The following is a 72089-nucleotide window of genomic DNA, read 5'->3' as shown; positions in this document are numbered from 1 at the left end:
TCACTAATGCTGTCTATTAGCAGTGTTTTGGTAACTCTAGTAGTCGGACAGCGTTACGTAGTTCAGGATGCCGGTGTGAGTGTGTGTGTCATGCAATATGACAGTCCAACAAGAGTGTTTTTTCACTTCCCTACTCTCTTGCACATTTTTATGGAGCAAAAGGTTTTTTCTAAAGGCAACGGTGAAGCAACAAGTGTGCATCAAACTCATCAAACATCACTCTCTTTCATACTTTCGCTCTCTCTCTCTCTCTCTCTCTCTCTCTCTCTCTCTCTCTGTCTCTCTCTCTCTATTTCTAGCAGTGGTGATATTTGACTCTGCAGAGGCAATCCCTCATCTTACATGGGCTCCAGCTATAGCATAAAGGGTATTAGCGTTTAAGTGTGAAGGCAATCTGGCGTCTCACAGAGATTTGGTTGGACTTAGCAGGGCCACTTTCGGGGCAAGCATCCAGGGGAGTCACCGCGACTGCTATTGAAACCAGGGGCGCGTTTAGCAAACGCTGTTGAATGTTTGAGATAGATATGTCATGAACAGCTATGTCACAGAGGCACGTTTGGTCTGTCTACCGTATTTGTGTTGAACCATTCTAGACCATTAGCCTATTGAACATGCCAGGTTGGTTATTGTACTGTGTTTAACTGCAATGTTCAGATAGCACACTTAGGATATAACTAATACCATAGGACATGATTTAGGCTACCAGTGCTGAGTGAACTAGCGTAGGTCAGTCTCTTGTTTCCGCCCCATATATTTAATTGAAAAGAGGCACTTTTGTATCAATTATACTTGTAGGACTGCAGTTAGTAAACTACAATGGCTGCATAAAGATGTCCTCCCTCCTTCTGCCGTCTATCCAGATCTAAAAGCAAGATCAAAGCAACGCATGTTTTTAACCATTTCAAAATGGATTCTTTGATTTATCTGCCAAGTAGGAAAACTGTCCGTTTTTGCAATTTCCCCCCACAAAGATGATCTTATGAGCTGGGAATGATAGATTGGACTCCGAAGGGTATTTGGGAACAAGCCATTGCTTCTGTTTCAAACAATGGACCAGTGTATTCAAATCCAGCTTATTGGCACTGATTGCTTTTACTCCATGTATTATCACTAGTGGTTTTCCTCTGTAGCAGATACACTGTGAATTCCATGGATTAGATATTTGGTTACTTTAGTAGCCAACTGGATTAACAACTCATGAAGTAACGCATTTTCATATTCTTGGAAAAACCTAGATCCCCCATATCAAAAGGAAAATGGCAACCCTCTTTCATCAGTTTATTCATTACGTAATCATACTAGATTTTAGGCTATACCAAGGGATCCATAAGAGGCCGTTTTGCTCCAATCTCTGATATAATAAAACATTTGATACAATATCATGGTTCATTTCCAGACAATACTTATATCATTGTTTACTCTTCATACATTTCCCCTAGCCAGGACTGCAGTGAGTGAGTGGTCCGTCATTAAATAATAGGGGCCAGTAGGCCTGCCTGGTTGGTAGAGCCCAGCTCTAACCCCAGCCAGAGAGAGATGGAAAGGATTCGGTCCAGATTGCAGATTAAACATGAGGGGGTAATTAGGCCCTAAAGAGAGGAGCTAAATTAACCTCCAAACCAAGACTCCTGTTGTTTTTAGTCCTTCTGGAAAATGTGGATTTTCTGATGATAGCCATTTAAAGGTGTCAGTGCAGAGCCGGGGTTAAATTAGAGAGGGGAGGCCACTACACGCACACGCACACACACACACACACACACACACACACACACACACACACACACACACACACACACACACACACACACACACACACACACACACACACACACACACACACAGTCTAAACAAGCAATCTTCTCCATTATCAACAGTCTGACAGCCTAATAGGGCCAGGACAACTAACCGGTCACATGACCAGGAAGCCTGACGCCCTCGCCACGGTGACAAAAGACCGACGGCTATCATTGAGGGCGGGTAGGAGGTTTGCGGTGCGTGGTGTGTTTGCCGCCCTGGCGCCACCTCTTAAATTCCTTAAAAACATTACCATGGAGATACCAATAGATGTAGTATGGGTCCAATTTGATATCCATTGATTTTATCACGAGGTTTCTGAGGTATGATACCTTGATAAAATACATAGCGAAACTAAATATCCATTCGTAGGAATAAATATATACTACATACCACATGAATGTTACATGTTTTCTTATTGTTGCATTATCAAAAGATGTAGGCAAATTGTTTCGATATTGTCAAGAGATAAATGTTCAGCCTCTGTACAAAAACCTTTAACTTTTGGGGCCATGACAACTAAAGCAAAAACTACCATGAAGGTTCAAGAGGTTATAAAGGTAAATGATTTCATCTGCTGTGACCAGAGACCAGGGTATGGAAGCAGACGTGTAGACCAACCAATGGCGTCGTGATGAGTCCGGTCGGTCCATTTTCTCCCTCAGAGAGGTGGAAACGGCTAGTTAGAGTGCTTCATCTCCAGAGACGCCTCAACACTCCCCTCCCCTGCTTTTAAGTAGAACCTTCTGCCCTTCAGTCAGCCCTCAGAGCTTACATAGCCCTGGAAAGCATGTACACACACAGGCGCGCGCACACACACACACACACACACACACACACACACACACACACACACACACACACACACACATACACACACACACACACACACACACACACACACACACACACACACACACACACACACACACACACACACACACACACACACACACACACACACACACACCGCCCTGGAAAGCGGGCAGCACCAGGGACAGGCATAGGCAGCTGGAGTTTGTCAAGCATGGCCAGGGACATTCTTGTTAGTGTAGTGTAACCTTTTCTCCACTCACACAGATAACACTGGCACCTAGCTGGCCCTCTAATCTCCTACCACTACCAGTGGGTTGGGAGTTGGGAGCTGGGACTGGGAGCTCCATAACTCCAGGGGCAAGAGGGGGTTAACTTATTCCACCAGCCCAGCAGTGGGCCACCGTGGTTGGGGTAGCAGGGGGTGGCAGAGGATGGCCTGGGAAGGGGGGGAGCCTGACGGACCCACGTTTCTGGTGACCTCACTAAGGATGGAAAGTGTCTGGCTGCTGGGATAGGGAGATTATTTATTGCTTATCTTGTGAGATCCTTAGCGTGGCTCTTTGGTGGAAGAACAACATCGGTTACTGTTCCTAGCTAGTTGACTTGACTCTTGTATCTCTGCTGTAGCCCTATGATTCATGGCTGTAGTGTGTTTCATAATGGGGACAGTGTTTGACCTCATTCTTTTTCGGGGTATCTTATCGCAAAAACAACTTGTTATAGAAAAAATGATATATTCTGATGTAATTCTTAAGTTGAATTTCCTTTTATTGTATTTAAGATAGAGTTTGATTGACTTTATTTGTGCATTGGCTACTTATGGCATATGAATGTGTGTCTGTTTAAAGAAATGAATCTACGTTTTCTGTACCTGATTTTGTACATATTAAAGGTAATGAAGTCAAAGCTGAAAAGACTTCATTCCTGTCACAATCCCAGGAATATTCCTCCACCCTACTCTGGGTTCAAGGGCCTTACTGCCGTATGGGGAGAGAGGGTGGAAGGGGGAAGGGGTGTAGGGTGTAAAGGTAGTGGGGAACACAGGGGGGCGGTAGTTTGGTGGGGGGGGGGCTGTAGGAGAACCTGACATGTGTAGTCCAGATGCCCAGTGTAGTGGAGGTGGGCGTGAGGCGGTCTAGCGCTAGCTGACAATGTCTGCGTCCCTATTCCCTGCATAGTGCACTACTTTTGATCAGAGCCCTATTGGCCCTAGTGAATTATATAGGGATTAGGGTACCATTTGGGACCGGGACAATAATACAGGGGACAGCGAGAGAGAGGCCTAGTACACCTCATCACCCTGCGACGCCGGCTAATTGATTTCACAATTATACCCCCCCCCCCCCCCCCCCCCACTCCTCCGCCCCCCTCCCAGATGATATTTCTGAATAGTAATGTTGAAAGGCGGCCGTAAAAATATCCGGGGATACAGGGTGTGCCAGGCTTTCATCCAACAGAATCTCCTCTCTCTCTTTCTCTTTTGTTCATTCTCTCACTCTCTCTCTCTTTCGCTCTCTCTTTCTCGTTTGTTCATTCTCTCTCTCTCGTTTTGTTTTATGCGTTCAAAGCTGGCACACCTGAACTTTTGTCATGCGTAATCCTCCCTCACCCACCACCCCCAAACCCCATTTCCTCCACCCTTCCTCGCCAACCCACACCCTTCTAAAAAAAGCAAAAAGCAAAAAGAAAAAACTCAAAATGGGAACCATATTGTTACTTCCCTTCCCTCGGTCCCTTTTCTCAGTCCACATAAGGATTCCAACCTTAACCGTAACTGAACACGGATCGAAGAATTCCGACATTCTGCATCATCATAATCAAATGAGGTGTGTTCACATGGGTCCCGACCGGCGAGGATAAATCCCGGGTTGTGCCGGGCGCCGTGACACGTCCGATCGCTCTGCGCCCCCTCCGCCTCTCAGGGTCTTCCTTCTCCCAGGGCCCCAGAGTGGAAATCAAAGCCAGGGGGAAAGAGATGGAGATGACCAGAGAGTCTAGCTGTCTCTGACTACTCAATCGCCTCTCCTCTCCTCCACCTTTTGAACCCTAAGGCAGAGTGCAGACTAGAACCACTCTAACTGCCGGGAGTCTGGGGGCCTGGCTGGCTGACTTCTGTGTGAGCAAGGACTTACTGACTGAGAAGGAGGAGAGATAAAAGTAATCTGCCATGAATATGAATGGGTTTGGATGGAATGAAGTTATTCTCAGGATAGAAATAGAATCACAGTGGTCTATGTTTTTTTTCAACTGTTCTAGTGATGATATTTCTATGCTTCTCAGCGTGTTTGTGGTGACTAGTGAGTTGAATGTGGAGGACGGGGTCTGCTCCAGCGTGACTGCCTATCTATCTCTGAGAAGACAGGAAGTATTTATCAGTACTGTGTGGAAACAAGATAAACAAACTCAAAAGGACTGATGATGGGACACAAGTCTTTCCATTGATGTCGCGCATGAGAGCAGAGAGGCTTATGATGCTGATTAGGAGTCTTTCTTTTATCTTCACATTTTGTGTCATCTGACATTTTCGTGTCTGCTTTTTGATATAGAGATTCAGAACAGCACAGTCCGAAACAGATAAGTAAAATCGAAGGAAAAATGTGAATTGGTAATGTAGCTTTGAGCTAAAAGTTCAAATATGGAGCTTGCTTACCACCAGCTGTAGTGTTGAATGTAGCAACAGAGCACTTGCCATTGCAGTGGTAGGAACTATCTATCATGATTAGCTAGTGACACATTTTTCTTGCTCCCCGTGGCTAATGCAGGGAAAATGGGCAGGGGCACCTGGCAGAGATGAGGCACCCCCCCTCCACACACACACAAATACACACAGATGAGCGCCATTTGACCTTGGCACACTAGATTGGCACAATGCCCCTCTCCATATTAGCCTGGTCCATGTGTAAATATTTCCCCTGGTTACACAGCCTGTTGATCGTTCCGATCTTTCCATATTTATATTGTATTCAAAACATTTATTATCGGGTCAGGTGCAAATTGTGAATGGAAAGCAACGCAATGTGGAATAAAAGTGTTGCACCATTCCATCATCCATTAAATATCGGCATGATTTATCGACATTCTGTGAATCTCAAAATAAACAGTGACAATATTAATCTATCCACAGTGTGGCCTGGCGCTGTGCATTTCCTGTTTTGTGTGTGTGTCTGTGTGTGTGTGTGACAGGGACGTACACAGTCCAGGCCAGCCCTATGCAGCCACTATTAATAATACGGAGCTCTCTGACACTCTGGGAGAAACCTCATCAAACAACTCCATCGTAAAAAAAACGAGAGGAAGAAAAGTTAAAAAAAGAAAAGAAGAAAAAAAAACTGAGAATTAGATGAATTAACCGTCAGAGCAGAATGACTGTGCTGTACAAAACAGAGGAAGTATAACCCATGTACAGCCGTATGAGTGGGAGACTCATTCATCTGCCGCGGTTAACTCTCCTTCTGATTTACGGCCTGTTCGCCTTGATTAAAAGTCATTTAAAAGATTGATTGCAATAGAGCTATTTATTAAATCAATGAAATAATAGCGGCTGCGTGATAGCGTCATAGAGCTCATCTGTCACGCCCTGACCGTAGAGAGCCTTTTTATTTCTCTATTTGGTTAGGTCAGGGTGTGAGTTGGGTGGGCATTCTAGATTATGTATTTCTATGTTGGCCTGATATGTTTCCCAATCAGAGGCAGCTGTCTTTTGTTGTTTCTGATTGGGGATCATATTTAGGCAGCCCTTTTCCCACCTGTGATTGTGGGATCTTGTTTTTGTATAGCTACTGTGAAGCCTGCAGAACTTTACGTTCGTTTTGTATTTTTCTTTGTTTTGTTCGGTGTTCATCTATTAAAAGTAAGATGTACGCTTACCACGCTGCACCTTGTTCTCCTTCTTACGACGAACGTGACATCATCACTATAAACCACATTCTTTAACCCTTTAGTTGCATAATGGGCTATGTGCACAACGATTGTGAAGCTATTATAACTCATTGCAGAGAAGTCTATTGGTGGCTGTTGTCGGTGGTGACCCTGTTGCTAAGGCAATCATCACCTTAAAACCACAAAATGACCTATGACCTTTCTGCTCCCTTCCCTACACAGAGCAGAGGCCTACACTCGGATACCCCACACCACCGACTTTAATGGAGGCTTCTCTTTCTATCAGTAAAATAATACATGCCAGAAAAATATTTTCTTAGTAATATATTAGCTAATCAAAATAGTTTGACAGCCGATATGAAAGTTAGATATGACAGGCCAAATGTGTCAGAGTGTGCGCCATATATTTTGACATTGCAATGCCTTGATACAACTGTTTTTAATTTGAGTAGTGGTTCTGTAAAAAGACACGCAATATACCGGGTGATCGAATACATTTATCATGGACCAGTGACTCATTCCCAGTCAAACTCACGTCGTCTAACGTCAGCTAAATAAATCACAGCGTTAACTACGACAGTGGATCTGTTTCATGTTAGAATATAAATCAACGATATACCCGACGTTATAATCCGGATATAACCAGGTTATCAAACCCTTCTCTCCATCTCCATGTCCACTTCCAAGAACAACCACACACACACACACACACACACACACACACACACACACACACACACACACACACACACACACACACACACACACACACACACACACACACACACACACACACACACACACACACACACACACACACGTGCATTAAGCATCAATTACACATCGCCCAAATCCAGTTAACCCTATGGTAATAAACCCAAACCCTTGCCCAGGGGCTAGTCAGGTCCCAGAACCACATAGGGGACAGGGTTAAGTGAATTAAAGCAGGGCCAGCAAGGTATCTGGTGAGTGTCAGAGGGCCAGGGGGCCGTCTGGTCCGGCAGCGCTGATTTCACTACACAGTGATTTGGCCCCCCTCTAGTGTTGTTGATAGTGATGGTGATAGTCCACCTTCACTGATATCCTATCCCGTTCCTGTATTCCCCCGCCGTTGGCTGGTTGGGGTCAGTTCCATATCAATTCAGGGAGTATACTGAACTTCTAATTTCAATTTTGCTCAATGTTTCTCTATTAGAAAAATGTGGAATTTCAATTTGAATTAAAAAGGAACTGACCCCAACCCTGCTGGACACAGACGACAGACGGACATACGGACAATGGTCAAATGAGGGTCTGTGTGTTTGTGTGTTTTTGGCCGGGGTGGAAATGGAAATGGGGTTTGAGAGCCGACTGCACCGAACAGCACTCTGATTCAATTAGCAGTACACAGCAATCAGTCGTTGGCTCTTTTCTGATTTATAGTTTCCTGTTTCCCCCTTCTCTCTCTCTCTCTCTTTCTCTCTGTCTCTCTGTCTCTCTCTCTGTGCCCTCTCTCTCTTTCTGTGCCCTTTCTGTCTCTCTCTCTTTCTCTGCCCTGCCCACTGCCCTCTCTGATACTGTGTAAAGAGGTTTCAGAGTCCAACTGACCAAAACAGTCCTAACCCTCCTTATCAGTCAGTAGCCTAGGGCATCTAGGCTGCTAACTGGCGGGTCATTACTAACTGTATTTATTTAAACATGAGAAACGCTTCCTTCAGGGCAATTAGGGAAATCCTCAATGGCTCGTTGAAGAGGACTAAGGCTTTGGAACTCTTTGCAGGAAAAAGAAAAGGGGATATTTTGCATTTGAAGATGATGAGGGTATATGATACCACACACTCTGGGCGGACAAGAAAATCATTTATAATCGAGCAGGCGGGAGACGGGGCAGCATAATGGGGGCCTTTGAGAGGCGGCAGTGCCACCCACAGTCACAGAGGGTTGCCGTGGCCGCCGACATGAAAGCTGGCACGGGGGTAACCTCTGGGTTGCAGTGAGATGCTTCCTCTAATGGCTAATGACTGGTGTATGACCCAAATAGAAAAACACAAAGGGGATTCAGAAATAAGTACGGCTATACATGGTGTCATTTCAATTTCTCTACCGTAGGGACATTAACACACACACACACACACACACACACACACACACACACACACACACACACACACACACACACACACACACACACACACACACACACACACACACTGTAATGGTTCACCAGTCAAATGAAACCTTAAAAGGAGACACAAAGATAACGAGATGGCAAACAAAATTGTAGTTATCAGTGTGTTTCAGTGGGAGTCTGTATTCGATGGAGTGTGCGTGTGTTGTTTTTGTGGGAGTCTGCGCTCGTTGGAGTGTGTGTGTGTGTGTGTGTGTGTGTGTGTGTGTGTGTGTGTGTGTGTGTGTGTGTGTGTGTGTGTGTGTGTGTGTGTGTGTGTGTGTGTGTGTGTGTGTGTGTGTGTGTGTGTGTGTGTGTGTGTTGTTTTTGTGGTAGTGTGCTCTCGTTGTGGTGAGTCCACCAAACTATTCACGACCTGGATATCCAGCAAGCATCCTCTTGCAGTGTTCTGGCGAATCTCACTTTACTGTAACTGCTTAACATGAGCTCTTTAAAACAGCTGATGGTAAATTACTTTGTTGTGCTTTCATTAACAGTACAAGGAAATATTCAGAATGTAATATCACTGTGGCAACTATATTATTTGCAACATAATATATATATATTATTTTTCATTCTCTCCTTTGGATATATACAGATGATTTAGCAGAAACGTGTTACATTGCCAGAGCCTTTCCAGAAAAAGAAATGGAATGCAGTAGAAATGATTTCATCTTAAGTAATGCATACGCAATAAACAATCAGATATTTTCATATGCATTTAACTGGATATTATCTAGCTGATTATCTTGTGCTTTAGTGAAATCTGAGTCTAACCCTTCTCAAGTTATGTTTGAAAAATTTTTTCATGCATTTGCAGCAACATTTACAGTATAAAAAGAAAGGAGGACCAAGACACTCTTCATATAATTAATTAAAATGCCTTTATTAGTATGGCATGTTCAATAGAAACAAAGTATTAAAAAATCTGACGCGTTTCGGCTGCATGGCCTTCGTCAGGGAGTACAAAAAAAATAATACAATGTCCTCTTTTGAACAGCTTTTCCAATTAGCCCTAATTAGAAGAGGGAGTGGTTACAAAATTGATTGGACACACCTAGTAAGCAATACTACACACATTAAAAAGTTAAATACTGTAGCTATGTTATCATAAAAATACAACTCCAAGCTAGAAGTATCAGGACACTTAGAAAGGTAGTTCTAACCTTAAATATGACTGGGAGAAGTGTCAAGAATAAGAAAGCAATATATTCCATAGTACACTAGAAAACAGCAAAACATGAACAACAACAGTCTAAACATAGCTGAGGGCAATTGAGCAAAATGTCCACTAGATAACAGCAAATGGACCTATCACAACCCTACAGGAAGGATGAGAAATCCATATATTCATTTAAACCAGGGTATTTAGTGGCCTGTAGTTTGTAAATCCCAAAACTTTCCCTTTGGTTTAACTGTTTAAGACGGTCCCCTTTTCTAATAGAGGCCGGAATATGATCAATACCCATAGGTTGTAGGGAGGCAGGGTTGCCATGGTCTCAGGACTTGTAGTGCCTTGCCATGGGGTAGTCTTCATTGTCTACCCTTATGGCGTACTTGTGTTCCGCTAAGCGGTCTTGAAGGCGTCTCTTTGTCCGTCCAATGCAGAACACCTTGCACTGTGGACATTCCAATCTATAGATGACATGAGTGGTTTTGCTGTTAATGAAATGCTTGACGTAATACTCCATTTTGGAAGCTGTGTCAACAAAATATTTCTTCTGTGCAATATTTCTGCAATGGTTGCAATGGTTACATTTAAAAGAGCCCTTGGGTTTGTGGTCAAGCCAAGTTTTTTGAGAGTCACCCGGAAGATAACTGTGGACTAATTTGTCCTTTAGGGTAGGACATCTCTTAAAGCTTATGACTGGTGGCTCAGGAAAGACTTGGCGTAGTAGCGTATCACTTTGGATGATTCCCCAATTATTTTTAATGATTCTTTTAATGTTCTCTGCTTCAGTGCTGTATTTTGTAACAAAATACACTCTCTCTGATGTATCACGAGGCACTCCCTTTCGCAACAAGTTCTCTCTGTCAAGTAATCCAGCCCTTATACCTGCATCTTTCAGGACCTGGACGTTGTAGCCCCGATTCAAGAAGCGATTCTCCAATTCAGCAGATTTGACATTGTAGTCTGTTTCTTGATCACAAATTCTGCGGACTCTTTGGAATTGGCCATATGGAATATTCTCTTTTAGTCTTTTGGGGTGAAAGCTGTCTGCCCTCAGAATGGTATTCCCATCTGAAAGCTTCCTAAAGATTGATGTGTGCAAACAACTTTTGTCATTTTTTACTAATGTCGAAGTCCAAAAAAGTGAATGTTATCATTACTGTACTCCATAGTTAGTTTGATGTTAGGGTTAATGCTGTTAAGGTATTGGTGGAAGGAAATAAGTTCATCTTCTGAGCCGGACCAAAACAGGCAAACATCATCAATATAGCGTCCCCACCATATAATCCGGTCAAAGAAATGGTTATTAGAAGGATCCAAAATGAAGTCATTTTCCCATTTCCCCAAGTACAAACCAGCATAGGAAGGGCTGTAGCAAGCTCCCATGGCACAACCTTTGACCTGTTTAAAAATACGGTCCTGAAAGATAAAGATGTTATGATTAAGAGTCCATTAATTCAGTGAGACAATGAATTCTGTAGGAGGCATCTCAGTTTCAGGTCGGGTACTCAAGAAATGGTGCATAGCTGTCAAACCTTGTTCATGTTCAATGGTGGTGTATAGAGACTCCACATCCATGGTGACTAAAAAGGAAGCTATATTGTTCAATTCCTTAATTTTGTTCAACACATCTGTGGTATCTTGAAGATAGGCTGGGAGTGACGTCAGAAAAGGCTTAATAAAGTAATCAATGTACTTAGAGATGGGTTCTGTCAGACTTTCATTACCACTAATGACTGGCCTGCCTGGGAGATTTTCAAGATTTTTGTGGACTTTTGGTAGAAGGTAAAAAGAAGCCATACGTGGACTGCCATTGAAAAGAAATTTGAACTCATTGTCTGAAATGTAGCCATTCTCCTTAGCTTCTGTGAGGATCCCTTTCAATTCAGTTTTTAGGTCCTCTGTAGGGTTGAAGGTAAGAGATTGGTAGAATTCATCATTGTCTAATTGACGGTAGGCTTCTGTCACATATTTGTCTTTACTCCACACTACTGTAGCGCCACCTTTGTCTGCTTTTTTAACCACAATCCGTTCATTTTTGGACAATGATTCAACTGCATCCCTCTCTGTCTTAGAAAGGTTACGTCGTGATTGGTTGGAGTGAATTTTACCCTTAAACAGATTCTCCACATCAAAATTCACCTTCTTTGCAAATGTATTTAGTGTGGCATTCTGGACAATGGGACAAAAAGTGGACTTGGGCTTAAAAGGTGGTTTTGAGGGAACAGAAGCTGCCTGACCTGAGACACTGGCGTCTGTAGTTGGAGAGATGTTTTGCTTGTACCAAGCCTTCAGATGTAGATTCCTGTAGAAATGAAATAGGTCAATCTTTGTATTAAATTCATTAGTTGAATATGTGGGGGCAAAGGACAGTCCTTTAGACAATACCATTATACAATCATCAGAAAGGGGTTCTCCAGTCATGCAGGTTCCTCAACAAGAGAGGGAGAGGATGCGGAAGAGGCCAACACAAAGGTGGAGGTAGAAATCAAGACTATCCAACCACATGGAGCAGGACCAGAACAAGGCTGTGATCAACATTTCTATAGAACACCTTTCTGATGATTGTATAAGGGTATTGTCTAAAGGACTGTCCTTAGCCCCCACATATTCAACTAATGAATTTAATACAAAGATTGACCTATTTCATTTCTACAGGAATCTACATCTGAAGGCTTGGTACAAGCAAAACATCTCTCCAACTACAGACGCCAGTGTCTCAGGTCAGGCAGCTTCTGTTCCCTCAAAACCACCTTTTAAGCCCAAGTCCACTTTTTGTCCCATTGTATAAGGGCTGGATTACTTAACAGAGAGAACTTGTTGCGAAAGGGAGTGCCTCGTGATACATCAGAGAGAGTGTATTTTGTTACAAAATACAGCACTGAAGCAGAGAACATTAAAAGAATCATTAAAAACAACTGGGGAATCATCCAAAGTGATACGCTACTACGCCAAGTCTTTCCTGAGCCACCAGTCATAAGCTTTAAGAGATGTCCTACCCTAAAGGACAAATTAGTCCACAGTTATCTTCCGGGTGACTCTCAAAAAACTTGGCTTGACCACAAACCCAAGGGCTCTTTTAAATGTAACCATTGCAACCATTGCAGAAATATTGCACAGAAGAAATATTTTGTTGACACAGCTTCCAAAATGGAGTATTACGTCAAGCATTTCATTAACTGCAAAACCACTCATGTCATCTATAGATTGGAATGTCCACAGTGCAAGGTGTTCTGCATTGGACGGACAAAGAGACGCCTTCAAGACCGCTTAGCGGAACACAAGTACGCCATACGGGTAGGCAATGAAGACTACCCCATGGCAAGGCACTACAAGTCCTTAGACCATGGCAACCCTGCCTCCCTACAAGCTATGGGTATTGATCATATTCCGGCCTCTATTAGAAAAGGGGACCGTCTTAAACAGTTAAACCAAAGGGAAAGTTTTGGGATTTACAAACTACAGGCCACTAAATACCCTGGTTTAAATGAAGATATGATTTCTCACCCTTCCTGTAGGGTTGTGATAGGTCCATTTGCTGTCATCTAGTGGACATTTTGCTCAATTGCCCTCAGCTATGTTTAGACTGTTGTTGTTCATGTTTGGCTGTGTTCTAGTGTACTATGGAATATATTGCTTTCTTATTCTTGACACTTCTCCCAGTCATATTTAAGGTTATTTATAAGTGTCCTGATACTTCTAGCTTGGAGTTGTATTTTTATGATAACATAGCTACAGTATTTAACTTTTTAATGTGTATAGTATTGCTTACTAGGTGTGTCCAATCAATTTTGTAACCACTCCCTCTTCTAATTAGGGCTAATTGGAAAAGCTGTTCAAAAGAGGACATTGTATTATTTCTTTGTACTCCCTGACGAAGGCCATGCAGCCGAAACGCGTCAGATTTTTTAATACTTTGTTTCTATTGAACATGCCATACTAATAAAGGCATTTTAATTAATTATATGAAGAGTGCCTTGGTCCTCCTTTCTTTTTGATGACCAATTCACCCCTTTTACCAAAGAGCACCTTCTGTCTACCAAAATGTACTATTGTATACCTTAGTACCGCTTCCCTTCCTCCTCTTTCTAACATTTACAGTATGTTCATTACATGAATCCAATTATGAAATGACATCGGCCTGTTAGGAAACAGTCATTTCAGACCTCCCTATCAGGTATAAGTGCCGGGCGGTCGGTGGTCCAGCTGTGACCCCCTGGGGGCCAGGTCATCCTGACAGTCTTAATGTCCCCCCATCAGGCTGGTCAGGCGTCTAGCAGCTGGTCTATACAGCCACCGGCCCCTACCCGGACTAGTCCACTAAAGCAGCTGATTTAAGGCCGTTTGTGACATCAAGGCTGCTGCAGTGGCCATTCAGGCTCCTAATCATGTTAGCTCCCCTCAACGACCAGACGGCCCTCCATCCTCCTTTCTCTCTGATGACTAATCAAAGGCCAAAGGGATGACTGGGACCGCGGTCTGCGCATGGCTGGCCTGGTTCACGTACTGTCGACTCAGGGATGACCGACCGACCGGCTGGTGTGATCACAGTGATCAGATAAGGGAGCAGAGCTTCTGATAGCAGCAGGCTCAACGAGCCACAACCTCACAGAACCCAGCCAGCCCAACAGTTACTAAATAGGGCCTGGGTTCAATCAATCAGCCACAAGTGGTGGCTCTTAGTTTTCTGCTATCTTGATTTTATCTAGAAATCTCCCCTGTGCGTAATGGTGAAACGATTGGACACTTCACTAATGCTGTAAAATGACTGAGTGAAAGCGAAACCCCTAGTATATCTTGAGAACGAAATTCAGAGGACTTTTTATTGTGTTCTAAAACACCAGTAAATAAATTAGTAGGCTAATCCTGTAAATACAGTATGTAGCCTTGTATATTCATCCTGGTAAACGATGTGCATAATTATAATGAAATGTAACCTTGGGAGATATGCTACATAATTATTACATTTACACATGTATAACAGACTTGTGTCCCAATAATATCGCCCGAATATAATACAGCGATTTATGGTGAACATTTCAAAATGTTATATAAGACACAATAAACTATAGCCTTCACGTCCTGTATGTATAAAACCACTGACAGTAAATGTATTGGGTTATTAAGGAGTTATCCCATCGCATAAAATTATAACACAATCAACAGAATGGATCTGTGTACACCTTAAACATGGAAACGCAGCCATATTATAAACCTTTGAGAGTATAATAAATACATCAATTACAAAAACTCTTAACACACCTCACCCTGAGAGAGACAGGGTCAGAGAAGGTAAAAGGCCTTCCCTCCCATCTCTCCATGGGGAAATCCGCCACTGCAGATTCTAGCGTCTCTCTCACACACACACGCACGCACGCACGCGCACGCACGCACGCACGCACGCACGCACGCACGCACATACTCCTGCACAATTTATTTTTTTATTTTTTTTTATTTCACCTTTATTTAACCAGGTAGGCAAGTTGAGAACAAGTTCTCATTTACAATTGCGACCTGGCCAAGATAAAGCAAAGCAGTTCGACAACATACAACAACACAGAGTTACACATGGAGTAAAGAACATACAGTCAAAAATACAGTAGAAAAAAAATAAGACTATATACAATGTGAGCAAATGATGTGAGATAAGGGAGGTAAAGGCAAAAAAAATGCCATGGTGGCAAACTAAATAAAGTATAGCAAGAAAAACACTGGAATGGTAGATTTGTAGTTTGAAGAAAGTTCAAAGTTCAAATCCAAATAATATGGTGCAAAGGAGCAAAATAAATAAAATAAATAAATACAGTAGGGGAAGAGGTAGTAGTTTGGGCTAAATTATAGATGGGCTATGTACAGGTGCAGTGATCTGTGAGCTGCTCTGACAGCTGGTGCTTAAAGCTAGTGAGGGAGATAAGTGTTTCCAGTTTCAGAGATTTTTGTAGTTCGTTCCAGTAATTGGCAGCAGAGAACTGGAAGGAGAGACGACCAAAGGAGGAGTTGGCTTTAGGGGTGACCAGAGAGATATACCTGCTGGAGCGCGTGCTACAGGTGGGTGCTGCTATGGTGACCAGTGAGCGGAGATAAGGGGGGACTTTACCTAGCAGGGTCTTGTAGATGACCTGGAGCCAATGTGTTTGGCGACGATTATGAAGTGAAGGCCAGCCAACGAGAGCATACAGGTCGCAGTGGTAGGTTGTATATGGGGCTTTGGTGACAAAACGGATGGCACTGTGATAGACTGCATCCAGCTTGTTGAGTAGGGTATTGGAGGCTATTTTGTAAATGACATCGCCGAAGTCGAGGATTGGTAGGATGGTCAGTTTTACGAGGGTATGTTTGGCAGCATGAGTGAAGGATGCTTTGTTGCGAAATAGGAAGCCAATTCTAGATTTCACTTTGGATTGGAGATGATTGATGTGAGTCTGGAAGGAGAGTTTACAGTCTAACCAGACACCTAGGTATTTGTAGTTGTCCACAAATTCTAAGTTTGAACCGTCCAGAGAAGTTATGCTGGATGGGCGGGCAGGTGCAGGCAGCGATCGGTTGAAGAGCATGCATTTAGTTTTACTTGTGTTTAGGAGCAGTTGGAGACCACGGAAGGAGAGTTGAATGGTATTGAAGACAATCAATGGAACACGCTCACCAACGGGCATGCACGCGCACACACACACACACACTGACCTTTGATATTATAATAGTCATCGAATTCCGTCGTAGATCCCTTTAAACATCAACGTTAGGATAATATGGGAGTAATGGGGGAATGGACAACACTTTGATATTTAAATATATGAAGAGAATCTCAGGTGAGATGTCTGTTTCCCTGTAAGCTGCTCTGTTCTAGGTTGAATTAAAAGCCTGTCAGACAGACATGGTATCTCCTTTGGTAGAGAGGATGTCCGACATACAAATAAAATGACTAGAACGGATATTCTCATTCAAATCAAATCAAACTTTATTTGCCACATGCGCCGAATACAACAAGTGTAGACATTACCGTGAAATGCAAGTCAATATTCCTGTGATGAGGGCCTTTTCTCCCGTTCTAGTAGTTCTTTTTCTATAGTGGGCTCAGCATCGACTCCTCTGCCTGCCTAGTCTGCCTGCCTGCCTGTCTGTCTGTCTGTCTGCCTGTCGGTTGGTCTGTCGGCCTGTCTGTCTGCATGTCTGCTTGTCTGCCTGGCTGCCTATAGCAGAAGTCTCCAACAGGTCTATCGCTAGATACCAGTAGCTCGTAGCCCACCTATGAGTAGCTCGTAGCCCACCTATGAGTAGCTCGTAACCCACCTATGAGTAGCTCGTAGCCCACCTATGAGTAGCTCGTAGCCCACCTATGAGTAGCTCATAGCCCACCTATGAGTAGCTCGTAGCCCACCTATGAGTAGCTCGTAGCCCACCTATGAGTAGCTCGTAACCCACCTATGAGTAGCTCGCCAAACTATTTCTGAAAGTATGTGCAATTTCTCACGTGTTCCATCGCAAACAAATTTCACAAGTATCAGACACAAGCTCCCAGCTACAATCTAATGAACGCAACATTGACATTATCCCACCCCTGGTCAGCCACTATTGGCTTAAAAAGCCAAACCTAACACAATATCTGTCAATTAATTTCCAGCAATATTGTCCGTGTCTGTCACAGGGGTCGTGGAAAGGAGACCAAGGCACAGCGTGTAAAGTGCTCATTCTTTTTTTCTTTAATGAATACACCTCAACAAAAACAACAAACGACCGATAACAGTCCCGTCAGGTACACAAGACTAAACGGAAACAACTACCCACAAACCTCAAAGGAAAACAGGCTGCCTAAGTATGGCTTCCAATCAGAGACAACGAAAGACACCTGCCTCTGATTGGAAACCATACCCGGCCAAACATGGAAAAACAACACATAGAAATAGAAAACTAGAACACTCCCACATAGAAACGGAAAACCCAAAAACACACACAAAACAACCCCCTGCCCCGCCCTGACCATTTTACTATGGCAAATGACCTCTTTACCTGGTCAGGACGTGACAGTGTCTGTCTGCGTGGTGCAGGCATTTGTCTATGACTCCATGTGTAGCCAGTTGATGTGATAGCCATCTTGTAGGTTGACAGAAATACTTCTCAATGAAATGTTAACTGCAAAGTAGGATTACCTGGCAGAAGTATATCTTGAGTGAGTATATCATTTGTATCTACTACTTGTTATTAGCAAACTTTGCCAAGAAATGAGGAGCAGCAGTACGGAACCATCGCTAGACCTGCACATTAGACTGCACATTCCTCACTCACTAGACCTGCACATTAGACTGCACATTCCTCACTCACTAGACCTGCACATTAGACTGCACATTCCTCACTCACTAGACCTGCACATTAGACTGCACATTCCTCACTCACTAGACCTGCACATTAGACTGCACATTCCTCACTCACTAGACCTGCACATTAGACTGCACATTCCTCACTCACTAGACCTGCACATTAGACTGCACATTCCTCACTCACTAGACCTGCACATTAGACTGCACATTCCTCACTCACTAGACCTGCACATTAGACTGCACATTCCTCACTCACTAGACCTGCACATTAGACTGCACATTCCTCACTCACTAGACCTGCACATTAGACTGCACATTCCTCACTCACTAGACCTGCACATTAGACTGCACATTCCTCACTCACTAGACCTGCACATTAGACTGCACATTCCTCACTCACTAGACCTGCACATTAGACTGCACATTCCTCACTCACTAGATGCACAATTAAAGAGCCAGATGCACAACGAATTGGGGAATTACACAAAAAAATGAATGTGTTAGTTTTCTTCCAGACCTAAGAAAGAGGGTCTTCTAATGTGATTTAACCATTGACATGGACTCAGAACATACAATTTTGTTGTTTCTCTATAAAAAAAAATGTAATTTTGAGAGTGGAAAAACTAAAAGATATCTAAAACCAGGAAAAATCGAACTAAGAAAACATAATTTGTGAAAATATAAAACATATATTTTTTTATCCGATTTTTTAGGGCCCGCCTTAGAGTTGTTTATTAAACATTATTTTACCAGGTATATTGGCAGAAAACATAGTGTACAAGAGAAGGTAGTCCACTAAGGACCCGGGGAAGAGTTGCAAGGGAGAGGAGAAGAGAAGAAAATGCCTATTTGAAAGCTAGAAAATGTAATTATTTTAAAAAGTAGCTCTCATGCTAGAAAGGGTCTATAGCCTGCTGATAGAAATGTAATACTAGAGGCACCAGACATCAGACACACAAATTGGAGAGGTTGGAATCAGCCCCACAGCGGGGAAGAAATGCTGAATAGAGAAAGAAAATTCGACTTTAAATAGTAAAAAAATATAGTCAAAATTAAACACAGGAGGATGGGAAGCAGATACGGTCACAGGAAATTACAAACTCTTAGTTTACACGCATGCAGAGGTGAGGTAAAAAAAAAAGCTCTATTTTGCCATTTTAACAGGCCTGTAAAAGTTGTCTTTCGACTAACAAGGTAGGTTAACCCGCAAAGTACACTCACTCTGTCATGAAATTCTCTTTATAAGACAGCTCTGTCACATAGCCACTCAGCAAAGAACCACAGTAAAGTCTGAATTACATCGTATACCAACATACAGTAGTGTCCGTTAACCCTCACTGTACCACCAAAACACAAGGCCCTCTCTATATATATAAACAATATATACTGTATATATATATAGAAACAATATAAACATAGGTTTACAGACATATAAACCTCTGGATGATTTCTGATGCATGAGGGAGATTCATTTGGATGAAGAGCCTTAATGGCCTGGTTGCCAAGAGAACAAATTAACAGAAAAAGGAAAACAGTGTTCCATTGTTTCCTCTTGGCCTCCGACCTCCAAAACAAGGTGCCTTAAAGATATACAGGCCACAAACAATTAAACCATTGGATGGATTTTAGTTTAGCTAATGAATGAAGTGTGAACTATGCAACCAGAACATAAAGCAATGCTTATGCTTTTCTTCACGCAACAGAGAATTTTTTTTCTTCATTTCAGTGTTTTGTATTTTTTTTTCTTCTTTTGCTCTGACGTTACTTTAGGTGATGTCTGACAATTCCTCCTTCGGTTGAGCAGCCATTTTGGAATAGCCAGCCACAACAGTCCCTGGGCCTCAACAGTAAGAGACCCTTATGCCTCACAACACTTAGCAGGTGCCATCCTCTAGTCTAAGAGGCACTGCCACTGTTCAGCAGTAGGTGATTTATTGTTCTGACTTGTTTGCCCTGGTTGTGTCTCAGACATGGGGCCCCTGTAGCAGTGTGTGGTGGTCTGTGGTCATTAGTTGTAAGTCATTACCACAGGGGGTTTACACCATAAAGTCTACCCCAGAATTTCTCACAAATCACAACACAACATCTTATGAATGGGTGTCTCTGTCTGTCTTCAGTAATGACACTGATTCTTAACAACAAGTATATACACTATATATTCAAAAGTATGTGGACACCCGTTCAAATTAGTGGATTTGGCTATTTCAGTCACACACGTAGCTGATGAACACACAGCCATGCAATGTCCATAGGCAAACATTGGCAGTAGAATGGCCTTATTGAAGAGCTCAGTGACTTTCAACGTGGCACCGTCATAGGATGCCACATTTCCAACAAGTCAGTTCGTCAAATGTCTGCCCTGCTAGAGCTGCCCCGGTCAACTGTAAGCGCTGTTATTGTGAAGTGGAAATGTCTAGGAGCAACAACGGCTCAGCCGCGAAGTGGTAGGCCACAAGCTCACAGAACGGGATTGCCAAGTGCAGAAGCACGTAACATGTAAAAATTGTCTATCCTCGATTGCAACACTCACTACAGAGTACCAAACTGCCTCTGGAAGCAACGTCAGCACAAGAACTGTTCGTCGGGAACTTCATGAAATGGATTTCCAATGCCAAGCATTGGCTGGAGTGGTGTAAAGCTCGCCGCCATTGGACTCTGGAGCAGTGGAAACACGTTCCCTGGAGTGATGAATCACGCTTCACTATTTGGCAGTCCGACAGACGAATCTGGGTTTGGCGGATGCCAGGAGAACGCTACCTGTCCTAATGCATAGTGCCAACCGTAAAGTTTGGTGGAGGAGGAATAATGATCTGGGGCTGTTTCCCATGATTCGGGCTAGGCCCCTTAGTTCCAGTGAAGGGAAATCTTAACACTACGCCACACAAAGACATTCTAGACGATTCTGTGCTTCCAACTTTGTGGCAACAGTTTTGTGGAAGGCCCTTTCCTGTTTCAACATGACAATGCCCCTGTGCACAAAGCGAGGTTCATACAGAAATGGTTTGTCGAGATTGGTGTGGAAGAACTTGACTGGCCTGCACAGAGCCCTGACCTCAACCCCATCGAACACCTTTGGGATGAATTGGAACGCCGACTGCGAGCCAGGCCTAATCGCCCAACATCAGTGCCCGACCTCACTCCTGCTCTTGTGGCTGAATGGAAGCAAGTCCACACAGCAATGTTCCAACATCTAGTGGAAAGCCTAACCAGAAGAGTGGAGGCTGTTATAGCAAAAAAGTGGGGACCAACTCCATGTTAATGGCCATTATTTTGGAATGAAAAGTTCAACAAGCAGGTGTCCACATACTTTTAGTCATTTAGTTTACTTGAGGCCCATTGAGAAGGGTTTAGGAAGTGGGTTAGAGGGTTGAATTCCGATGTGTGTGACTGATTTCCATGATTTCATAATGTCCAAACAGGGCACCAGGATAATGTTTAAATGCCTGGGAAAACATCCTTTCCGCAGGCCGTTGAGTAAAGTAGTGTTGTTGTTATGAAGTGGCACCACCTACTTGTCCCTGTCACGTAGGCGTCACGCCACGACACACTGACATGAACGCGAACCCCGGCTATCGCAGAACAGTCAATCTCATTCACATATTCTCACTAATGCGACACTATTTCAAGTATTTTACAGGGCGTGTAATCGCTGTGACAGGAATGGCGAGGGCTGCCGTGACATGGGAAAGTTGCCTGCCCACCCAGGTGCTAACACCATGGGACCAGCTCTGTTTAGTATTGGCCGCTCCTCCAGAGCTTTCAACAATGTTGTTAGGCTACTCTGACCACCACGGTTTATGATGAAGCCACTACAGAGGATCATGGGAGGTGTAGTTTCATCACGTTTTGTAATTGTAGTCTGACAAGTAAAAAACAACAACTTCATTTTTCTTATTTTATTTGATTCCGCAAATATTACTGTATGTGTTGTCCTTATGGTCAAACAATGTATGTTTTGTGGCCAACATTTGTTTGTTTTTAAATGCAAGACTCCCAAACACTCAAGACGGTTGTGGCTTATGCTTCTATTGGATTTTGCGATTGGAGCTGTGAAGAAGGATGATGAAATGCTAGGCTCTCCCTTGCTGTGGCTGAGTGGTGAAGGAGGGCAAGCATCTGTTATATCTCATTCTATGCCACCGCTAACCCAGAGGGACATGAGGGAAGCCCGTGATTGGCTGCTGGCATCCTGTTGCTCTGAGGTCATACCGGGTCTGACCCCTGTATCTATGGTAATGAACCGTTTCTATGGTAGCCAGCTTCGAAGGAGGAAGGGGTGTGTGGTAGTGGTACATGGGCGGCCATTTTGGAGAGAGTAACTGATCAGGACGGGTGGAGATAAAGTGTTCTTTAGGCTCTCTGTTTTACTTCAACATCTCTCTCTTTCTCTCTTTCTCTCTCTGGTACAGGCAGGGCAACCCAAGCCGATTGTTTCAGAAAAAAATGAATTAACAGTGGAAAAGTGGATTAAGATCTCCCCTTCTATGTCGCTTTGAAGCCTTTGTCTTTGCGGAGAACGAAAAACAAGACTTCTGCCTTATAAGTGCCCTTTTTCAGTCTCATTTCTACTATTTCTAACTTAAATTGAAACTGGATACTCACTCATCCATTCACATCAGCAGGCAAGGCAAGCAGCTAGTAAAAATGGAGTATGGGACTCGGGACTCCTAGGATTTACAACGCATTGAGCCACCCCTGAGGGAAGAAGGCCATTATCCAACTCTTCACTTCCATTGCTGAAATGGATTCCCAGCTAGCTACTAGCGTACCCCGGCCCCTCAACCCCCTCAGCCTAGCCCCAACCTAGGCCATAAAAGCAGGCCCCAGCCCTGGCTCTCCCTGGCTGTTGGTGGTCCCACTCTAGTCCCTTTAAACTGGGAAGGGGGCCCAATTTGATTGTGTCTTTTCACTGAATGGCCCATCTGAGAGGGAGAAACTTCAAACGGCTACATAATCCAGGTACAGGCCCTCCACTTTTAGCTTCTCCGGCCCCGCACGTCTGTAGCAGCCGTAAAACTGTGGCCACTGAAACCGGAGGATGATTGATTTTATACAGAGCTTGATTAGAATGGGGGTTCTAGTCCTCTAGCTGACTGTATCAATATAATTTAATGATAAAAAAATCAAGATCTTTAATGAGGGAAATGTCTAACTAAAAGATGACTCGATGGAGTGTAATCAAAATGCGCGTCATGTTGTAGTATCCTTCCGTTGGCTTATAATTGAATGAATCTTTTGCAAGATTACCTTCTTCCCCCCCCCATTGTTTTGTGTATCTAATGTTACTTTGACTACACCATCTGTAGTGTTCAATGGACAGTGTTTTCCATGCTGTGTGCGGAGTGCAACCTTCTTACCGTGCGTCTCCCTTGTCAGTCAGGCAACAGATATCCACACATGTCTCCGTCTGGCACGGACCAGGTTGTCCAGGCTGGCTTTGGGGTTGACTAGATGTCAGTCAGTTTGGGGTTGAGGAGGAACAACGTGTGGAGGAATGTGGGGAAAGTGCACAGTGTGTCTGGACGGTCTGAGCCAGAAGGCTGAGTGTACGCCAACAGCTGTGAGTCAGGCCTGGAGCCGGGGGCATTCCTGTGGCGGTCCAAGCCAGCCTTACGACCCGCGGCCACCCACGGGGCCACGCAGGCGGTCAGAGCGGGTGAGAGGGGCACCCTGGGTCACCTCGGGCCCCATGGGAAGAGAGAGAGAGAGAGAGAGAGAGAGAGAGAGAGAGAGAGAGAGAGAGAGAGAGAGAGAGAGAGAGAGGCTGCAGGTATACAGAGACTAAATAAAATAGAGAACTAGAGAGAGAGATTGTTTGATGTGACTGGCTGCACGCACCATTCTAGAGAAAGGAGGTGTAGAGAGATGGGGAGAGTGAAAGACAGATGAGAGACTGGTAGAGCAGCCAAGAGAGGCATAGAGAGACTCAAGAGCACAACAATGGGGATTACAACTCTCTCCCTCACTGTTCAGCTAGATGTGGCCATGTCTTGATGGGATACAGTTTATGTCAAATTGACGTCAAAAGTAGATTTGTTTTGAATATTAGCTAACCCTAACCTAATGATCCTAACCTGCTACGTAAAGTCAACTTTGACATAAACTGTAAGCTTTCTAGTCACTCACCCCAGGTGTTGACGGGATTGATGGATGGTTGATATCCCACTGGGCAGACATCTATTCAACGTCTATTCCACGTTTGTTCAACATATTTTCATTGAAATGACATGGAAACTACGTTGATTCAACCAGTGTGTTCCCAGTGGGATCTGATTGGAGGAGCAGCTGGAATAGGCCTACAAGTTAACTACAGAGCAGGAGCTCATGTTCTAGAGAAAAACATGAATTGATGTTGTTTATTAGGGAGGTTGTGTTCTTTCTGAATGCTGCTTACACTTGGACATGTTTTTGTTTTGGTTGTTTCGACTGAGGCGAAAGGTTGGCAGGTTTCTCTGAAACCACGTTGTGTTTTAGTGGGGGTTTCTATCGCCACCTAGTGATCCTGGACAATGCCTTGGTGCAGAGAGAGAGAGTGGTCTACCTTACGGGTAGCAATGATGGTTTTTCCACATTCGATGAGAAGATGGTCGACTTCAGAAGAAAAAAGTCCCAGTAGTGATTGTATAATTTTCGCATAAACGAAACATATACACTCTTAGAAAAAAATCCGGATAGAACCAAAAAGGGTTATTTTGCTTGCTTCATACATGGCACCACATAGAACCCTTAAAGGTGCCATATATGAAGCAACCCTAGAAGCCTTTTTGGATCGTCCCGAAACTTTTTTTCCTAAGAGTGTATATGGTTCGTTTATGCGAAAATGATACAATCACTACTGAGACTTTTTTTTCTAAGAGTTTAGGCCAATTTTACGTGAATGGATTTCATATTTTACTTATTATTTGGTCTAAAATCGTGGTGACCAGCTATTGCAATATGTCCTTGACGCATCGAAGGATAGAACAGAAAATAACATAGAGCATCAATATTGTGTGCAGATTTGCTCTTCATGAATTGAATTCATATGTCTGGCAAGTGTATATTGAAAACATATGAAAACGAAACACCAAAACTATTGGAGAGAAATTCATACTCTCATTGAAGAAAGGCCTTTTATGCAATACCAAATGTGATCAGGAATGAATTAAGTTATTCTTCCTGCCTGTTTTGTGTCAAAATGCCTTGCTCATGGTGTGTAGGATATCCCCTCGGATGCAAATATGAGATATATACAGTAAAATATACTACAATCCATTACTTTCTAAATGAATCAGCCTACCGTTCGTTTTTATTTGACCCTCGTGAAAAATGTGTGGTTCATTTATTAAAAATAATAACATGATTCATTATTCGGCTTATAACATCATTTAAACAGCGATATGGCCAGTGGCGGTTCTAGACCATTTCAACTGGGGGGGCCAAGCTGGGGCCAGTTGTACTGTTAGAGGGGCCAGTTACATTAGACGTTATTGTTGTCATATCGTTTTCTTCACTGCATTGCAGGCATTAGCAGGCAAATTACCATGTTCATAATCATCATCGTTGCCACTGTCTAATAACGGATGTAAAAAAAAGAATGATAGAAAAAATGAGTTATGCAAAAATTATTTCATACTCCACATTTAGGGGGGCCACAAGGGGGTCCAAAATTGTTGTCACAGGGGCACTGCCCCCCCCCCCCACCCCCCCACCAGAACCACTAGTGGAATGTTATTGTGTATGATGTATTCTAAGCCTATGTAGTGCCTTTGCTTTGTCTGGCCGTATTGCCAAGTTGAATAAGGGAATAGAAATAGCCTAAACTGCATACAATTCGCTCACTAACCCTGAAAGCAACTGTAAAAAATGTTAATCTAATTGTTGAACCCATCATTGTTGTCTATGTGAATTTATTCCGGACCTCATTGTCGTTATTTTGAAAGCGTGATTCTTTCACTTTCAATTCTTAATGGACCTATCCACTGTCGAATGATTATGAATCGTTGAATATTCATTTGAATAGTTTATTCGTTGGTTTCGTGGCGATGTAATCCTTGTTTGAAAATAATGCCATAGGACTCATGGTCACTTTGAATCAAATCATTTGCTTTTTCTGGCTATGTAAAGTGGATGCTTGAACGGCCTATCTAGCCGATTACCCCTCTTCCAACAACGGGGGAAGAGTCTGCATTGCACCGATGATTGCGAAGGGACACCTCAATCTTCAATAGACGATAGGCCTGTAGATGTTCTATTATAGGAAAAGTACAGCATATACATTACACACACACACGGAAACGGATACATTCATTCAATCTCTAATAAGCTGTATATAAAAAAAACGTAAATGTCTTAATACCAACGTTTGTTACCCATATTTTGTTTTACGAAAATCGCCCATCACCCACTATATTTTTTTCTAATAGCCGACCCAAATATATAACGTCCTGGATTTTGACCCACTCAACATGTAAGAAAAATTTAGCAAAATCTACTTAAGTAGGCCTGGCCCAGGTAAATGAATATGTTTGCTTTGAAGTGAAACGCAATAAGGCTATATTAATATATATTAATATAATATATTATATACACACGTATCGCATTAATCATTACAAAGAATAACTGGATAAATGTCACCTTCTTTCAAAAGAATTCTGGCCTAGATTTAGTTCCAGTGTCGTCTACAATATCAATATAGCCTTATTGAATTGCATTTCAATGCAAACATTCATTTACCTGGGCTAGGCCTACTTAAGTAGAGTTTGCTATATTTTTCTTGCATGTTGAGTGGGTCAAAATCAAGGATGTTTTCATTTCTATGTAATGGACATAATGATAAACCAGGCGGTAAAACGTTCCTCTAGGCTTTCTTAAAGTACTAATTCATCCCCTCAATGTGATTATTTACCTCTGATTAAGATAATTATGATTAAACGAATCGATTACAAATCAAAACCCGTTACAAATCATTCTGAAAAACAAACATAATCGGTTGTCATAGTAATTATAATTATGTCTCACCGCTTTGATGGCTCGGGATTACAAATGTGTGTGTTTTATAATTACACAGCGCTCACCTCTGCCTTTTATTAACGCACCTTGACTTTTTACAATGTAGTAATGTGTGAAAACAAGGACAGCCCAGTCAATAAAGCAAATCACTTTGCAGTCCGGCGCCGATAAGAGGGAAAATTACCCTGGTAATTGCACGATTAATCACGCGCCTTTTTATGTTTTTCAGTAGGCAGACACCGAGGCACTATACCACCAGTGCTCATAGGCACAGCAGCAAAACATGGTACATAGACGACGCTGGACTTGTCCAAATAACAAACAAGTAAAACGTCCATGCTTCATTTAGCTATAATGAAGAGGCAGCATGCCCGCACGACACAGAGCAGCTATAGGCCTACAGAAATGAGATCATTTGAATGATCTTAAACCCCCACGTATATAACGGATAGCTTACATCTAAAAACTAGAGCTGAAGAATTATTTGACATATAAAAAAGAAAAATGTCAGATTGATTCATAAGCAACACATCTTGAACACATGTCCATAGTATTTATTTCTTACTAAATGTGTCTAAACATAACGCATGATTATCTGTGTGTGTGTGTCTCTATACGTGTAAACGTGCACCTTTGTGTGTGTAGTATGCCTCGCATGTCCCAGTCTGTGATGAAGGTGGATACCTCCAAACAATAGTGGCTAGGTAGAAGACAAAAAACACATCTCTTCGGCCTCTCTCCTCTCTCCTGATACGTTTCTCTCAGCAATATTACCCTCAGAGATCAAACAGCTTGACATTGGCGAAATGTGCGCTGTTTAGAAGCCTATAGAAGCCCTGCCCTGATTGGTTGGCCGGCAGCGGCTGGGGTAATGTTATGACCAGGTAATTGCAGACCTTGGACAGATGCATTAACCAGGCTCAGTGACTGGAGCCACTGGATATTATTTTAGCCAGAGGGCCAAAGGAACCTGGAAGAACTGGGCCCTTAGAGAGGCTGGGGGCTGGACCTCTGAGGCCCCAGGAGGGCCTGGTACCCTGGCTCTGGTGCCCTCCATACCCACAGAGGGCTGCTCCCAACCGAGGTCTCGTTGGATCTCTGGGTCTCCCTCCTGGTGCTTTGAAGCAGGGGGGCATTGGAGTGGATGAGCTCTTGTGGAGAGTGGGGACATTGGCACTCACCCTATTATAACTAACGCCATTCACAACAACTCTCACAACATGTGGTTGACCACTCTGTTGGTCTGTGTTTGTCTGTGCCACCCCGTCTGTGTACGGTAGCTTTCCCACCCTTGCTTCAATATGCCAGGGCACTCCGTCTTTATACTGCATACTTTGGACGATTCACTGAAAGTCGTATCCCCCTTTTCCCCCCCAACCAATTGCCTCCTCATTCAGTACAGAAACTAGCCCCTCGCAAGGCCAGAAAACAGCTTTAACCGAAGATTGTGTTCCAGTGGTTTCCATCACATTTCCTGTCGGATCTTTTAGGAACCCCGAGCTGGAAACCAGCCCAGCGGATCCTGTTTAGATTTGACGCTTGATACAATGTAACTCTTATGGAATTCACTGGTTTTGCGTCCCAAATGTCACCCTATTCCCTACATAGTGTGCTACTTTTATCCAGAGCCCTATGGGTCCTGGTCAAAAGTAGTGTACTATGTAGGGAATAGGATACATTTTAAGACATAGACACTGAGGTGAGAAACAAGCGGGCTTTCTGTAAATGAAACCTTTATGGGTTATTATATAGATTACGCTCCTACGCCTTGTGGGCTTTTAATGTTCAATAGCATAGCGAGTAAAGCCTGGGCCACACTTCCTGAGATGCACTCGGGATCTAATAACACTGTCATAGTGCTGCTGAATGGCCTGGTGTTGTACAGCAGTATGTCAGAAGAGAGCCTTTGAATAAGTTGACCCTCGCCATCCGGAAAGGAACTGCCTCCTTCCATAAAAGATTATTGCCAAATTTACAGCAGAGTTCATTTCCAAATGTTGGAAATGTACTCCAGTGTGTTATAATGTGTGGGCTACGTTGGACAAATGAGTGAATATTTTGGTGTATTATTTTCTATCCCATTCTATCCAATTCTATTCCAGCCCATTCTATTCTATTTTATTCCAGCCCATTCTATTCTATTCTATTCCAGCCCATTCTATTCTATTCTATTCCAGCCCATTCTATTCTATTCCATTCCAGCCCATTCTATTCTATTCTATTCCAGCCCATTCTATTCTATTCTATTCCAGCCCATTCTATTCTATTCTATTCCAGCCCATTCTATTCTATTCTATTCCAGCCCATTCTATCCAATTCTATTCCAGCCCATTCTATTCTATTCTATTCTATTCCAGACCATTCTATTCTATTCTATTCCAGCCCATTCTATTCTATTCTATTCCAGCCCATTCTATTCTATTCTATTCTATTCCAGACCATTCTATTCTATTCTATTCCAGACCATTCTATTCTATTCTATTCTATTCCAGCCCATTCTATTCTATTCTATTCCAGCCCATTCTATTCTATTCTATTCTATTCTATTCCAGACCATTCTATTCTATTCTATTCCAGACCATTCTATTCTATTCTATTCTATTCCAGACCATTCTATTCTATTCTATTCTATTCCAGACCATTCTATTCTATTCCAGCCCATTCTATTCTATTCCAGCCCATTCTATCCAATTCTATTCCAGCCCATTCTATTCTATTCCAGCCCATTCTATTCTCCATCTCTCAGTGCCAATCTGGTAACAGTAGCAGCGCAGCGATTGCTATATGATGGGGTTGTATAAGCAGATAGATTAAAGCAGTAGTTCCATCCAACAGCTCAACAGCCTATAGAGTGATCACTGATCTCCCCTCCTTGTAATCTGACAAGTGTCTGACACCCCAGCCTGTCACGTCGAGGCAGGGCGGCTCTCCCCAGTATATCTTTATGTAGCTTGGGGGAGGGGAGGCAGTAATGTAATGTAAGTTGTCAGAGAGATATGGTCTCATGAAAAAAAAACATCCCGTAAAACATATCCCCACCACTTACGTCACCTAACGGCTTATTCAGGACTCGCCTTAGAATCAGGAACTCACCTTTGAGTATTCGACTCAGAAACGAGAACCATAAGGAGAGAGAACGGACTGCAACAGTCTACTAGGTTATGCACATGGCTATGACAGCACTGTCCTGGTGCTGAAAAGGATTGTCATGTCATATTCGCAGCCATATTCCTTCCCAATCTGAATTCAGAATAAATCAAATACGAAATGTTATAGCGTACCGTCGAGCGCCAGACCGAGGTTTTGAAAAGTACCCTTTCCAATAGGATATGAAGTCTCCTTCCTTCTTCCCTGTACAGAAGACAACTGTTCCCTAACTCCCCTACATCAGAGCATAGCCATGACAGGACAGGTATAGAGAATCAGCCTATGGGCCGTGTCTTTGATGGGATGTCTATGATGGGTATAGAGACTTGGTCACTGATCACTCCCCACAGCTGGACAACAGCTGGACAGAGCTGTTGGATGTCCAGACGACTCTCTGTCCACTCCAGAAAATAAGGGACACTTTAGGCTGCAGGATAGGAGACAGAGAGAGTGTGTGTGTGTGTGTGTATGGGGATATGGAGAGAATGACCCTGTTTGCAGATGGGGCTATGTTTAGGGTGTATATACTTATGGTATATACTGGAGTTATATTATACAATTAGTTGCTTCACTGGCTTGGCTTCATAGCCAGTATAGTGTACAGAGGCTATACCTGGACATATTGTAATTCATTATGAGAACATAAATTTACATTATCATTAGAAGATTTCAGATTTTTGCTAACTTTTTATACCATTTTGTTTTTGGGATGGATTGTGACATTAGTATCAATTGCAACCAGCTTGCTGCCGCTCTGTCAGGCCAGAAAAAGGGTAGGATATTGTTTTAATCTTCCCCACCCAAAAACAATATGTATCCATGTAACCCTATAGCAAATGTAGGATTCGTTCATTTATATAAATAAACATTCAGTGGGCTACAATACTCCTCCATCTTCCTTGAAAGGACTTCCCCATGAACGACATAACGGCCATAAAAATCAAGTCCTCTTGCGTCTTTCATTTGTTACCTTAAGTACAAAGTAAGGCAGCCCACTTTCAATTAGAAAGCAATCTGGAGATTACAATTCTTTAAACCTCTGACAGAACTAAAGTCCGTTATCTCTTGTACAGTTTCTTGATCAAATCAAATGTGACATTTAAGCGGACTAACAAGCAATTATATCAGGTAATCACATCAGTATAATATTGTATCATGATTATTTATGATATGGCCAATAAGGCTACTTGATAAGTGTTAGGGGAAATATTGTTTGTGAAAATGTTTATGCTTTTAATTTATTTACGTGAACTGACGTATTTCATAAGGATAATAGAATGTATTTCTGAAATATTTTCATCATAGAAAATCATGTCGAAAGAATGATCATAAGGACATCTCGTTATATATCACGCAAATTGCTTTATTCCCTACAACCAATAAACTTTGTTTAAGTATTGAGAACTTATTAGATACATCTTATAACGATGCTATTGCAAATAATGATGTTATTATTAGGCCATGTAACTCCCTAAAATAATCGCAATTCGATGCTATTTCGATAGGAAGTAGATTTCTCAAGAGCACTAAAGAAGACCTGGAGTCAGAGAGGGCAGCTACAAGCATCATTTCGGGACTGCCGATGGGTAATTCATTTCTTTCAAAATACTACCCCTAGTTAACGTGTTTTCTTGAAATGATCTTCACCATCATTTTCAGTTTTATTAATACGCTTTTAAAACCTTATTGACACATCCCCTTGTGCGCAGGGGTGTTATGGGACCTAGTGGATCCAACCCGAAACTTCCCGAAACGTAATCACGTAGTGCACGTTTGCAATCAGATTGAGTTATAGGCATGCTTTTGAAACAAACTGCATACAATATAGGCCTATACTCATGTATCAAATCGGTAAACAAAACAAACACTCAAAACTCCTGCCTTTCTAGAACTGCTGTCTGTTGACATCACAATATTTCAATGTCACGTTGATTGAGATCGATTTTAGGACATAAAAAAGAGCAGAAAATCATTAAAAACCAAATAATCCTAAACCATAAATTGTAAAATTACACCAAAAAAATAATAAAGGCTATGGGAACCGAATTTCCAATTTCCGAGAGCGTTGGGTTTGGGCTTTGAATTGGGAGGTGCGGTTTCAGATTGTTAAGAACATCCCCAACTTTGGCATCTGCTTGACATTTGGACCCGAGGAAGCCTTGCGTGAGAGTAACACCAATAAAGATGCCAAAGCACATTTAAAACCTTGGGCAGAAAACATTATTGGTGGTACCATACCAAAATAATGAAAGGAGATGCATGCCTCTTGCCTCTTTTCAAACTGTGATGCCATGGATAGTATTGCAAAAATGGCGGTTGCTGTGTTTCGGATGAACATAATTAGTCCAGCATGATCACGTTTAGAGATGGATGGTCAGTTCGCCAAAGTGTACGAGACCAGTGAAAGTAGGCCTATCATGCTGGCGTCAACTAGACGAAATAGTAGATAGGCCTATTTCCAGAATCTAAATATTCTTATCCATCTACGTTCTTCTTCTTTTAATATTTTTTGGGGGGCTATTAAACTATAATGATGACAATGATATTTGTATTACTTGTATTATACCTGTGCAGTATAGCCCTGGCTTCTTTCAGATTAGCATCCGTTTTATATTTACATGACCAAAAGTCTGGTTAATGGAACTCAACATTCGCCGTAACCTATCCAGAAAGATATTATACGTTTGCTACAAAATTCGTAAACGTAGGTAGAGTTTATCTTGAACTCTCAAACTGCATTTTGTATATGGCCTATTTTGAAGGTTAATTTTAGCATAGGCCTACTGTTCCTCAATAATATACAATATGAATGTTGGTAAATGTTATACTACAATTATTATTGTTGTTGTTATTATTGCTATTATTAGTAAAAGTACAGCGTAGTTTTATAATATAGGCTAGGCTATGGGTTCGAAGCCTACCCAAATTTCCCCTGCTTTCATCCAGAGACCGCGCGTCTCAGCAGCGACAGCGTGGCGTCCCGCTCCCTCAGCAGCTAGTTGTGTTGACAAACTGCAGAATATGGAGAACCGTAAGGACTTCATCAATCATTCCAAATGAAAGGCAACCTCGGTGTCAGCCACCCCGAGAAAAAAAAATGTTACCTGTATAAACAGCATCAACTGTCGGAAACCCTGATTAGTCTATGGGAACAGAGCAGAATCAAATATAGCCTATTCATTGGAAGGTAGAAAAAAAAATCATCATACATTTCAGTTTCAGATGCACCTAGACTAAATTAAATGAACGGTATGGCCCAATAAATGAACATGTATGAGCTAGGCTAATAAGTTATGTGTAATAAAACAATAAATAGTGCAGAATAATAAACTATCACAATTTCCATTTAATGTTGCAAATTACTACAAAGTGCATAAAGAATCATAAAAAGACACTTACATGTAACTATATTAATGTTGCATGTACCATTTTATGTTCAGCGTGGTTAACTAACTGTAATCCTTATTTTGATATCTTATGTCCCATCCTTCCTCCCTATGCGCATAAGTCGATTGTTTGACACAACTCTTCGACTGATTTACAGGGTCAACTCGTGCGTAATCGCTTTACTCAAGTTAAGAATCTGCCTTATCAGAAAGTCATTTATGTCAGTCAATTAAACACGACGATTCCTATGAACTGATGTAACTTGCATGTAGGATTTGCTTAAACAGTATTGCTTTTATATAATACGAGTATTGGAAGGCGCTTGGAGCTCCTTTTGGCACAGTTATATAGGTCCTCAATGTAGAATAACCCCATGGTTGTTGCAACAATGATATTAATCATATCTTAATTATACGAACATGTGTTTTACTGAAAAAGCTGGTAGTAAATGAATCATTAAGCCAATTGATCTTATCTTCTAAAGTAGGTTACCAACCATTCAATCATGAACCATTTCAGTTCTCCATCCAATTTAGCCTAGTATTTGGCATTGCTATGTTTTTTTTTGTTGGCCCTGAAATGAGTCTTTGAGGAAGACAGATAAAGTTGAGTTATATATTCTCCCTTGTGTCTCCCTGCACTATGGAGACCTAAAAAGGGTCAGGGTACACATTGCATCACCACTCTCTAAACTTTCTCAGATTGACCCCTCTCCCATGCAGCTCTAAGGGCCTTGTATCTCTGCTGACGGCCCCTGTGACTCTCGCTCTTTTCATTTACAGCACATAAAGCACACTCTGCTAGAGGTCGAGGGTCATGTTGTGTCTGGAGTCGATTTACCCCCGTCTATCTATACACCGACAGGCTCAGAGGAAGTCTATGGTTAATATATCCACTATGGATCGGGGCTTTGAAATGGGGTTTGGTAGTTTTGAGAGCCGTGTTTGAGAGGTGTATATAGGGGACTTAATTCGTAAATATAGTGTACATAGTCGAAGGGTGAATCAGTAATGGTCACAATCTTGAATATCAAAACATTATGATCACTGTAGAAATAGTCACAGCTCAACACAAGGGGAATATTTTGTCAAAGTTTTATTTGTATACAATCTAGACATGTTTCATTTCCAGTGTTGTCATTCAGCAACCTATCTCAGATGTAAATGGTTTTGTTAGGCTGTTGAAATGGGAGTTGTCTATAAAATTCTCAATCCATAAATCCACACTGGAAACTAAAATGTACATGGAATTGAAGAAAAGAGAAAAAAAAGTCTGTACTGTCATTTGCTGCTGTTAAACTAAGTGTAATTAACATTTCATAAATATTACAATAATAATCTCAAATCACTTAAATTGATCATGGTAGTAGAGAACATTTACTGCGCAAAGACTCAGTTCTCTGCATGCAGTCCAGTGCTCATACAAAATGTCAGTGCAAAAACAGGTCAACTTATGAGAAGAAAAAAGATCTGTTAAAATACATCAAAATAAAATGTTTTTTTTAAAAATATAAATCTCTATACATGTGCAAATAAAATCTGTGTTTTAATCAATTGTATGCAAACATTTACCACAGTAGTTATTCTGCTCATGCTCACATGTCAGTTTGGTTGTCATTTTTAACATTTTGTTTATTGGCACTATAACTAATAAAGACTGCATGGCTAAGACAACAGATAGAAAACAAACAGTCCTTCAGATATGTGAGAACTAAATAGTGTGATATATATAATATATATAGGATTCAGAAGACAGCAGTGTGGAGAGAAAACACCCCCTGGTTAAAGTGCTCACTAGTTAGTAACAATCTTATAGTCCTGGGTCATGTGCAATCTACTGAACACTACATATAGAAATGTCACAAATAGAGTGTACATGATTCCTTATTCTACATGTCAGAGAGGTATGTCTGATCTAGATGACATATTTCTGGACATTTATAGCAAATAGAATCAAGCCCTTAGAGTCACTGGGGAGAGGTAGGGAGAGAAAGAGTGCGAGGTTGCAGTCATAGAATAGATTAGAGATTGACAGGAAGATTTAAACATGATAGAGGCATCAGTCCAGAGTCACACACAAAAATCACAAGATAAATGTATTCCGCAAAGGATGGTGGGAAAGATTAACGTTCATATCGGTGGTTTCACTTATGCTGTTTACACAGGCAGCCCAATTCTAATCTTTTTTTCCCTCTTCACTAATTGGTCATTTGACCAATCAGATCTGGATGTGAAAAGATCGGATTTGATTGGTCAAAAGACCAATGAGTGGGAAAAAAAAAATCATCAGAATTGGTCTGCCTATGTAAACGCAGGCATTGGTGCTAGTCAGTGCCGGAATGTGTCCCAAATGGCACCCTATTCCCTATATAGTGCACTACTTATGACCCGAGCCCTATGGGCCCTGTTCAACTGTAGTGCAACACATAGGGGAATAGGATGCCATTTGGGATCCAGGCTGTTTTGAAGGGGTAGAATGCTTGTTAACACAAAAGGATAAAGTAACAGATACACTAACACAACTTCATTTACCAACATTACCTATCCCAGCTTGGGCACAGGTAAAAACTCACTGAACAATTGTCCTCAACTTTGACACCTATTTTTCCATCAACAATCAAAGAGCTGTATTACCAGTGTTGTGTTAGTTAGGCTCCAAATATAAGAAAATAGATTGCAACATTGAGAAACTAAATCGGACTTGTCCAATAAGAAACATTTATTTTCATCTTCCGTAAACGAAAAACATTTTCAATTTTTCACACTAATTAATAAGACCCAGCTGAGATGCATGTAGATGAGAGTTCACATTACAAACTCAAAACTGGACTCTCTGAGATTCCCATGGACATTCGAGTCATCCACACACATCATTTCAGAGTATGACCCATGGCGATTACTTTACAACTCATAAAATACTTTGGAATGGACGCAAATAGTCCTTTGAAGTGCTCTGCTAAAAATGAAAGGATTCCATGTTGTAAATGTGGTTGGACTAATTATTATTGTGCCTTTTGGAAATTCATATTAATTCCATCCAATTTAATCCAGCTCACAAAGTAAAGGACAAAAACGCAGCGGAGTTTCTACCAGCCCCATTAGTCATTCTTTTAAGTTCTTCTAATTGTAAAAAACATTCCAACAAAAACAACATTTAAAAAAGAAAACCAGAATATTAAACTCAAAACTCATACTTAGAGTAATTCACAAACCAAAACAGAGCATAATGTGAACCACAACTGCTAATTGTTGCTGTAATAATATTCAGTCCTTGTTCATAGCATATGTTTAACTTCTTCTGGACTTTGTTAACATACTGGAGCTACACTTCTGCGTGGTTAAGCTGGAAGTAGTTGGTTATATTGTTGTATGCTACTTGTGTGCCGGATATACGTCTAGCCTGTCTGAGGCCTCGCACCTTAAGATGTCACTTCATGTGGGCGGGCCAAATCTCTACGCTACTTGGTCTCCATTGGCTCTACAGCCGGAGAACAGATCGCCTCCCACCCAGTATGGAAACAAGCATCATCGCTAGCAGTACAGAACCCTATATTTAGAATGACCAGCAACAACTATTGTCCAAAGTAGTATCCTGCATCAGTGCAATCACTGGTTCGTGTACTTCACTGACACCACTCCTCGTCACTTCCTGGTTAGGCCGCCACGTGGCCGATGAGATAGATGTTGTCGTAAAGATGGCCGACAAAGTCCTCGCTGATGTTTTGGGCAGCACGGCGCGTGTTGCGGATGAACTCGCGTTTGGACATCTTGTTTTTGACGTGCGGGCTGGTCAAGTCTATAGACAGCAGGATGAGCGAGTAGCAGAGCACATACACGGCATCTGGAGAGGAGAGATGGACAGAATGTGAGAGAGAGCGAGAGAACTGGGAGAGTGGTCAAACAAGTCCCAGCACCAAGCATCCAATGAAGACAAAGTTGTATATGTGGGGTGGCAGCTAGCCTAGCGGTTAAGAGAGTTGGGCCAGTAAGGTCGCTGGTTTGAATCCTGGGCCGACCTTGAGCAAGGCACTTCGTCGCTCTGGAGAATAGCGTCTGCTAAATGACTAATATATATATATATATATATATATATATCTATTTTAGATCAATAATGGAGATGGGGCACACACACGCCAACAAAATACATATTTTATCTTGCTTAGTAATATACATGTATTCAATATATTAGCCAGCCCCAATGTTTTAGTTTGTCTTTCTCAGTCCAGCAATACTTTCTCTGTTCATTGTGTGGTCATCACTTGGCTGAGAGGGTGGGTGGGAGTTCAAGAATAAAACAACAGGGAGACAGAGTAAAGGGAAGACCAGAAAAGAGCATCAGAACAAGAGAAGGGCAGATAAAGAAAAAAATAGTTTCATAATGACGCGTCTACAAAAAAAAAAAAAAGAAGCACATTCTGAAGTGTGAATTATAGTTCTTTAAGACAGGACACATAACAGGGAAGGAAAGAGACGCGTCTACTCATATTCTCAGATCTTACAGTGTGGGTATCAGCCCTGGTTCTGGGCCGACTAAGAGGGGTTGAACAGGGGGGTCTCTTTAGAGTTGGAGAGAGAGAAAGTGTGAGAGCATACATCTCCGCTCCTCCGTTACTGTTCTGCCAAGTCTATCGCCAGTAAGTTTATAATAAATCAGCCGACTTCTCCTCCAGGACGACGCAGAACGGCCGAGAACCGCGCCAGATGTTATTACAACGCCGTCCTGTGGTTGGCTGGAGCGCTGCCCTCACTCTCCTAACACTTTAAGCCCGTGGGATTATTGTGGCTTTAGGGACCAATGACAGTGTTAGTACAAAGATTTCTCACATTTGACTCATGCAACAAGGACAGGACAACTTGGGTCAAGTGCAACACCAGAGCCCTTTGTAAATTACAGAGCCATTGTGGGGAGATCAACAGACGAGAGAAGACCTAAAGCCTGTGGGATTTGTTGAGCGTGGACCCCGAGTTAGGAGTTGTTCAACTGTGGCAGAAACTGGCAGGTGGTTGCAGGCGCTGTCAACAGATAGACGCATGATGTCAGGTGTTTACAGTGACATCACCTATTCCGTTTAGCTCCTAGTGGAGTAAAGGGCCTTTTACAGTACTTGGGTCTTCTAGGGCTCGGTCCTCTAAAGCTGATCTACGTCTAGACTGGTTGAATCCATCTGTTGCCAGTACTACAACATCCACTTACCATTGCCACGGGAATTATCAGGTGCTGAAGCACCCCCTGAAAAATCTAAATTAATATATAGTACCAGTAAAAAGTTTGGACACCTTCTCATTCAAGCGTTTTTCTTTATTTTTACTATTTTCTACATTGTAGAAGGATAGTGAAGACATCAAAACTATGAAATAACACATGGAATCATGTAGTGAACAAAAAAATCCAAATATATTTTAGATTCTTCTAAGTAGCCAGCCTTTGCCTTGATGACAGCTTTGCATTCTCAACCAGCTTCATGAGGTAGTCACCTGGAATGCTTTTCCAACAGTCTTAAAGGAGTTCTCACATATGCTGAGCACTTGTTGGCTGCTTTTCCGTCACTCTGCGGTCCAACTCATCCCAAACCATCTCACTTGGGTTGAGGTTGGGTGATTGTGGAGGCCAGGTCATCTGATGCAGCACTCCATTACTCTCCTTCTTGGTCAAAAATCCCTTACACAGCTTGGAGGTGTGTTTTGGGTCATTGTCCTGTTGAAAAACAAATGATAGTCCCACTAAGCCCAAAACAGATGGGATGGCGTATCGCTGCAGAATGCTGTGGTAGCCATGCTGGTTAAGTGTACCTTGAATAAAAAAAATAGTTAAAAAAAAAAAAAGTAGAAAAATAAAAATCAGCGACAGTGTCACCAGCAAAACACGCCCACACCATCACACCACCTCCTCCATGCTTCACGGTGGGAACCACACATGCAGAGATGATCCGTTCACCTACTCTGCGTCTCACGAAGACACAGCGGTTGTAACCAAAAATCTAAAATTTGGACTCATCTGACCAAAGGACAGATTTTCACCGGTCTAATGTCCATTGCTCGTGTTTCTTGGCCCAAGCAAGTCTCGTCTTCTTATAGGTGTCCTTTAGTAGGGGTTTCTTTGCAGCGATTCAACCATGAAGGCCTGATTGACAGTCTCCTCTGAACAGTTGATGCTGAGATGTGTCTGTTACTTGAACTCTGAAGCATTTATTTGGGCTACAATTTCTGAGGCTGGTAACTCTAATGAACTTATCCTCTGCAGCAAAGATCATTCTGGGTCTTCCTTTCCTGTGGCGGTCCTCATGAAAGCCAGTTTTATCGTTGCGCTTGATGGTTTTTGCAACTGCACTTGAAACTTTAAAAGTTCTTGACATTTTCCGAAATTGACGGACCTTCAGGTCTTAAAATTCTTGCCATAATATGGACTTGGTCTTTTACCAAATAGGGCCATCTTCTGTATACCACCCCTACCTTGTCGTCACAACACAACTGATTTGCTCAAACGCATTAAGAAGGAATGAAATTCTACAAATTAACAAGGCACACCTGTTCATTGAAATGCATTCCAGGTGACTACCTCATGAAGTTGGTTGACGGAATGCCAAGCGTGTGCAAAGCTGTCATCAAGGGAAAGGGTGGCTACTTTGAAGAATCTCAAATATATTTTGATTTGTTTAACACTTTTTTGGTTACTACATGATTCCACATGCCATTTCATAGTTTTAATGTCTTCACTATTATTCTAATGTAGAAAATAGTAAAAATAAAGACAAACAATCAAGATGTGCTTTAAGTGTAGATTTATCTTTATTTTAACGGTTTTGTCAAAATTATTGTATGAACCATTTAGGAATTACAACCATTTTTATACATACTTGGACAAACTAAGAATCAAATGAGTTAATACTTGGTTGCAAATCCTTTGCAGTCAATGACTGCCTGAAGTCTGCTTCGAGTCAATGTCCCTCTCCACTGTGAAGCGCCGTCCAATGAGTTTTGAAGCATTTGGCTCAATCTGAGCAGAAAATGTAGCCCTAAACACTTCAGAATTCATCCTGCTGCTTTTGTCAGCAGTCCCATCAATAAATACAAGGGAAGCAGCCATACATGCCCACACCATAACACGACCTCCACCATACTTCACAGATGAGGTGGTACACTTCGGATCATGAACAGTTCCTGCCCTTCTCCACACACTTCTAATCATTCTGGTACAAGTTGATCTTTGTCTCATCTGTCCATAGGATGTGGTTCCAGAAATGTACATGTACATGTTTTTTGGCAAACTCTAATATGGTCTTCGTGTTTGCGACTTACCAATGGTTTACATCTTGTGGTAAACCCTCTGTATTTACTCTGATGAAGTCTTCTCTTGAATGTTGACTGACACATACGTCTACCTCCTGGAGGGTGTTCTTGGTCACGCCAACTGTTGTGAAGGGGATTTTCTTCATCAGGGAAATTATTACTCTGTCATCCACCACTGTTGTTTTCGGAGGTGTTCCTGAGCTCACCAGTGTGTTCTTTCTTTCTAAGAATGTACCAAATAGTTGATTTGGCCACACCTAATGTTTCTCTCTGCTGGGTTTGTTTGGATTTTTCAGCTTAATGAGGTCTTCCTTCACTGGCAGTGACAGCTCCTTTGGACTTCATATTGAGGGTTAACAGCAACCGATTCCAAATGCCACACTTGAAATCAACTCTAGAAATTTTATCTGCTTACCTGTAAATGAACTAATGGGGGAATAACACACCTGGCCATGGAACAGCTGAGCAGCCAATTGTCCAATTACTTGGACAAAAATGGAGGGACCACATATAAAAAGTGCTGTAATTCCTACACTGTTCACCCGATTTGGATGAAAATACCCTCAAATTAAAGCTCATATTCATTCTTTAATTACAACTCCAATATGCTGTGGTAGACAGCTAAAATAATAATATTGTCAATGTCCAAATATTTATCGACCTGACTGTATATATTTTTGTATTTCACCCCCTTTTTCCCCCCAATTACAATCTGGTCTCATCGCTGCAACTCCAACGGGCTCAGGGAGGCGAAGGTCGAGTCATGCGTCCTCCGAAACATGACCCACCTAACCGCACTTCTAAACACACGCCCCCTTAACCTGGGAGCCAGCCACAGACTGGGGGTCAGCCTCCAGGCGCCTGGCCCGCCACAAGGAGTCACTAGAGCGCGATGAGCCAAGTAAAGCCCCCACGGCTAAACCCGGACGACACTGGGACAATTGTGTGCCACCCTATGGGACTCCCGATCACGGCCGATTGTGATACAGCCCGGGATCGAACCCGGGTCTGTAGTGACATCTCTAGCACTGCGATGCAGTGCCTTAGACTGCTGTGCCACTCGGTAGGCCCATCTCTTACAAAGTAGTGCGCTGGGCCTTTACTAGTACTGTATTAGCAGACCGATGTAGCAGTCTGTAGCGCGGGCAGACGGCTAGATCATCGGCAAAAAAAAGAAGAAAAACAAACATTACAGCACCCACACACATCTTGCCTCTAACTAAACACCTGTCAGGACTACAATTCCCTCCACTAAACTAAACATCCTGTAGAACTACAACTCCCTCCCCTCACATGGGCTGAATTAATATAACGTGCACCGGAACTACAATCCCCTCCACTCATCTGACTTCCCTCAACACCCTGCAGATTAGAACTACAACTCCCAGCAGTGCACTGACCTGGGCTGAGACCCACGTCCCGGACCAGGGCGGGGTTGCAGGCGCAGAAGCGGTGGGAGAACTTGGTGATGAGCGTCTCCAGATATTCGCCCCTCTCCTCTGGGGCGTGGATGTGTCTGAAGAAGTCCCTCAGTGCGTTGGGCAGGAACTGGTTGCTGAAGTTGTGCAGCGTGACCAGCTCGTCCAACACATCTCTCCTGCAATTAGAGACAATCCAATAAGAATTCGAGAAAAGCCCAGTGAGAATTCGAGAAAAGCCCAGTGAGAATTCGATGAAGAAAACCCACCTCTCATCTAGGTATACCCTCAGCATCTTCCAGTTGAGCGTGCGAGTGCAGAAGATGAACTTGGCCAGGTCCTTGGGGTGGTCCACCAGTATGCCTTTGGACATGAAGTAACTGATACCCTATTGGAGAGAGAGTGGATCAACATGAAACACACACACACACAGAAAGAGGGATTAGAGGGGGAGAGTAGAGAGAAGAGACCCAGACAGCACCATCTCAGTCCATCACACAGTGGGGCTATCACATGCCCTTTAAGTGGCTGGCCATAGTGAGCCTAATCCACTTAGCGATACACAGACAGACCAAATAACGCCATTAGAATGTTCCACAGATTCTAGGGAACCAGGCTTTGACCTGCAGTGACCTCCAAGGCTGTGATGTCTTTCAGAATGCATGCATCAGCAGTAAACAAGTCATTTAGCTGGTAGTCATTTGTCTTCGGGGTGGGCTGAAGTGTGGTGGGTGTGATGTGTACTTACTATTTCTAAATCATTATTTTTTTGTGGTTTTCATAGTGAGGAAGGCTGATCTATGCAGAATCAATAACATACAGAGAAAAAAAAGCTAATTGGCCCGCATACATCTAGCCAAATCTTATAAGGAACAATTTCCCGGAAACAGATTAAGCCGGCTTTATCTATGTCCGGGAAACCAAGTATTTCAGTGGGGAAGCGATGCTTTATAAAAAGGACAACGAGGCATTGGGGATAAAGGTGAAAAAGAGATGACTTACCTCCTGATGGTTAGCGTTGAATGTCAGACTGCCTTCATCTAGCATCATGTAGAGTCTTCTATATGAGAAGCCATAGGGAAGCCTTCTATTGTAGATGGAACAGTGACCCCATGTGGACTTACACAAACTAGGACACAGCCAGAGAGAGACAGACCAAGAAAGTCAGGGAACAAGCGAGCGACATAGAAAAAGGGAGGACTGCAATTAGAAACATGATCACCCAATCAACTCTTTGAACCATTAAAAAAGCACATTGTCACACAGAACCTGGTAAATGTTATACCTACTTGTGGCAAGCACCATTTGAATGATTTGTGGACAATTAAAAACATAGATGAATCTGTAATGGCATATCAGGTCCTGTCCTGCAGCACACTTCTCATTGGCCGCATTCACACGGGGAGCCCAATTCTGATATTTTCTCCAATAATTGGTCTTTTGACCAACAACATCAGAACTTATCACATTTTTTAAAGCTTATCTTATTTGGTCAAAATACCAGTTAGCGACATTATTTTGATATAATTCATTCTGAATGCCTTCCAACTGTACTCACCCCTGCCTCCCTTCCACATACCCTGTTAGTCTACTACTCACCCCTGCCTCCCTCCCACAGACCCTGTCAGTCTACTACTCACCCCTGCCTCCCTCCCACAGACCCTGTCAGTCTACTACTCACCCCTGCCTCCCTTCCACAGACCCTGTCAGTCTACTACTCACCCCTGCCAGAGGTACTCGTCGTGGCCCAGGTCCTGCCACACGCAGGATGCCAGACAGAGGTCTGTAGCGTTCAGGTAGGACAGGATGGTGATGCTGAGCTCTGGAGGAAGCATCTCCAGGTCTATGAAACCCTGCTGCCCCTTCCCCCGGCGGGCACGCAGCAGCTGGTAGATGTCTGCCCCTTGGCAGTGCTGGGGGTGGCGCCGCGGGTGGGGGTGAGGTGGCAGGTCGCCCACCCCGGGGGAGGGGGGAGCCTGGCCTGGGTTAGCCCCCATCTCCATCCCCAAGTCCCGGGGATCTCCGTCAAGGCCTGGTCCAGCGTCCCAGTGCTCTCCGTACTCCTGCTGCAGCTGCTGGTTCCTGGCCACCCTCCACAGCCCCTGACCCATCTGCAGGATCTGGTGTATAGAGAAGACAACACAGGCAGCACAGTCTGCATGCGTCATAGGGAATAGGTTCCCTCAGGAGGAATATCAAACAGAAGTAGCTCAGTGGTCTAGTTACTAGGCATTAAATTGAGAATTTCCTGGCCATCCAATCTGGCCTTAAATAGCCATGTACTCTTATAATCTCCACCCGGCACAGCCAGAAGAGGACCGGCCACCCGTCAGAGCCTGATTCCTCTCTAGGTTTCTTCCTAGGTTCCTGCCTTTCTAGGGAGTTTTTCCTGTGCACCATCGTGCTACCTTGTTTAAATGTTTTGGAAACTGGATTACTTCCTGGTTACTTTTGTCACTGGCATGGCAACAGCTGATGGTAGGCATATCTATCTTGGAGTTACCGTGCTATGCTGAGTCACTGAAGGGCTCAGCGGTTGTCACAAAATAGAGAAACATCCGTGACGGGTCAATTTAATCTGGACTCAGACCCTAGCTGTTTGTCCGCATAAACATTTCAATGATTGCTTTGATTTTATTAGGCTAACGTGTGCGAGATGACACATGAAAGCAGAGGCAATTGCTTCCTGAAAGTGCTCTCTGGAACAGTCTCTAAGGGTTCGAGGATTCTAATGTGACTTTGCACAACAAGCCATTTCGAAATACACTGAACAAAAATATAAATGCAACAATTAGCGATTTTACTGAGTTACAGTTCATAATGAAATTAGTCAAATTTAAATAAATAAATTAGGCCCTAATCTATGGATTTCGCATGATTGGGTAGCAGCGCAGCCATCGGTGGGCTTGGGAGGGCACAGGCCCACCCACTGGGGAGCCAGGCCAGGCCAATCAGAATATGTTTTCCCCCACAAAAGCGCTTTATTACAGACAGAAATACTCCTAAGTTTCGATCCCGCAGGTGAAGAATCCTGGATGTGGAGGTCCTGGGCTGGCGTGTTCTGCGGTTGTGAGGCCGGATGGACGTACTGCCAAATTCTCTAAAACGACGTTGGAGGCGGCTTATGGTACAGAAATGAACATTCAATTCTCTGACAACAACTCTGGTGAATATTCCTGCAGTCAGCATACCAATTGCACACTCCCTCAAAACTTGAGAAATCTGTGTCATTGTGTTGTGACGAAACTGCACATTTTAGAATGGCCTTTTATTGTCCCAAGCACAAGGTGCACCTGTGTAATGATCATGCTGTTTAATCATATTCTTGACATGCCACACCTGTCAGGTGGATGGATTATCTTGGAAAATGATAAATGCTCACTAACAGGGATGTAAACGAATTTGTGCACAAAATGTAAGAGAAATAAGCTTTTTGTGCATATGGAAAATGTCTGAGATCTTTTATTTCAGCTCATGAAACATGGGACCAACAATTTACATGTTGCATTTATATTTTGGTTCAGTGTAGGTACTATATGCATCAAGCCTCCCATCTCCATCTTTACCCTTATAATCCTTTAGCCAGGAAAGACTATCTTACCCCTTCCATTTATAGCCATCTAAACCGTTACCCCATCAAACAGGAGACAGTGCAACTGAGGCAAGGCCTAAACCATGTAGCCTGCTATCATTTACCCTCTATCATGCCAGCTATGGCCCTGTTTATTCTCCATGAAAAAAACCCATCCATAACACAGATCGACGTGGTATTACATTATAAACCAGAAGTAGCCTCAGTTAACCCGCTAGGTGACATGCATTCAACTCTCTCCGACTCCCCTGTCAGTAAGTCTCAATGAGTGGGTTTGTAGCTTCATTTCTAATTCTTGTGTTTTTGTCACACGTTTGTTTCCCCTTTTTTCTTATTTAACTTGCATTGTTCGGAAAGAGCTTGTGAGTAAGCATTTCACTGTAAGGTTGTAGTTGGCACATGACAAATAAAAAGTCAGACAGTTTACACTACAGGCACTCTCTTCTCTCTTGTAATAGCATCTTAGAACGGTTCAGAGCTGAATCATAGCCTGGTCCCAGATTTGTTTGTTCCAGCTTGCCAACTCCTGTAGTGATAGTTAAGACAGCACAAACACATCTGGGATTAAGCTAGAATCATCCATCCCTGTCACTACAGCTTAATCTCAATTCCAGCCTATTTAGCCTAACGCTCCTCGGAATTCCTCACATGTTCTCAATTCTTTGTTTCCCCATGTGATGTGGGTATGCTCCTAGGCTGCTTGCTGCTACATTGCTGCAATGCCATTGCACTTGTTATTCAGCATTCCCTGCTTGCTGCGGGAGCATTAAGACTTTAGGCTACTCAAAACACACTGGGGAATGTCTTAAAGCTACAATATATGTCACTTTTTAGGCAAGCTGACCAAATTCAAAGAAATGTGTGTTCTAGATATGTCAGTCTCATTGAAAGCAAGTCTAAAAAAAGTGGTAGTTATGTTCTTTGTAAGCTATGCCCATGATTCACGTTATGTTTATTTTTTGCATCTTTTACTTTTGTACACAAGCTTCAAACAGCTGAAAATACACTATTTTTGGATACGGAAAACATATTTCACAGTGGTTTAGATGGTACAATGATTCTCTACACTGACTGATTATTTTGTCACAAACTGAAATTAGGCAAACTATTAGAATTTTAAAGTTGACATGAGTCTACTGGTTATATGGTGAGAGGGTTACTGTAGGTCATAGATGTTTCTAGACATGTAGGCCTAGACTAGGTCTAGATACATAGCCTAAACTGTATGGATTAGGTCAACTGACCTAAGGGTGTATTTGTTCAAATGTGGATTGATGTCTTACTGTCATACTTATGACGGCCTAGCTTGCGAGTCAATTATTTTAAGTATTTTCTGAACAAATAATTCAGTAGAAGAAAAAAAACGCACTCATTTAAAAGGAGAGAATGCACAGTGCATGGTGTGATCACATTGGCTGAATTGATGTATTGCGAATGCACAGGACAGGCATATGGTTGGTCTAAATTGGTAGTTGGTTCATGAGGTGGGGCATTCAAATGAGTTGGGTTTGGGGGTGTTTTAACTGAATCTGGTGGTTGCAAGCATATCATTTGAGTTTCAAATGAGCAACTATCTACAGTGGGTTTTGACTTATTCGTGATGGAAAAAACAGGTGGTAGCCTACCTGTACATGTGTGTACGGAGAATGTTGTACCCAATGGGCTGTGTACAGTCAATAAAGTGACGCAGCATACAGATTCTGAGAAATCATTCCGATCAGCCGCCTACTGAATGTACAATCTTTAACAAACTAATGCAAACGTTATGCTAGTGAGAAGGACATTCATACATACCTGTAGTCATGTAATAATAACTGTCTCTTGGTAAACAGAGGTACCATACTCTGTCAAGCACTAGAGTTATGTGCCCCATCGTCTGTTGACGTTTGCCTAATTCAGTAATTGGATAAACTGTCATACAAAGTCAGACAGTAGTGGTCTGGAAACATGTTCAGTGTCTTGCTGTAAACAACATCAAACGTGAAGTTATGTTCTGCAGCTGATATATAAATCATTTCACTATCAAGCTAGATTGACCTAAAGCTCTCGCCTTTCTTCAATATAATTATACAAGCCAACCAGCCATTGGGGAGGATCGTCTGGTCGATGACAGTCCATCGTAACCAGCGCCACCTACCTGAATTGTATGGAAGACTTTACCGCCGCCGCGACGTATATACAGTCCAGAACGTAAACAACTTTGGTGGGAATAGTTTTGGGTCTTCTACCGGTAACGAGATGCTCCCATTTCCGTTAAATGCTGTCCAAAAAGACCCACTCTCGTCGCTGTTGTAGAGAAAAACTGCTCACAAAGTGACAACAGGCCTAATCTGCCCCATCACTCAATATGGGGCTTCTTCAACTCCTCCTTTCGCCCTCCTCTTTTCACACGCACTGTTGTCTGGTTTGACGTTTCGCGTGTTATTGGTGGAAATGACGTAGCTATAACTGAGTAAATCCATCTAACGATTGTGAATGGTACTTAACTATGATATATACAATATTTCATTTTTTAGGTTTAAAAAAAAAATATTATTCTAGTAAAAAGGTCGGCCTACACAGAGCATTCTAACGAATCTAATAAAATCCTTTGGACTTTTTACAAAAAAATCAGCAGTGCATTGCTTTGTTTCTTCTAAACACATTAAAGGTAGCTAACCAGAATAATTATGTTTTCCTTTCAACTACAGACAGTAAAGACGACGTTTTACATGGATTTAGTTAGTTCAGCTTGTTTCATAAATCCTCGTCAGTTTACCATCGACATTAAAACCAGAAGTCTACAAACAAAACTTTTAGCGCCATCTAGCTACGAATGTGCTCTTATGAATCTTCCTTCTAGTTTTTCTGATTCACTTATCATGGCAACCAATCGCGGCAATTATGTTATTTACCCGGGCAAAACAAACTAAATACATGTCCAGCTAGCTAGCTAATTTGGCTAGCACTTCTACTCAAATATAAGGTAATTTATTATATTTTGTGTTATGGAATGTTTCAGTAGCTGCAACAACGTGTCACCTCAACAAAATCTAACGTTAGCCTATAACATAGCAAGTAAATTAACTTGCTGGCAAGCTGTGTTGGTAGCTAGCCAACACGTACACAGCTATATTGTTTATGTTAGTTAGCGTTTTATTCATTCGTTGTAAAAGAGTTAATGGAAGAATTGTTGCGGTAACGTTACCTGTCTGTCATTTGAATCTTCAAGGTCCACAATGATGTCAACCGGTGATTTGAAAGGATGTCTTCGGAAGCTGGACGCTCAACTACGGGCATTGAAGTACCCAAGAGAGGTCGACTATAATGGGTATGTTAGCTAGGTCATGGATAATAAATTGTGCCACGTTCCCAAATGTTTTGAGGGAAGGAGCCAGTTTTTAGAATCTGTCGGCACCTGTGTTGTGGTTGTTCAGTTGATGGCCACATGATGGCTTCACTATTCAGTCTCTTAGTTGCAGTGCAGGAGATGTATGCACATTTGTGTCACTTTTACATTTTTACATTACATTTTAGTCATTTAGCAGACGCTCTTATCCAGAGCGACTTACAGTAGTTTTACTTGCTTACGTTGGAGAAATACATCCCCCATATGTTCGTCCATTCTGATATATAGTGAGCTCCAAACGTATTGGGGCAGTGACCATTTTGTTGTTGTTTGGCTCTGTACTCCAGCACCTGATTTGATCATCAGGTATTCCAAGACTGGTGAACAGTGGCTTGACACTTTGGATTTGAAATGATACAATGATTGAGTTTAAAGTGCAGACTGTCAGCTTTAATTTGAGGGTATGAACCGTTTAGAAATGACAACACTTTTTGTACATAGTCCCTCCATTTTTGCTGTCATTATTAGATAGATCTGAATGAATCGTGAATAATGATGAGTGAGGAAGTTAGATGCACAAATATCATACACCCCCAAATGCTAATCTCCCCTGTTATTATAATGGGAGAGTTTAGTATGTCTTGGGGTATGATATTTGTGAGTCTAACTTTCTCACTCATCATTATTTACGATTCATTCAGGACTATCTGTAATCATTGTAGCATCCACATGAATGTATAAGTGTTTAGAAGCATATTATATTCTTACTTACAGTAAAAGTGACTCCAAAATGACACAATACATTATTTACCATTCATTTCTATTGAGCACAAAATAATCTGAAACGCAACCAAAACACACAGCAAATGCATCCAACAAGTTTGTAGAGTCACAAGCTTGACGTAATCATTGTGTGCTAGGAATATGGGATCAAATACTGAACTTTTGACTACTTTAATACACACAAGTTAATTTGTCTCAATACTTTTGGTCCTCTAAAATGGGGGTCTATATGAAAATACCCTCAAATTAAAGCTGACAGTCTGCATTTTAAATTCATAGTCAAATCCTAAGTATTGGAGTACAGAGCCAAAACAACAACAAATGTGTCACTGTCCCAATACCTTTGGAGCTCACTGTATACAGTATACATGGAGTATACCAAACATTAAGAACACCTTCCTAATAATGATTTTCCCTCAGAGCCTCAATTCATCGTGGCATGACTCTACAAGGTGGCAAGCGTTTCACAGGAATGCTGGCCCATGTTGACTCCAATGCTTCCCACAGTTTTTTTCAAGTTGGCTGGATGTCCTTTGGGTGGAGGACCTATCTTGATACACACAGGAAACTGTTGAGTGTGAAAAACCCAGCAGTGTTGCAGCCCTTAACAAAAACTGGTGCGCCTGGCACCTACTAACATACCCCTTTAAAAGGAACTGAAATATGTTGTCTTGTCTATTCACCTTCTGAATGGCAAAAATACACAATCCATGACTCAATTGTCTCAAGGCTTAAAAATCCTTCTTTAACCGGTCTCCTCTCCCTCATCTACACTGATTTGAAGTTGATTTAATAAGTGACATCAATAAGGGATTATAGCTTTCACCTGGATTCACCTGGTCAGTCTATGTCATGGAAAGAGCAGGTGTTCTGTTTTGTATACTCAGTGTGTGTGTGTGTATATACATACATACATACATACATACATACAGTGCCTTTGGAAAGTATTCAGACCCCTTGACTTCTTCTACATTTTGTTACGTTACAGCCTTATTCTAAAATTGATTATAAATTGCTTTCCCCCCTCAAATCTACACACAATACCCCATAATGACAAAGCAAAAACATTTTTTGCTAATTTATAATAAAAAAAAAAAATACATTTACATAAGTATTCAGACCCTTTACTCATTACTTTGTTGAAGCACCTTTGGCAGCAATTACAGCCTCAAGTCTTCTTGGCTATGACACTACTAGTTTGGCACACCTGTATTTGGGGAGTTTCTCCCATTCTTCTCTGCAGATCCTCTCAAGCTTTGTCAGGTTGGATGGGGAGCTTCACGCCACAGCTATTTTCAGGTCTCTCCAGGGATGTTCGATTGGGTTCAAGCCTGGGCTCTGGCTGGGCCATTCAAGGACATTCAGAGACTCGTCCCGAAGCCACTCTTGTGTTGTCTTGGCTGTATGCTTAGGGTTGTTTTCCTGTTGGAAGATGAACCCTCACCCCAGTCTGAGGTACTGAGTGCTTTGGAGCAGGTTTTCATCAAGGATCTTTCTGTACTTTGCTTCATTCATCTTTGCTTCGATCCTGACTAGTCACTGCCATGCTTCACCGTAGGGATGGTGCCATGTTTCCTCCAGATGTGACGCTTGGCATTTAGGCCAAAGTGTTCAATCTTGGTTTCATCAGATCAGAGAATCTTGTTTCTCATGGACTGAGAGTCTTTAGGTGCCTTTTGGCAAACCAAGCGGGCTGTCATGTCTTTTACTGATGAGGGGCTTCCGTCTGGCCACTCTACCATAAAGGCCTGATTGGTGGAGTGCTGCAGAGATGGTTGTCCTTCTGGAAGGTTCTCCCATCTCCACAGAGGAACTCTGGAGCTCTGTCAGAGTGACCATCGGGTTCTTGGTCACCTCCCTGACCAAGGCCCTTCTCCACAGATTGCTCAGTTTGGCTTGGCGGCCAGCTCTAGGAAGAGTCTTGGTGATTCCAAACTTCTTTTATTTAAGAATGATGGAGGCCATTGTGTTCTTGTGGACCTTAAATGCTGCAGACATTTTTTTTTGGTACCCTTCCCCAGATCTGTGCCTTGACACAATCCTGTCTTGGAGTTCTAAGGAAAATTCCTTCGGCCTCATAGCTTCGTTTTTGCTCTGACATGCACTGTCAACTGTGGGACCGTATATAGACAGGTGTGTGCCTTTCCAAATCATGTCCAATCAATTGAATTTACCACAGGTGGACTCCAATCAAGTTGTAGAAACATCTCAAGGATGATCAATGGAAACAGGATGCACCAGAGCTCAATTTCAAGTCTCATAGCAAAGGGTCTGAATACTTACAGTATGTAAATAAGGTATTTCTGTTTTTTATTTTGAATACATTTGCAAACATTTCTACATTTTTCTTTGTCATTGAGGTATTGTGTGTAGATTGCTGAGGAAAATGTTTTATTTAATCAATTTTGGAATAAGGCTGTAACGTAACAATGTGGAAAAAGTCAAGGGGTCTGAATCCTTTCCAAAGGCACTATACATACTCACTCACCAGGCAGTTTATTAGCTACACCCATCTAGTACTGGGTCGGACCCCCCTTTGCCTCCAGAATACAGTGAATTCCTCGGGGCATGGATTCTACAAGTCGGAAACGTTACACATTGATGTTGGTACATGCTGACGCGATGGTGTCATGCTGTTGCTGCAGATTGGACGGCGGTACACCACTGTAACCAGCTTGTACTGTTGACACCAGGCAGGGTCCATAGACTCTGTCATCAGTATGACGCAACATCCCATCTGGTTTGGCCTTAGTAGGACTATCATTTGTTTTTCAACAAGACAATAACCCAAAACACCTCCAAGCTGTGTAAGGGCTATTTGACCAAGAAGGAGAGTGATGGAGTGCTGCATCATATGACCTGGCCTCCACAATCACCCGACCTCAACCCAATTGAGATGGTTTGGGATGAGTTGGACCGCAGAGTGACGGAAAAGCAGCCAACAAGTGTTCAGAATATGTGGGAACTCCTTCAAGACTGTTGGAAAAGCATTCCAGGTGAAGCTGGTTGAGAGAATGCCAAGAGTGTGCAAAGCTGTCCTCAAGGTAAAGGGTGGCTAATTTGAAGAATCTCAAATATAAAATATATTTTGATTTGTTTAAACTTTTTTATTTATTTATTATTATTATTTTTTTTTACATGATTCCATATGTGTTATGTCATAATTTTGATGTATTCACTATTATTCTACAAATATTCTAAATATTAACCATCCATGCAGTATCTAAGAATATTTTGGGCAGACGGCACCTTGAAGGAGAGGCAGGTGTGCATATGGTAGCATTTCTCATGATTTAACATTTTGTTCCACCATGAGCCTAATTTCTGATGATCCTGTTGTTATGATGAGCATATCTGACCAGCTCTTTATCCAGGTTGTGGGGTCACTGATTTCTATGTCTATTACACTCAGTATTTGGCTTGAAAGTGCCAACACATTGCAAGTGTGATGACATATGGAACTTGTGATGAATTAAGAATGAGAATTTGGGCTACAATGAATATTATCAACAGTCTGTATGATGTTCTTGCGTGCTATAGGCAAACCTGCTCTGTAGTGTAGGATAAAGTCACGAGACTGTGTCCCATATGGGACCCTCTTCCCCAGATAGTACTCTACTCTTGCGTGCTATAGGCTCTGTTTAAAAGAATTGTGCACTATATAGGGTGCTATTTGCGACGAAGACTAAATGATTTGGCTGGAAGACAGACTAAACATCTGTAGTCCTATAAACATCCAGATTGGGGCTGAAGCCACGGTGACAGTTCATGGTCCGGGTCTGTTTTGAAGTCTCCGGCAGGCGGTAGAGGGGGTTGTACGGAGCCCTGCCCGACTATAACTCTGTAAACATGCTTTACATTAACCAGCCGTGGGTTCCCCTCTGACGAGGACCCCAGTCTGCACATCCGATGAGCAGGGATTCCTTTTGAAGTGAAGAGCATCAAACATAATATGCTTGTGGGGGATTTTAAAAATGATGTGGCTCAAATACAATTTTCTGTGGATGTGAGACAATTTAAATCAGGAGACAAAGGTTGGCCACTTTTTTTTTTAAATGTATATATTTTTCTAGTTTTTATCAAACTCGTTTGGGTTCCATTGACGTCAAAATGTGTGTTGGGCTGCGTTTAGACGGGCTGCTCAATTCTCATATTTTTTTCCACTAACTGGTCTTTTGACCAATCACATCAGATCTTTATCAGAGCTGATCTGATTGGTCCAAAAACATTTTTTTTGAAAAATCGGTCTACCTGTCTGAACAGAGCATTATTGTCATATTTTTAGGTCTAAATGATACTAATACATATGAAAACAGTAGTACACATTGTAAAACACAATCTATGCTTTATTTCTACAGCTTGGCCAAAGGGGATCCTTCTGCCTTTCTCCCCATAGTGAGTTATGCATTCATCTCCTATTCACCACACCTTGCTGAACACCTGGTGGTCTTCGGAGTGGAACTCACTGGGAAGAACGACCTACGTTTTATCGAATGCATCTACAAGGTAAATCCACACATTGATTCTATTGTGTTCTTTCCCAAAAAATTCTATTAAGGCTATTAGTGTACAGTACCTGTCAAAAGTTTGGACACCTACTCATTCAAGGGTGTTTCTTTATTTTGACTATTTTCAACATTGTAGAATAATAGTGAAGACATCAAAACTATGAAATAACACACATGGAATCATGTAGTAACCAAAAAAGTGTTAAACAAATCAAAATATATCTGAGATTCTTCTAGTAGCCACCCTTAGCCTTGATGATAGCTTTGCACACTCTTGACGTTCTCTCAGCCAGCTTCATGAGGAATGCTTTTCCAACAATCTTGAAGGAGTTCCCACATATGCTGAGCACTTGTTGGCTGCTTTTCCTTCACTCTGCTGTCCAACCCTTCCCAAACCATCTCAATTGGGTTGAGGTCGGGTGATATTCTGGAGGCCAGGTCATCTGATGCATCACTCTCCTTCTTGGTCAAATAGCCCTTTTGGGTCATTGTCCTGTTGAAAAGCAAATTATAGTCCCACTAAGCCCAAACCAGATGGAATGGAGTATCGCTGCAGAATGCTGTGGTAGCCATGCTGGTTAAGTGTGCCTTGAATTCTAAATAAATCACAGTGTCATCAGCAAAGCACCATCACTCCTCCATGCTTCACGGTGGGAACCACACATCCGGAGATTATCCGGTCACCTACTCTGCGTCTCACAAACACACGGCGGTTGGAACCAAAAATCTCAAATTTGGACTCATCTGACCAAAGGACAGATTTCCACCGGTCTCAATGTCCATTGCTTTTGTTTCTTGGCCCAAGCAAGTCTCTTCTTATTGGTGTCCTTTAGTAGTGTGTTTTTTTTTACACCCTTTTCTTCTCCCCAATTTCATGGTATCCAATTGTCCCATCGCTGCAACTCCTGTACGGGAGAGGCGATGGTCGAGAGCCGTAACTCTAACTTGGCTGGTAACTAACTTATCCTCTGCAGCAGAGGTAATTCTGGGTCTTCCTTTCCTGTGGCGGTCCTCATGAGAGCCAGTTTCATCATAGTGCTTGATGGTTTTTGCGACTGCACTCGAAGAAACGTTCAAAGTTCTTCAAATTTTCCAGATTGACTGACCTTCATGTCTTAAAGTAATGATGGACTGTCATTTCTCTTTGCTTACTTGAGCTGTTCTTGCCATAATATGGACTTGGCCTTTTATCAAATAGGGCTATCTTCTGTATACCAACCCTACCTTGTCACAACACAACTGATTGGCTCAAACGCATGCCAAGAGTGTGCAAAGCTGTCGTCAAGGCAAAGGGTAGCTACTTTGAAAAATGCAAAATATAAAATCTACATTGGTTACTACATGATTCCATTTTGTGTTATTTCATAGTTTTGATGTCTTGACTATTATTCTACAATGTAGAAAATAGTAAAACTAAGAAAAACCCTTGAATGAGTAGGTGTGTCCGAACTTTTGACTGATACGTTAGGTTAACATGTTTCCGTGACGTAGCCTTAGTATTTAAGTATCATCATGCACAGTGGAGTGATTTTACTCCATAGGTCTCCATTAGTATGGTAGGAAGAAGACACAGAGCGTAATACTAGAACACTGTGTTCTAATGACTAACATCTTTTGTGATGAAATCATGTTTTTGAATGCATCCCCCCCTGCAGCAATCCCACATCTAGACCTACCCGTTTGAGAAACACATTGGCATCACTCCCAGTTGACTGTATTATCTCCCAGCCTTGTTCCTTCATGCCCTCCCTATGATTTAATGCTCTGTTCATTCACTGCGTGCTGGGATCTTTCCTGGGTCCTACTTTTCCAGTAGGCTCCCTACCACCGCTCTCCCCATGCAGTGTCGTCTCCCTAACACGAAACAGTTTCTCCCAATAGGAGGGACTCCCCTCTAGATCCCCTCTCATACATCACAGTTATTATTGTAATGGTTCAAAATGGCAGTGTTTCCAGTTGTTTCCTCACAGATTTCCCCTGTAGAAGTAAAAGGTAGGCTACACGTGGGATTCTTTTTCATTCCTGTGGTGCTCAAATGACATGAATGGAGTCTTAAGGTACTCTAGGAATTCCATTAATTCTTATCTATGGGAAATGGTATAGGCCTCCACTGTCGCAATTCCTTTTTCCATGATATTGTGCTTGGTCAAGACTAAGCCATTTCCGTCATCGCACATTCTAATATTACAGCTCCTCTCTCATCACAACCAACCGAGGACTTGGAAGGAATGACTTGTGTAAATGGATCAGGGGTTTTTCAGTCTTTTTGTTGAGGCTGTACTGTAGCCTCTGTTAACCCTTCTGGTTCTGATAGCAGGGTTTTCACTGAGCGGGCCCTGATCTGCAGCATCTGTATTTAACACTCTCTGTTAGTGTTTCCTTCCAGCTGGCAACCAGTGGTCGGCAGCACAGTGTCTTTGAGCAATTATGTTTTATAAAGGTACACATGAAATCCTGATTCCTGCGGTGAACACAGGAACTCCATGTTGGTCCAAGTTCTCATCTCGGATCAGAATCCCCTCTTCTGTTCTCTTAGTGCTGAGGCCGCAGGCGAGCTATCTGCCTCTCACAGCATCGGTTCATTTTGGCGAGAGAGGAGAGGGAGACCGAGAAGGAAGAGCGAGACCCTTTGTGCGATGGCCGGCGCCCAGTCACTGCTTCGCTTGGCTGGCACACACACAAAAATATGGGAGACAGATTGGGCCGACACACCAGCAGCATTTCATACAGAAGACAGTGCAGAGAGGAGACAAGCCATTTGCTCTGCGCTATAGTCGGTGTAACAGGAAAGCACTCATTTAGCCCTCCTGTCATACCTACTGCCATCTTTCCCTGAACTCATGTTAACTATAGTGAGTTTTACAATTATCAATAGAATGTTTGGATTTGTCATGTGTTCCAGCTCCTATTATTCCCTTTTCACGTGAATTAAGTGTATCGAGGCAAGGGATACATGTCATTTTTTGGAAGGGAAAACGAACTCCATATACTTTTTAAAAACGATTAAAACCAAATGGAAACTGTAGAAAATATAATGAACCTACACTTATACTGTGTCCAGCTCAGTAAAAATCATTCAAATGAAACCTAGACAGTCGGGTAGCATCGAAAATTGCAAACGCATTGGATACAGGACAATTTCTTTGCACGTTTTGATGGCGAAGAAATGAACACATTTTCAATGTTACACTCTGGACCTTCTTGAAGACTGAATGTGGCCCCCGGCGCAAAATGAGTTGAAAACCCCTGTACGAGATACTTTGCAATGTGATCTTCAATGACAATTCAATGAATATTGTTTTGATCTTTGCATTTCTTTACTGTTTGAATAAAAAAAAAAACATGGTGTATTTTTGATTTGAAACAACTTTTCAGCAGGGAGAATTCAGCCGTGTGTCATATTGTTCACCCACATCTAGGTACTGCGGGATCTCTTCCACTACAAACCTGTCCTGACCAAGCAGCAGTTCCTCCAGTTTGGCTTTGCAGAAAGAAAGACCTGCATCCTCTGTGATGTCATCGCCTTCGCCCTGCAGAAACACAAAGAGCTCAGCAAAGGCAACAAGGTCAGTTTGTCTCCCTCAGCTTTGACGAGCCTAGAGCAAAGAGTTTCATCAACAACATGATAATGATGACACGGTATTCACGGTTCAATTAACTATTGCACCCTCATGATCAGACCATGTCTGTATTGTAATAGAACATGTGTTCTCAATAGCCTATCTGGTAAAAGAAAAGGTATTGTATTGTATTGCATCTGTGTGTTGCAGCCAAAGCCGAGACCTCGTTTTCAGGTCTCGAGTTCAGACTCCAAAAGTGAGGCTCTCCCATTTCAGGCTGAAACGATGAACCCCATGGCCACCACAGTAAGTCTTTGCCAAGGACATGACAGTGTAGACCAACAGACTTGTTCAGCTCTCTACACTTTATCAAAGAGGCCTGAGCTTTCCTAGTTAAATAAAGGTAAAATGAGTACATGGTGAGATGGTTCTTTCCCACAGTTGTCCCTAAGCAGGCCACTGGTGGAGAGACACATTGGTGGTGACTCCTGGGACTCCTCTAGTAGAACCTCAGATAATGAAGAGTCTGAGGAGGAGGGGGAGGGGCTGGGACTGGAGGAGGTCCAGAACCAAGCACCTACAGTCCCTCAAACAGTGAGTACCAGCATACTTCTCCACAATATAAGCACAGACACACACACACACACACACACACAGCCCTTCTCTCTAACACACAGCACCAAAGTGACACACACGCACACTGACTGGATTGTGACCACCCTTCCAGGACCTGGTGGTGGAGGGGAGGCTGGCATCGCTGGAGGCCCAGCTGCTTCAGGTCCAGACCAGTCTGGGGAGGCTCTCGGCCCTGGAGCAGAGGCTGGAGCTTCTAGAGAAGGCCTCGGCCGGGAGGATCACTATAGACAAGCACCACTGGGAGAACCTGGAGAGCAGAGTGCTACTGCTGGAGACCAGACTGACCCTCTCCACAGCCACGGCCCAGGTAGGCTCTTTGTGTGTGTGTCCCTATCCACTGCAAAGGGATTATTGGCTACTGTGTGGCTGCATGTGTGTCAGCCATGGCCCAGGTAGGAAGGGATCTCTACACCACATCTGTCTGATCTGGAGACGCTTCTAAAGAACTCTCCGTACCTCTATCCAATGACAAGTAGAAGCAGATGTTGAACTAATGATGTCAGTCCATTCCAGAATGTCTACTGTAACTCTGTTTGCTGGTTAAAGATGGAAAAATGTACAGCTTTCAAGGTTGTTTTTTTCCCCTCTAGGAGTCGTCGTCACTTATCAATGGAGGTTGGAGTCATCACATGGCAGATAATGCAACTGAAGTCACGGGTTGGAACTGATTTTGACAGTAAAAGTATCTTAGTAGAGTATTGATGAGGCCATTGTATACAACAACTGAAATACAGTAATAGAAAGATCAAATTCCCACTGTGACACAGAAGTTAAACTGATGCTTACATACCCTTAGAGTCAAGACCCAGTCCTCCAGAGAGCCTCCTACACAACTCTGGCTGTGAGCGTCCTCAGTCCTCCACCCCTTCCGCTTGCTATCCCATCAGCCCCTGTGTGACAACGGCACCCCCAGAGGTAATGGCAGATATAACAAGTGTGTGTGTAATGGAAACATTAGACTATTTGGGCTGGATTCAATCTGTAGTATCGTGAAAGATCCACGTTATAGGTCGATTTGAAATGTTAAAGGCAATGTTCGAGGAGACTTCATTCACGGTAAACTCTGCATATTTTACGCGGATCTTCCGCAATACGGATTAAATCAAGCCCTTTGTTTTTCATTCATTCTTGACTCATTTTCTATAGGAGAATATGAAAGAGAGATTGGAAAGGATAGCCAACATGTAAGTACTGTAGATCTATGTTGTATTCCCTCTAATGTTAACCAAGGCTAATACACCATCTATTGTATATAAAATAATACTGCATTTATGTTTAATTTCATTATTAACTTTGTTTTGTTCTTCTCCTTTGTTTTAGGATGAAAGACACTTCCAGCCTTTTAAGAAGTATGGAACCCTCAATGTAAATTCAGACTTTAAAAAAATATGTATTTTTGTAATTGATCTCTGGATTAGTATGTGAGTGATGAATAAAGGTATCATGGATAAATACCGACTTGTGTTCACAATCCATTATATACAGTACCAGTCAAAAGTTTGGACACACCTACTCATTCAAGGGTTTTTCTTATTTTACTTGGGCTGCAATTTCTGAGGCTGGTAACTCTAATGAACTTCTCTACAGCTGAGGTAACTCTGGTTCTTCCTTTCCTGTGGCGGTCCTCATGAGAGCCAGTTTCATCGTAGCGCTTGATGGTTTTTACGACTGCACTTTTCCGGATTGAAGTAAAGTAATGTCTTAAAGTATTGATGGACTGTCATTTCTCTTTGCTTATTTGAGCTGTTCTTGCCATAATATGGACTTGGTCTTTTAGCCCTTTTTGGTATCTTCTATATACCACCCCTACCTTGTCACAACACAAATAACAAAATCTATTCCACAAATGAACTTTTAACTTCTTATGGATGGTGGCAGTATTGAGTCGCTTGGATGACTGACGTGCCCAGAGTAAACTGCCTGCTACTCACTCCCAGAAACTAAGATATGCATATTATTAGTAGATTTGAATAGAAAACACTCTGAGGTTTCTAAAACTGTTTGAATGATGTCTGTGAGTATAACAGAACTCATATGGCAGGCAAAAACCTGAGAAAAAATCCAACCAGAAAGTGACTTGTAGTTTTTCTATCTAATCCCTGTTCAAACTACAGTGTCTGTGGGGTCGTTTTGCACTTCCCAAGGCTTCCATTGGCTGTCAACAGCCTTTAGAAACTTGTTTCATCCGTCTACTGTTACTGGGAAGAGAATAGGAGCTCAGTCTATCAGTGGACTGCCTGGGACCAGTGAGTTGTTTACTGCGTGGGCACATTTGGCGCGCCACTCCTTCTTTTTCTTCTGTAATGAATACGCTATTGTCCGGTTGGAATATTATCGACGTTTTATGTTAAAAAGACCCTAAGGATAGATTGTAAACATCGTTTGACATGTTTCTACGAACGATAATGGAACTATTTGACTTTTTGTCTCTGGTTTTACGCTCACGCGTTATGCCTTTGGATAGTGATCTGAACGCGGGAACGAAACGGAGGTATTTGGACATAAATATGGAGTATTTCGAACAAAAATAATATTTATTGTGGGAGTCCTGGGAGTGCATTCTGAGGAAGATCAGCAAAGGTAAGGGAAGATTTATAATACTAATTCTGAGTTTAGTTGACTCCAGAACTTGGCGGGTAACTGTATAGCTTGCTTTGATGGCTGAGCTCTGTACTCAGAATATTGAAAAATGTGCTTTCGCCGAAAAGCTATTTTAAAATCTGACACAGCGGTTGCATTAAGGAGTAGTATATCTATAATTCTTTCAGTAACTGTTGTACATTTTATCAACGTTTATGATGAGTATTTTGGTAAATTGATGTGCTCATTCACCGGGAGTTTTGGTGGGAATACATTTTCTGAACATCACGCACCAATGTAAAATGGGGTTTAGGGATATAAATATGAACTTTATCGAACAAAACATACATGTATTTTGTAACATTGAGTCCTGGGAGTGCCATCTGATGAAGATCCTCAAAGGTTAGTAATTCATTTTAGCTGTATTTCTGTTTTTTGTGACGCCTCTCCTTGCTTGGAAAATGGCTGTGTGGTTTTTCTTGTTTAGGTGCTGTCCTAACATAATCTAATGTTTTGCTTTCGCCGTAAAGCCTTTTTGAAATCGGACACTGTGGTTAGATTAAGGAGAATCTTATCTTTAAAATGGTGTATAATACTTTGTATGTTTGAGAAATTGTAATTCTGAGATTTTTGTTGTTTTGAATTTGCCGCCGTGCACTTTCACTGGCTGTCGTCATAGCGGGATCGATATAAGACGTTTTAATAAGGCACACCTGTTAATTGAAATGCATTCCAGGTGACTACCTCATGAAGCTGGTTGAGAGAATGCCAAGAGTGCAAAGCTGTCATCAAGACAAACGGTGGCTACTTTGAAGAATCTCAAATGTAAAATATATTTTGATTTGTTATTGGTTACTACATGATTCCATATGTTATTTCATAGTTTTGCTGTCTTCACTATTATTCTACAATGTAGAAATTAGTACAAAGAAAGAACCCTTGAATGAGTAAGTGTGTCCAAACTTTAGACTGGTACTGTAATTCTGTATTTTATTTGCACAAACAATTTTACGTACAATACCCGGTCTTCTGTAACCTTACTTTCAATCAGGGTGGTGTTTCGGAATACCCGTCAACTGAGGGCTCTATTAAATCCGTATAGTGGAAGTTCAGCATGTGAAATGTATATGCAATGTTCCCGTGTAAGCGGACACTACATTCACGGTAAACGCTGGATGTCAGTTTAATTGAAATAACCTTTTACATTTCTGTCACGCATTCTGTAATTCTTCAGCGAAGCAAACTGAATAAAGCCTCACGGTGTGTTGATGTCTACTCTGCAGCTGCGCCTAAACTGACATCCACTTGCTTGTATTTCCCTGGCCACTGAACTATGGACCTGACCAGTAGAGGTCACTAACAGACCTCTGAGACGTCTTCTCTGGCTATACTGGACTATACTCCAGCTCCCGTTCAAGCCTTTCTCCTCATTTGTAGAGCTCCCCTAGGCCCTGAACGGACTGCAATGTATGAAGAAGATCAATTGCATTTTGAAATGAAGGCTAGGAGAAAGGACACAAGGAATTAATAATTTGAGAAAGTCTAATTCTGCTCAAAGTTTTCCTCATTCAGGCCGAGATTCAATTCAAGGCATGTTTATAAAGCAGTGGTTTCTCAAACCTCTCATTGAGATCCCCAGACCTTTCATGTACTTGATCTATTCCAGAGCTAGCACACCTGATTCAATTGGTCAACTATGCTGAACAAAAATATAAATACAACATGCAACAATTTCAGTGATTTTTACTGAGTTTTACAGTTCATACAAGGAAATCAGTCAATTGAAATAAATTCATTAGGCCCTAATGGATTTCAACTGACTGGGCAGGAGTGCAGCCATAGGTGGGAATAGGCCCACCCACTGGGGAGCCAGGCCCAGCCAATCAGAATAAGTTTTTCCTCACAAAAGGGCTTTATTACAGACAGAAATACCCCTCAGTTTCATCAGCTGTTCGGGTGACTGGTCTCAGATGATCCCGCAGGTGAAGAAGCCGGATGTGGCGGTCCTGGGCTGGCATGGTTACACGTGGCCTGCGGTTGTGGCGCTGGTTGGGCGTACTGCCAAATTCTCTAAAACTACGTTGGAGGCTTATGGTAATTTCATGTTCATTTCTCTATCTGGCAACAGCTCTTTTGGGCATTCCTGCAGTCAGCATGCCAATTGCACGATCCCTCAACTTGAGAACTGCACATTTTAGAGTGGCCTTTTCTTGTCCCCAGCACAAGGTACACCTGTGTAATGATCATGCTATTTAATCAGATTCTTGATATGCTTATTTCCATATACAGCATTGTACCGTGAATGTGGTCTTTGCTGACAAAGTGCTCTTTAATTGAATCCTGGCCTAAAATATCATAAAAATGCATAATAAAAAAACAAAAACAATGACCAAGGAGAGTTGTGGATCCCACGAAATGGACAACCCAGTGTGCTGGAGCATGGTGCTTGCAACACCAGAGATTTGGCTTTGATTCCTATAAGTGCCACATAAGCTGTGGTGTAATCGAGGATTGGCCACAGTACAAACACTCAAGAGGCAGGTTAAAGGCAAAATATAGACTTTTTAATGACAAACTTAGCTGGAGACTGGGATCAAAAGCCAGGACCTCCCTGGGGCTGAACAACCACCAAATTGGTCGCCGAAGGGATGGTCACCTTCTGAGGCTTAGAACCATGGTTCTGATGGGCCCACAACATGATCAATCTCTAATTCAAAGGCCTAGCTCTGTCAGAGCTTAACTTAATCAAACTGAACCAAAGACTTCATTCAAACAAAGGTCCATGGAGCTTGGACAGTCTTCAGCAGCTCCTGCTGCTCTCTCTAAGTGGCAAACCCCCAATCAGTGGTGTAAAGTACTTAAGTAAAAATAGTTTTTGGGGATATCTGTACTTTACATTACTATTTATATTTTTGACAACTTTTACTTTTAGTTCACTACATTCCTAAAGAAAATAATGTACTTTTTACTCTATACATTTTGTCTGATACCCAAAAGTGCTAGTTACATTTTGAATGCTTAGCAGGACAGGAAGATGGTCCAATTCACACACTCATCAAGAGAACATCCCTGGTCATCTCTACTGCCTCTAATCGGACAGACTCCGTAAACACGTGCTTCGTTTGTAAATGATGTCTGAGTGTTGGAGTGTGCCCCTGGCTATCTGTAAATGATGTCTGAGTGTTGGAGTGTGCCCCTGGCTATCTGTAAATGATGTTGGAGTGTGCCCCTGGCTATTAGTAAAACAAATGTAATACATGTAATGGTGCCATCTGGTTTGCTTAATATAAGTCATTGGAGATGATTTATACTTTTACTTTAGCATTTACTTTTAATACTTAAGTACATTTTAAACCAAATACTTTGAGACTTTTACTCAAGTAGTATTTTACTGGATGACTTTTACTTGAGTCATGTTCTATTAAGGAATCTTTACAATTGGGTACTTATTCCACCACTGCCCCCAATGCATCTTCTTCAATGAAGGCATCCAATAAATGTTGCATTACCAAATGTATTAACGGAGTCAAAAAACAAATGTGTTCAATGTGTTCAAATGCCTCTTGATTTTCATGTTTGTATATTTCACATACAAAATCTTTATATTTCACACATTAAGCACATACAAAAATGCAATGCTTTTGCCAATGCTTTATTTCCCTGACCACAGTGTGATGTATGGATTTGACCACTAGAGTTCACTAACAGACAGCTATACAGTATATTCCAGCTGACATTATTAATTAATGCTTCATTGTTGCCCTCTATTGGTCATTCTATGTATAAGAGAACAATACATCTGTGTTATCCTTCACTGCTACTTTGAATATTTGCAAAGTGCTCTGTGAGATGGAATGTTTTCAGAGCAAATTGCCTCTCTAAATCTGAACGGTCATTCCTAGAGGGTCCATTCATTGACCCCTTGTTCTAGAGACAGCGAGTTAGAACAGAGCTAGCCTAACCTCTCGGACCTTTCTCCCTCCGCCTCTCCTTCCCTCTTACCTGTTGTTTAGCTCAGCTCCCAGGCCTCTAGCTGGCTGAAGCTGTTGGAGAGGTGAAACATCCAGGTCATGTGGGGACCTGTCTGGAAGGATGTACACATTAGTATTCTGGAACAGAGCCTGCTATTGCAAATCCAAGGCACTGTTCCTGAACATTGTTATTGACTTTCAGTGTGAGTCAGGAGTAAGTGTGTGACGCAGCTCAGCAAAAACATGGGTAGATCAGAGGTGAGCCCTGACAGTGGAGGTGGTGTGTGTGTGTGTGTGTGTGTGTGTGTGTGTGTGTGTGTGTGTGTGTGTGTGGAGCAGCTTACCGTGATGCTGGGAGCTCAACAGGGGGTGCCAGCTGTCAAAGCGAGACCACACAGTCTCTGTAGTAAAGTCTGATCATAGACCTACAGAGCGAGAACCAAAAGTAGCAGATCCACACATTCCTCCTTTTAGACTCAACAAACAGCATGCAACTCCTTTAAAAACACCCCCACGTCCCTCCTTTCCTCCCCCAAATCCAACAGGAGACCCTGGACCACCCCCAACCCTCCCCCATACTGAAACACCCAGTCTGGGTTACTACAGGACTGCTGCGGCCTGACTGTGAGACCTGCCCTACCCAGATGTGGCTAAGCCGGGGGGAGAAGTCCTTAATCACTTCTTCTCCACTGCTATGTTTCCTCAAGATTGTTCCCTAAACCCTGCTTGTTTTTACTGGCTGTGTGCGAGGGTTTTAATTTTATGTTCTGTACTGTGCATCCTGTGTTTTCTGTGTGTGTTGACTGTTGTTGGGATTATGCGGTTGTGTCTTGCTGTATGTCGTCTATCAAGAGAAATTCCTCTCCCAAGAAAAATAATGTTCTATGAATTGAATACAGCACATGACTAAAGAGTACAATGAAGCACTGTTGTGTTCTCCTGCCTGAACAAACACATCTCTTGCATTGTGTAGAGTTGAAGAGAGCCGTTCCATTTCAGCTTAAAGTAATTACCCGGAGCTTTAGGGCTTTTGGAAGAGGAGGAAGTGTATTCACTAGAAACATACACCCTCCCTCCCTAATGTTGATATTTATTGAATAAAGGGAAGCACTCCAAGGCTAATGCATGTTGAATGAAGCCCATCGATTCCATCAATCTTTTTCTTTGCAATTGTCTTCTCAGTCATCAGTTTAGGTCAGTATGAATTGCAGTAAAACGGTCAATCGTCCAAGGCGTTAGATTGGATTATTAGAAGAAAAAAAAACTTTTTGCTGTCATAATTGGAATGTTTTCTTATTTTATGGACTAGACTGTGAACCGATATGCTTCTTCAACCCTAAAGGAATGTGTATTTTACAGCAGAAAGGCCTACTACTGTCCAACAAGGAATATACAAAATATGCCATCTGTTCACTCCAAAGTGTATTTCTGATAAAAGGCTCTAATATTACGTCTGTGTTGTCTTATTGCTACAACATACCTACTATACCGTAAGTCAAACACCATCTGCTCAAGTAGCTGTTTCAGTAGCAAATCCCTTCCCTCCATATATACAAAAATATAAACACAACATGCAACAATTTCAATGATTTTACTGAGTTGCAGTTCACACAAGGAAATCAGTCAATTGAAATAAATAAATTAGGCCCTAATCTATGGATTTCACATGACTGGGAATACAGATAGGCATCTGTTGGTCACAGACACTGTACCTTAAAAAAAATTTAGGGCGTGGATCAGAAAACCAGTCAGTATCTGGTGTGATAACCACTTACCTCATGCAGCGTGACACATCTCCTAAGCATAGAGTTGATCAGACTGTTGATTGTGGCCTGTGGAATGTTGTTGCGCTGCAATGGCATTGCAAAATTGCTGGTTATTGGCGGGAACTGGAACACGCTGTCGTACACATCGATCCAGAGCATCCCAAACAGGTGAGTCGGCAGGCCATGGAAGAACTGGGACATTTTCAGCTTCCAGGAATTGTGTATAGATCCTTGAGATGTGGGGCAGTGCATTATCAGGCTGAAACATGAGGTGATGGCGGTGGATGAATGGCATGAAAATGGGCCTCAGGATCACGTGCATTCAATTTGATCTGTGCATTCAAATTGTCATCGTTAAAATTCGAATGTGTTCGTTGTCCATAGCTTCTTCAGTTGTGCAAACCCACAGTTTCATCAGCTCTGGTGGACATTCCTGCAGTAAGCATGCCTATTGCCCTCAAAGCTTGAGACATCTGTGGCATTGTGTTGTGTGACAAAACTGCACATTTTCGAGTGGCCTTTTATTGTCCCCAGCACAAGGTGCACCTGTGTAATGATCATGTTGTTTAATCAGTTTCTTGATATGCCACATCTGTCAGGTGGATGGATTATCTTGGCAAAGGAGAAATGCTCACTAACAGGGATGTAAACAAATTTGAGGGAAATTAGCTTTGTGTATGTATTAAACATTTCTTGGATCTTTTATTTCAGCTCATGAAACACTTTACATGTTGCGTTTATATTTTTGTTCAGTATCTATGCCATTTAGGATATCCAAACCAATTTATCATACATTTTATATATGGGTGGTCCCGGGAATCAAACCCACTATCCTGGCTTTGTCAGCACCATGCTCTACCAATTGAGCTACAGTTTTTAACTGAAAGCCAGATACCATCAGAGTCCCAATTCACTCTGCTCTAAAACGAATACGCTAGCCACCGCTATGATTCATGATGTAATCACAATGTGTCTCAAGACTAAGAGCCCCAGAGGCTGATATTAAGACAGACCGAGAGAGAGGAAAAGAGGTTCATAGTGAATGTGTCATCTTTTGTTGATTAGCCTTGCCTGGAACACATGGCTCTGTCTGTCGCTCCCCACATCTACCTTAATCTGCATCTCCACTTCCAGCCTTCATCAGTCTCAACAGTACTGAGAAAACAGGCAGAATGAGAGAAAGAAAGAGAGAGGGAAGAAGGAGGGATAATCTAAGAGGGAGCTGGCACTCAGCACATTCCTTCAGGGTCCTGAGTGTGTGAGGGTGCTATATGCCTCTGTGTGCGCCCCGCCACTCCTCCCTCCTCTCACACCAGTCCACATTCAAGTTCAGTTCCCCCCCTAATTAGATGGATCTCAAGCGTGCCCATGAATTCTTTACCTTACTGATTGGTTAGCCCCATAGCAGACAGACATGGCAGGCACCGCCGCTGCTTGGGCCATGCTAGGCTAATTGGAGTAATCCGTCATTGTAATGGCTGCTGCGGGTATAGATGACTGAAATGTATGGGCCCAAACCGGGCAGTGAAGTGCCTTCAGACAGACGCCTGTGATCAAATGTGACACTTAGCTTATAGCGGATTCCCCCCATGACTTCCCCCCCATGACTGTCCACAGTAAGCGGTAGTTATTGTTTGTCAGCTCTTTCCTGAGCTCATGAGTAAAGTGACTTTGATGTTTTGTTATCTGCCTATACGCAGACTATGCGCTGCAGGTAGGGCCCCGCGGCCGCTAGGAGGACTATTTGAGGGGGGACCTCAGTCGGGGGTTCTCAACTTACTGTTGGAAAATAGCATAGAAGAATACACCACGTGCAATTTCGAAATTTGGTAGCTAGTGCATCAGCAGTTTTTCTTGTGTTATGTCAGAAAGTCGATTAGATTGCTAGGTAAGTTAGTCTAGCCAGATATCTAAACCTTCATGGCTGAACCATATCCCGCTTAGGGCCCCTGTGTAAGAACATCCAGTCATTGTTGATTTGATTCACATTAAGATTTCGTTATTATCTTAACTAACATTTGTCTCGGTTCCAAGCCGGTCATCCTGCGAACAATTTACTTACTTCACGCCAATTTAACTCAACTATTTCTCCTCATTGTTTTGTTCTGAAAATAATTTCCTCAGCTCAATCTAATGATTGATTGCAAATGTACTCTTATTTCTCACTCTCCCAGCCAATAGAAGCCAAGTTGTTATAGTTGGACCCGGGTCAAAAGCCCTTTGGGTTGTCAATCAAAACAGTTTCCACAGGGCTATGGGAAGTCCTACAATAACATCTTATCATTGTGAGCGAGTTAGGTGAGCTGTGGAGGTCACTCGGACATGGAGTTGGAAAATAAACACTGCGACTATCTCACACTGTGAATGTGCTGCTGAGGTCACTGCCCGAGCAGACGCTACAAACGACAGTGGACTGTTGGCAGGACCTGCATCAGAGTCTGGGTAAAGAAGGCTATAGAAAGAAAAGAGGCACATTGGCCCACTACACACCACAAATCAGTGGTGAAAACATACAGTTGAAGTCGAATATTTACATACACCTTAGCCAAATACATTTAAACTCCGTTTTTCACAATTCCTGACATTTAATCCAAATAAAAATTCCCTGTCTTAGGTCAGTTAGGATCACAACTTCCTTTTAAGAATGTGAAATGTCAGAATAATAGTAGAGAGAATGATTTATTTCAGCTTTTATTTCTTTCATCACATTCCCAGTGGGTCAGAAGTTTACATACACTCAATTAGTATTTGGTAGCATTGCCTTTGAATTGTTTAACTTGGGTCAAACATTTCGGGTAGCCTTCCACAAGCTTCCTACAGTAAGTTGGGTGGATTTTGGCCCATTCCTCCTGACAGAGTTGGTGTAACTGAGTCAGGTTTGTAGGCCTCCTTGCTCTCACATGCTTTTTCAGTTCTGTCTACACATTTTCTATGGGTTTGAGGTCAGGGCTTTGTGATGGCCACTCCAATACCTTGACTTTGTTTTCTTTAAGCCATTTTGCCACAACTTTGGAAGAATGCTTGGGGTCATTGTCCATTTGGAAGACCCATTTGCAAACAAGCTTTAACTTCCTGACTGATGTCTTGAGATGTTGCTTCAATATATCCACATAATTTTCCAGCCTCATGATGCCATCTATTTTGTGAAGTGCACCAGTCCCTCCTGCAGCAAAGCACCCCCACAACATGATGCTGCCACCCCCGTGCTTCACAATTGGGATGGTGTTCTTCAGCTTGCAAGCCTCCCCATTTTTCCTCCAAAGATAATGATGGTCATTATGGCCAAACAGTTCTATTTTTGTTTCATCAGACCAGAGGACATTTCTCCAAAAAGTATGATCTTTGTACCCATGTGCAGTTGCAAACCGTAGTCTGGCTTTTTATGGCGATTTTGGAGCAGTGGCTTCTTCCTTGCTGTCGATATAGGACTCGTTTTACTGTGGATATAGATACTTTTGTAACTGTTTCCTCCAGCATCTTCACAAGGTCCTTTGCTGTTGTTCTGGGATTGATTTGCACTTTTCGCACCAAAGTACGTTCATCTCTAGGAGACAGAACGTGTCTCCTTCCTGAGCGGTATGACGGCTGCGTGGTCCCATGGTGTTAATACTTGCGTACTATTGTTTGTACAGATGAACGTGGTACCTTCAGGTGTTTGGAAATTACTCCCAAGGATGAACCAGACTTGTGGAGGTCTACAATATTTTTTCTAAGGTCTTGGTTGATTTCTTTTGATTTTCCCATGATGTCAAGCAAAGAGACACTGAGTTTGAAGGTAGTCCTTGAAATACATCCACAGGTACACCTCCAATTGACTCAAATTATGTCAATTAACTAGCCTATCAGAAGCTTCTAAAGCCATGACATCATTTTTCTGGAATTTTCCAAGCTGTTTAAAGGCACAGTCAACTTAGTGTATGTGAACTTCTGACCCACTGGAATTGTGATACCGTGAATGATAAGTGAAATAATCTGTCTGTAAACAATTATTGGAAAAATTACTTGTGTCATGCACAAAGTAGATGTCCTAACCGACTTGCCAAAACTATAGTTTGTTAACAAGACATTTTTGGAGTGGTTGAAAAACGAGTTTTAATGACTCCAACCTAAGTGTATGTAAACTTCCGACTTCAACTGTACTTGTCCAGGAAAAATGAATCAAATATATCTGTTCTATCATGGCCGTTGTGAAACAGAAACAGCATCTGCTGCAAAGGCCAGCCGGATTGTCAGACCTTGTGGCAACAGGCCAGTCATCATGGTTGAAAAACATGGCTGGGATAAAGGCTGTTTAGAGAATAAATAACACAAGACTATCTCACGGAGCAAAGGGTTTGCAGAGTTTTTATAGAATGCTGAACCAATGTAAGCCCTTCTGCCTCTGTTTACATTGAAGATATCTCAACCCAGAGCAACACTGGGAGTTGGCAGGGAGTTGACCTCTCTCTTTCGTTCACACCATAGTTTGTAAAGAACATATTAACTAACCTTTTGTAGTTCTTATCTTAAATCGGTTCCGAACCCCTCCAAAACAATAACTACACCCTGTGGTCGATAGCCAATCAACCACGGCAGAGGATAGGACGAGGTCACACGCGTTTCCGTAAACATCTACACATTTCTGAAGCAAGGTGTCATGTAATGCAGTTTAAATGATAAACAGAGGATAAAGGAGTAAACTTCCATGAACGAATGAGAATGTCTCTCACACTTTTTCTAAGGGGTAGCCAGTAATTAGAGCCCAAGGGTATTTTCAATGGATGCGTGTTCTTTTAAATTGGGCTGTTATTTTTGAGTGACTAATTTTATCCCTGTCTGTCAATCAGCATTGCTACTTGTGCTCCATGTTGTCATATCATTCTTGCGAAAGCAACAATGCTGGGAAAGTTGACGGCTCGACTTCCAGACATATATACTCTTATTGTTTCTCTACGACCTTTGACCTTTTGGTTGCTTTTCAGTTCTCTAAAGCAGAGGCACTGATACCACACCATCATCGGAGTCAACTTAATTACTAT

At 42.3% G+C, this 72089-nt stretch overlaps 2 protein-coding genes and 1 long non-coding RNA gene across 6 annotated transcripts; 1 reads left to right on the top strand and 2 right to left on the bottom strand.

Moving 5' to 3' along the window:
* Window positions 1–34723: 34723 nt before the first annotated feature.
* On the bottom strand, window positions 34724–48364 carry LOC115202207 (F-box only protein 8). 2 transcript variants are annotated; one of them, XM_029766185.1, is made up of 6 exons: window positions 48077–48364; window positions 44070–44467; window positions 43350–43476; window positions 42617–42735; window positions 42330–42526; window positions 34724–37483 (listed from the first exon to the last, which is right to left on the bottom strand). In XM_029766185.1, exons 2-6 carry the CDS (start codon window positions 44456–44458, stop codon window positions 37296–37298), a joined length of 1020 nt encoding a protein of 339 aa, XP_029622045.1. In that variant the 5' UTR covers window positions 44459–44467; window positions 48077–48364; the 3' UTR covers window positions 34724–37295. The 2 variants fall into 2 exon arrangements, with proteins under 2 accessions (XP_029622045.1, XP_029622046.1); XM_029766186.1 differs by lacking the exon at window positions 48077–48364 and adding an exon at window positions 47734–48056.
* A 382-nt stretch (window positions 48365–48746) lies between these two features.
* LOC115202206 (centrosomal protein of 44 kDa) lies at window positions 48747–60210 on the top strand. Its single transcript, XM_029766184.1, has 11 exons — window positions 48747–48904; window positions 49151–49249; window positions 54409–54556; window positions 57978–58124; window positions 58329–58424; window positions 58560–58712; window positions 58846–59061; window positions 59345–59411; window positions 59551–59669; window positions 59901–59938; window positions 60075–60210. The coding sequence occupies exons 2-11, from the start codon at window positions 49158–49160 to the stop codon at window positions 60121–60123; spliced, it is 1125 nt and encodes a 374-aa protein (XP_029622044.1). The 5' UTR covers window positions 48747–48904; window positions 49151–49157; the 3' UTR covers window positions 60124–60210.
* LOC115202208 (uncharacterized) lies at window positions 57854–66921 on the bottom strand. Of its 3 annotated transcripts, XR_003879926.1 has the most exons (4): window positions 65650–66921; window positions 65337–65414; window positions 59545–59644; window positions 57854–58088 (listed from the first exon to the last, which is right to left on the bottom strand). It is a non-coding gene; the product is annotated as an uncharacterized LOC115202208 (long non-coding RNA). The 3 variants fall into 3 exon arrangements; XR_003879927.1 differs by lacking the exon at window positions 57854–58088 and having other exon boundaries at window positions 59423–59644; window positions 65337–65418; XR_003879925.1 differs by lacking the exon at window positions 57854–58088 and having other exon boundaries at window positions 59423–59644.
* Window positions 66922–72089: the final 5168 nt, after the last annotated feature.

The sequence above is a fragment of the Salmo trutta genome, chromosome 11, assembly GCF_901001165.1.
Source record: "Salmo trutta chromosome 11, fSalTru1.1, whole genome shotgun sequence".
NCBI classification, from domain to species: domain Eukaryota; kingdom Metazoa; phylum Chordata; class Actinopteri; order Salmoniformes; family Salmonidae; genus Salmo; species Salmo trutta.
The sequence above is the reverse complement of the archived record's forward strand: the minus strand, read 5'-3'. Positions and strand labels throughout refer to the sequence as shown.

Coding starts and splice junctions, on each gene's coding strand:
- LOC115202207 (XM_029766185.1), bottom strand. CDS start 44,458: ATGGGTCAGGGGCTGTGGAGGGTGGCCAGGAACCAGCAGCTGCAGCAG. Junction 42,736..43,349: donor TCAACGCTAACCATCAGGAG/GTAAGTCATCTC, acceptor TCTCTCCAATAG/GGTATCAGTTACTTCATGTC. Junction 42,527..42,616: donor AGGGTATACCTAGATGAGAG/GTGGGTTTTCTT, acceptor CTCTAATTGCAG/GAGAGATGTGTTGGACGAGC.
- LOC115202206 (XM_029766184.1), top strand. CDS start 49,158: ATGATGTCAACCGGTGATTTGAAAGGATGTCTTCGGAAGCTGGACGCT. Junction 58,125..58,328: donor AGCTCAGCAAAGGCAACAAG/GTCAGTTTGTCT, acceptor TGTGTGTTGCAG/CCAAAGCCGAGACCTCGTTT. Junction 59,939..60,074: donor TTGGAAAGGATAGCCAACAT/GTAAGTACTGTA, acceptor CCTTTGTTTTAG/GATGAAAGACACTTCCAGCC.